Source organism: Mytilus trossulus, chromosome 7 (assembly GCF_036588685.1).
Source record: "Mytilus trossulus isolate FHL-02 chromosome 7, PNRI_Mtr1.1.1.hap1, whole genome shotgun sequence".
Taxonomy (NCBI): domain Eukaryota; kingdom Metazoa; phylum Mollusca; class Bivalvia; order Mytilida; family Mytilidae; genus Mytilus; species Mytilus trossulus.
In genome coordinates, this window is record NC_086379.1 from 47,590,678 (window position 1) to 47,662,766 (window position 72,089).

Below are 72,089 nucleotides of genomic sequence, written 5' to 3' on the forward strand. Positions count from 1 at the left end.
TTTCGTAATTCTTCTAATCAAACAGGCTAAATTGGTTACTTTTAAGATGTGTTTAAAAATGAAGTAGTCATAATCGATGTATGCGTAGTACAAATCATTCACTGTTTTGATATTTATCATGTTCATAGAGTCCAAAGTCAGTTTGCGTTTTAAATTTAACCGAAAGTTCATAGGAACATGAAGTAGACCTTACCTTTTTTTTTACTTTTAACAAAACGAAACAGGGACAGAAATTCACTTTTACGGTATAAACACGGGATTACACAAAGAAAAAACTAAATATTTTCTCTGTTAAATTGTTTTTAGATTTTTAGAGATTTAAATATATTTCTATAATAAAATATATTTCAAATTATGGAAAACACAAAACTTCGGCGTACTGTTTGGCAATTGGCAATGTAACTATTTACAGTAACACCTTAAAAGATCAATACGACAATATCCAAGGTAAACATTACCAATGCTCGAATTGATCCGGTAATGTTTCTATAAATAGCCATACGTACATTTAACAAGTAACTGATCCTATACATTCATGTCCTTGTACAATATGTTCCGATTGTGAACTATTCATTAAAATCTATATCAGATGGAATTTTATATGGTAAGTATACATTTTATTCATATCTAAAATAAGAGACTTTTTTTATGTCATATTTGGTTGAATTAAAGTGATGTTATATTAAATCAACATGTATGATTGATAAAGAGACATACCATGAATTTTAAATTTATATTTTCACTTTCGTTTTATGGTTTTTCAAAAATTGAAAATTTAAGTAAGAGAGATATAATATTTTGGTAGTGTCCAAAGGTCTTAACAAAATCCCAATGGAGCATGCGCAATTCACTAATGTTCATGATTATAAATTAAAAAATATATTGTATTCATGCATGCAATGTTGTTATACTTTATGATAGATTTGCTGTCAGTTTAGATATAAACCACAGTCATTTGTGAACAGGTTTAGTTATCTGAAATTCGCATGATTCATTTTTCACTATATATTATTTTTATTTATGTTCGTACCATATACGCATCACTTTAATAATTGTTTTACTTTGCCTTGGATAAATCTATCGGCGTTTAAAACATATCCACCCCTTCCAGTCCAATAGAAAATCAGATTTTCGTTTCATTTTTTACTTTTCATGAACTATGATATGCTATACATGAGGGTTAAATGTTGATTACTGGCACACATAAAATGCATCATCCCTTGCGCAAATAGAATCTATTTAGGTGAAAAATATTTCAAATTCAGTTTTCAATAGTAAACGCGTTTTAAAAAGGTACATACTTCTGAAGAACAACATGTAGAACAACAACAAAAAACGAAAAGAGGACACAGTTGTATGTTAAATAATTGGTGATTTAGTTTTATAGAAAACATGAGCTTAGAGTTAATTATTATGTTGGAAGAAAACAAAGATGAACACACTGGAAATAAATATAAATTTAAGATAATAAAAACAGACGAATCCAACATTGAATAAGCATCTGAAGTTAAAACGATTCTAATTTTAATTGTAGTATCATTATTACATAAAATAATTTGTTTTCGAAAATTTGGTTATAGAACATTGTATGCTTTTTTAAATAGAATAAAAGTTTCAAATTTTACCTGAAACAGAAAAACAACATTTCTTCAACAATTTAACCTTTCGTGTAATAAAATGATATATCAGTGCTTTTTTTTATTTCATCTACATTGTAACATCCCTTTCTTCATGTTATTAACAATGGGATTAACTTGTGTACGCATGGATTGAACTATTATAAGAAAAACATGTTGACATTGAATGTGAAACAAGGATAAACCATGTTGTTGACCGATTCAATCCAAAATAAATCATGAAATAATTAGTAAAGGAAGATAACTGTGTTATACCGGTATGATAAAAGATAACTTAAGGATTATGTACCTTTGTGTTGATTCAGTGCTAAACATAAGGAAATTTTAAAGAAAATCCACAGCCTTTATCCTTGTACTCTTATTTGGCAATTGTTTGAACGATAAGTATAGGATTATTGCATGCCGTGCTGGAATTTATTTCCTTAAAAAAGATTATAAATGTAGTTATTGGTTCAAACAAGTATACATATGGACCAAATTAAGTACACTTTTTAGGCTGCACACGACTTAAGTGATTCAGCATGAAGTGTTATAGAATATACAGGTCTTGTAGAACATTTTGTAAAAAATAAACGCTAACACATCATAGAAAAGCAGATGTGGAATCGATGTTTTAAATTTTATAACAAAAATCTCTGTATTGAAGACTGTTGATTTTCAATAAAATTTTGGTTTATTTGCCACGAAGTCCTCTTTTTCTATTAAATGCAACGAAACAGTTAATAATAATGATTTGCAACAAGTTACCCTTTTGGTATATCTATAAAATGGTCTGTCTTTGTTACTCATTATATCTTTAGTTTTGTTACAATTGAAGTTCGTATAAGTTCACATAGTTTATGATTACATTGGCATTTTAACGAACAAAATTTTTTTTAAAACAAATTTATTTACCTAACCTTAATTTTAAAAACAAAATGAAGTGTTTTTTGTACAGAATACAGCATTTTACAACTTTTACTATAGTCGAACTTTACAATGTCAGACATTTCAAATTTTTTCTTAAGATGATTGTTCACATCATGGTTGATCATTATACGCCAAAGAATTAGTACTTTGTGCGCAGCCTCTATTCAAACGGTTAACCGCCACTTAACGTCTTCTGATTCCTGCAATAAAGCGACTCATTTGTTGCTTAGATAGCAGTAACCATTTCTGATGAAGGTTATATACTTTTCCGTCATACATTGAACGACCAAATTTTGTTTTATACCCTTGAGGTGTCAAACGGGCTATTCTATGTGAAAGTTAATGTTAATCAGTACCATGTGTCTTTCAGGGTAAGGATTCGGTCCCAGTTCTTAAAATCTTTCAATTCTTTATGGATGGATTTCACATATGTAAATACAATCGCAAAATGAAAAACCATTGCAGCTGTCATACAAGTGAGAGGTATGCCTAGCTATAAACACAGGTTCAATTCCACATTTTTTACATCAGACATTGTATGTACCTAGTCAGAAATATGACAGTTATTCTCCAATTGTTTGATGTGTTTGAGCTTTTGATTGATGATTTTTATTTTTGAAAAAAGATACAACAGATGTAGTTAAGTCTGCCTCATATCTTGACTTCCATTTGTCGTTGCAACATTCTAGCAGCGCCTACATACGGAGAATTTATCTCTCATTAGATACGGTTTCCTCATTAGAAGATTAGTGCTCACAAGTAAGATTTCATAACAATAATAAGTGCTTGCATTTTCCTAAGAGTTCAGTGTTTTTTTGTGATTTTATTATAAACTTAAATATTATCTTTAAACAAAGTGATAAAGTTTTCATCATTCTAAGAATGCATTCTTTATTCCTGAGAATTTTTTTTTCATAATTGTGAAATTTAAACCTGTCATTTTTCTTTTCTATTTACCATGACCAGATGATTCTGTAATGTGTCTAACAGATGACATTTTTTAATGAAAGATGCACCTTCACAATGCGGCAATAGATTAAGTTTACTAGCTGGGAGAGGAATGATTTGAACATCTCGAACGCACTTTGACATTTAAGTACCGTTTTGCTTAAAGGATCCGAATTAAACTTCCAGAGTGATAATTCAAACAATATTATGAATATATCCAAGAAAGTGTGATGACGTTACACTGAGACAATGTCTTCTGCTATTGGTGCGTACGTATCCCCTAAGACACATTATGCTCGGCTTGGTCATGCTACACAGAATTTATTACCAAGTTTCTTACAAGAGGTTCTTCTGCATTTTGAAAATCCCGGTCAGATTTATATCAATTGCAGTCGAAATAAGTTTTTAAGTCGTCGCCTCAAACCGGGAGAATGGGCAAAACTTGGCAATGCTGTACAGTATGGATACTTTGACTTTGATATTCCACTTATATATTCTATTCTACGAAATCTGCATGATCCAAATGCTCGACCAACCAGGGGATGGGAACATCCTATCGAGCCATGGGTTAATGAAATCGAAATTGGAGATGATATGGAAAGATGTCGTAGAATACGAAATGAAATTATACACAGAGGAAATACCAGAGTAAACGATCAGGAATTAAATCAATATTTCTATGTATTCAAGACCATTGCTGAAAGATTAGAAAAGTTTTGTGGAAAATGTAATAATGAGTTTGTGATGGAAGTAGATCACTTAAAAATATGCTGTATGGACGAGGCTACTGAACTTAAGTATTTAGATGACCTTACGGATTATCAAGAAAAAGACAAAGAAAATGAGTCAAAAATATCAGATCTGGAACTCAAACTTAGCGGTATGCATATGTAAATTATGGTTTTGATATTCGTATCCTTATAGTATTAATCATGTGACATGTCACATTAAGAGATATTATATCTTGATAATAATACATACCAATAACTCTAGAAATCACACACATAATTATGTAGAAACAGAAATTTAGATTTTTTTTAAATTACTACTTAATAGTATCCACTTACTATAAGGGCCATTTTTTATACTCTGTGCAATATTTTACTATTTGATTAAGTCACACACACATATTCAGTAGTCGAAAATGGAACGCAATATTATAATCAATATTTTCATCTGATATTTTACAGCTATAAGTCTAACAGGATCAAGTGGAGACGTCGAAAGTAGGTATTACATACATATATTGTCTGATATAAGGTAGGTTAAATCATTATTCGAAATAAGGACTGCCACAGTAAGTTACAGGACAAATATGGCAAACAAGATTTTGTGTTTGCCCACAATCTGGCAGGAATTAAAATATCAATAATTTGTATTGAATTAACCATCAAAAATAGACAATGAGTTTGTAAAATGATATGGTACAATAAGATTTGTTCTTCACGTTACTTATTTTCATTTTGTGTTTTTGTGTCGAATCATTTCTTTAACATTTCCATAAATTTTGGGCTTAAAATAATTTTTACTTCGGGAATCATTGCAGAGGCATTTCTTAATAGAAAACTGCCTCTGCTGCAGTAAAATTAGTACCAAAAATGTAATTGTTATAACTGTTTGTTCTTAGAAAAGAACTATTTGTTACATGTAAAATTTGTGTTTGTCGAATGAAAGACACTGGAATACAGACTCTTTACACCTCTCAAAACATGGAAAATAAAACTATGTGATTGAATAACATGTAAATAATCACAATCTAAATCTGCACGTAAGAACTCAAGTACAATAAGTAATTCCATCCTTTAAAAAGTCACGCGTAATGTGTGAAAGGCCATAATCGACTTATGATGCCGTAAACTTTTTACACCGTATAGGAGATATATACGTGAGGTTCTAGTGTAATGACAGTTCTACTGGCATACAACCTTTTGCCTTTTATATTTTTAGCCATGGCGTTGTCAGTTTATTTTGGATTTCATTTATCCCAAATTGAATATCCACCAATTATGCATATTACATCGTATAGTCTCCTAAAGCATGTTAATCCTTGTAATATTTGAATGACAATTCAGAATTGAGAACAAATACGTGCGTAAAATATGTAACTGCTTCAAACTTTTACTCGCTATTATTTAAAGAAATATTAAGACTGTGCCCTTCAAAATAGTACATCGTTGATACACATATCGGAATAACAAAAGATTTGCATATTTTTTGGAACTGTCTAAAGTTACAACTTCAAATCTACCATATATTTTGACAAGTCAAGACTGACATTCTTAAATTGAATATATGAACGGTTTCAATCAATGCATTGTATCAGGTTAAAAAAACGGTTCCATGATTTTAGCACAATTATTTCTAATACCTCTCTATTATTATTTTTATACAAATTTCAGTTATTGAAACTCTTCAAGATTTAAAGTGTGTCGAGGGTGTCAGCGTGACTTTACAGTGCTTACTTACCGGACCTGAGCATCAAGCGAAATGGTATAAAGACGGCAAAGAAATTCTATTTGACAAAGAAGTTACGCGAGCACATTTATGTTTTCTGGAGAAGGATATCAATGTTCAGGCTTACAAACTAATTTTTCCAAGGATTAAACAGGCGGAGAGGGGTACATATACGTTGCAGGTTGCAGATCAACGGTGTGAATGTTTCCTTGATATTACAGGTATTTTGTCAGTTTTATATTCTTAATTTTGTACAGTCAGGGGCATTACTTAAACAAGTAACAATTAAAATAACCTATACAAGTAATGTTGAAAACGAAGCTAATTTAAATATAATTTATATAAGTTATTTTTCTGAAAATTATATTTATAGGTGTCCAATAATACCGATTTTACTAGCTTAAAAAAAATGTCACAGTCATCTGGTTATTTTTCCCTTGATATATATAAACTAATTCTTTTGAAACACTTATTAACTTTCTGACGCACTTATATTTCATACCGACGCTTCTGGGTCAAAGATTGGTCTCTTGGGACTATTAAATTATCATTTTCATCTAAAATCTTGAAGGTAGACTGATATAAATAGATAGATACTTGTGAATTAATTAAGCCCTTAAGTTATTTATAATTTGTAACCCAAATCAATTACGTATGTGCCTTAGATAAGTGTAATTGCTAATTTTTTTCAAAAATGTATAAAATAACTCATTCAAGTAATATTGTTGTCATTATTTTTAAAGTAACCCTTTATCTCTATACTCCTCTCAAATCTTATAAATTCTTTATTTTATGATTTAAAATGGTGTTTTTAGTCTATGTTTCTATTTAAAATTAAAATAACTCTATTAAGTAATTTTATTATTTTTAAAAATAAAAATTACTTATATAAGTAACTAAAAAAAATAACTTGTTTAAGTAACGCCCCTGACTGTTGTATTTGTCTATTATATTTTGGACTGATTCTCATATCGTGTTTACATTTGAATGAGCTATCAAAAATAAAGTGGGAGAAATCGCTTATCAATGCAGTAAAATATTCAAATTTTGTGTAATTTTGTTTATCTCGGGTGCAGTTACTTTCAAAAAGAAATCTATGCTTAAAGCCTTTTATTTCGTCATTTTTTAACATATATTTGTTTACACTTTTTTCTCTATTTACCTACCTTTAAGTTGAACCTTACAAAGTTCATATAATAATAAAGTCAATGTTATAAAAGTTATAGCCATAGAAATGACTCTTGGTATGTGATGGAGTAAGGAATAGAACAACCTTATCTTGGACAACATTTTAATTTTTAGAGACAGACGAGAGTCTGGTGTACGACTTGCTTATCCTGCTATCTATAATTAGTTATTCATCAGACGACACGTGCTTCTGACGTTCGAAACTTCATCCTGATTTCATCTTTAACGATAAGAATAAACAGATGCATAATGATTGCCAAGGAGACAACTCTCACTGAAATGATGTAGAAGTATAAATTTATAGGATAGGAATTGGCCTTCAGAAATAAGCAAACCTTTTACAAGTGGTTTTTTTTGTAGTAAAATACACATCTGACGGGCAAAAACGCAATCTAAGTATCTATTACGAGTTGTTTGTTAAAATATTTGAAGATATGCGCGTCTGGCGTACTATATTCATATCCTGAAATCAATGATTAGTGAAATATTCTTTTGTTTGAATGGTTATACACTTTTATATACCTATATGGAGTTATTTTCTTTCAGAACGACAGGTCATTCTTTTTCAGAATCAACCCGGACGATACCATGTTTCAATGATATATGCTCCAAGGCATAAAATAATGACCTATGTGAGGTCATTATTTTCCTCGATAAACATATGCAATCAATGATTAACTTCGAAACTTTATTCGTTTGATAGTTTTTTGTTTCCGATTTGGAAATTTATTTTTCAAGGTTAAATCGATGATAGGTGTAAAAGAAACCGCATTGTAGTCCCGCATTTTTATTTTAGAAACAAATAACGTGAAGTTTTGTTAATTCTTCGCTACAATAAAGAAACATTATCATATGCGTCAGATGAATTTTAATGTAGACTTTCAAAAATAAATAATAATAATAATAATATTCAAAAATTATTTATAAAATAAGATATAACATATTCGTGTGTAAGATTTTGAAAATCTCATTGAGTCAAACTGAATAGGTTGATTGATTTTTAGTTGCTTGCTTAACGTCCAGTGGCAAATATTTTATGCATGTTCAGAACGATACACACTGAATAAGAAATCATACTGTATCCTACATGTATTTATATTCGTCTTCGTGTCAGTTCTTAACTTTTTAAAATTTATGTATACCTTTTACTCAACTAATACGATAATCTTATATTCTACTGAATAACATTAACGTAACTCACGAAAGGGTCGGGGGCGGGGGGTATATAATGATATCATGATTATCTTTCAATGAAATGTATTGCTATTCAAAAGACAATCTTTCTAAATTTTTCATTCGATTCAAGAAAAATCATTAAAAAAATAATTTTTCCGCGATAGAAATAACATAACAAATAGAAAAAAAAACATACCCTCTCCCCCTTTTCCATAAGCCAAGTGGTACAATAAATTACTTACAATGTGTCTTGTATTTGTCATACACTGTTATCGGATGGCAACAATACATTTGTGTCTTACTTCATGCAGTTACAGTAATATTTTTATTGTGTATGAATAATAATTTTTAAAAGGTTTATATCTGAATTATTTAGTGAGTGTTATTTCACATTCTGATCCGCAGGGCGTATTAAAACCTGAACGCATTAGAAAGGAATATCCCATCTTAGTGTTGTCGGTAAAATAGGATACTAAATTTTACAAATCTTTATAAAATTGATATTTTTTGACGGTATATAAGTCAGATAATGCATATTTTAAGGTTTTTCTTGTCGAAGAACACACCTCGGGGTGTTCAACGACAAGAAAAACCTTAAAATATGCATTATCTATAACGTAATATTTTATTCCGTGACTGTTTATAACTTGCTGTTCCACGTGCATTAAGACTCCATGTTAAAGACCGTGCGTTGACCTTTTATGGTTTACATTTAAAAATTGTGATTTGGATTGAGAGTTGTCTCATTGGCACGCATGTCACATTTCTTACAGCTATTACTTAGAATGATATGGTCATCAATTTAAAATAACTGTTGACAAATAAAGGCCAAAGTAGTTTACCACTATTCGAAATTCACAAATCAATTGAGGAAAACAAATGCGGGTTATAAACTAAAATTCGGGCAAACGCATCAAATATGAGAGGAGAACTACGACACGACATAAAACAACACTAAAATGCCACACTCACACAGAAACGAACTATAGCAAAGCAATGGCCATTTTCCTGACTTGGTCATGTTGGTATAGAACATTTAAAAGTAATGTGGTTTCACCTGGATTTGTGGAATGCCATACCTCAAACTTTCGATTTTTAGAACATAAAGGATTTTGTATCTTAGGAATATATATATATAACCTTAGCTAGGTAAACTATTTTGAAAGTCCTGAAGTCTCTTTACGTGAGCTTTTCCCTTCACTTGGCGTCCGGCGACCGTCATCCGTCGTCCGGCGTCGTTATCGTTAACAGAAATCTTCTCCTCTAAAACTACTGAACCAAATTAAACCAAACTTGGCCACCATCATTTTTGGAGTATATAGTTTAAAAAATGTGTCCGATGACCAGGCCAACCATCCAAGATGGCCTATAGGCTAAAAATAGGGATAAAAGGCAGTTTTTGGCTTATAACTCATAAACCAAAGCATTAAGAGCAAATCTGACATGGGAAAAATTGTTCAAAAGGTCTATTTGTATTTGCCCTCAAATGTTCAGTTAAATCTGATAATCCGTTGTTGGGTTGCTGCCCCTGAAGTAGTAATTTTAAGTAAATATTGGTGTTTTAGTTATTATCTTGAATATTATTATAGATAGAGATGAATTGTAAACAGCGATAATGTTCAGCAAAGTAAGATTTACAAATAAGTCAACATGACTGAAATGGACAATTGACCCCTTTAGGAGTAATTGCCCTTAATAGTCAATTTTTAACCATTTTTCGTAACTCTTAGTAATTTTTTACATAAATCTTCTCCTCTGAAACTACTTGGCCAAATCAAAGCAAACTTGGGCACAATCATTTTGCGGGTACGTACTTTGAAAAATTTGTCCGGTGACCCGGCCATCCAACCAAGATGGCCGCCATGGCGAAAAATAGAACATAGGGGTAAAAGGCAGTTTTTGGCAAAACCAAAGCATTTAAAGCAAATCTAACACGTGGTAAATTGTTAATCAGGTAAAGATCTACCTGCCCTGCAATTTTCAGATGAATCGGACATTCCTTTGTTGGGTTGCTGTCCCTGAATTAGTAGTTTTAAGGAAATTTTGCTGTTTTTGGTTGTTATCTTGAATATTGTAATAGGTAGAGATGAACTGTTAACAGCAATAATGTTCAGCAAAATACGATTTACAAATAAGTAAACATAAACCAAATAATCAGTTGACCCCTTAAGGAGTTGTTGCCCTTTATAGTCAATGTTTAACCATTTCTTGTAAATCTTAGTAATCTTTTACAAAAATCTTCTCCTCTGAAACTATTGGGTTAAATTAATCCAGACTTGGCCCCAATCATCTATGGGGTATGTACCTTAAAAATTGTCCGGTGACCGGCCATGCAGTTAAGATGGCTGCCATGGCCATATGGCTAAGAATAGAACATAGGGGTAACATGCAGTTTTTGGTTTAAAACATAAAAACCAAAACATTTAGAGGAAATCTGTGGTAAAATTGTTGAACAGGTCAAGATTTATATCTTCTGAAATTTTCGGATTAATCGGACAACCTGTTGTTGAGTTGCTGACCCTGAATTGTTAGTTTTAAGGACATTTTGCTGTTTTTTGGTTATTTTCTTGAATAATATTTTAGATAGAGATAAACTGTAAACAGCAATAATGTTCAACAAAGTAAGATTTACAAATAATTCAAATGGCTGAAATGGTCCATTGACCTCCTAAGGAGTTATTGTCCTTTATAGTCAATTTTTAACAATTTTCATAAAATTTGTAAATATTTACTAACATTTTCCTCTGAAACTACTGGGCCAAATTCGTTATAGATAGAGATAATTTTAAGCAGCAAGAATGATAAGTTAAGTAAGATGTACAAACACATCACCATCACCAAAACACAATTTTGTCATGAATCCATCCTCTTTCTTTGTTTAATATTCACAAAGACCAAGGTGAGCGACACCGATTTTTTAAAGCTTTTAGTTTTTTTTGCGAAACGCCTGAATGCATGAGTCTTTGTATACACAATGCGAGTAGGACGTACAAAACCTCACTCATAATATCGACAAAGAGTTTATTCTGAACAACCTGTTCGATGCAACTGCTGGTTGATATTTCCCTCTTGAGTTTACCAGCTCAGTATGAACCACTTTGGTGTTTACATGAATTTAAAGTCATAATACACATTTGAAAAAAAAATTGGAACTATCGGTTCCTCAATGCAAGGTTTTTTATCTTTTGTTTTAGTTTTTATACGACCGCAAAATTTGAAATTTTTTCGTCGTATATTGCTATCACGTTGGCGTCGTCGTCTGCGTCGTCGTCGTCGTCGTACGAATACTTTAAGTTTTCGCACTCTAACTTAAGTAAAAGTGAAAAGAAATCTATGAAATTTTAACACAAGGTTGATGATCACAAAAGGAAGGTTGGGATTGATTTTGGCAGTTTTGATCCCAACAGTTTAGGAATTAGGGGCCAAAAAGGGCCCAAATAAGCATTTTCTTGTTTTTCGCACAGTAACTTTAGTAAAAGTAAATAGAAATCTATGAAATTTTTACACAAGGTTTATGACCACAAAAGGAAGGTTGGGATTGATTTTGGGAGTTTTGGTTTTAACAGTTCAGGGATAAGGGGCCAAAAAGGGGTCCAAATAAGCATTTTTCTTGGTTTTCGCACCATTACTTTAGTTTAAGTGAATAGAAATCTATAAAATTTAAACACAAGGTTAATGACCATAAAAGGAAGGTTGGTATAGATTTTGAGAGTTTTGGTCCTAACAGTTTAGGAATAAGGGGCCCAAAGGGTCCAAAATTCAACTTTGATTGATTTCATCAAAAATTTAATAATTGGGGTTCTTTGATATGCCGAATCTAACTGTGTATGTAGATTCTTAATTTTTGGTCCCGTTTCCAAATTGGTCTACATTAAGGTCCAAAAGGTCCAAAATTAAACTTTGTTTGATTTCATCAAAAATTGAAAAATTGGGGTTCTTTGATATGCCGAATCTAACTGTGTATGAAGATTCTTAATTTTTAGTCCCGTTTTCAAATTGGTCTACATTAAGGTTCAAAGGGTCCAAAATTAAACTTAGTTTGATTTTGACAAAAAATGAATCCTTGGGGTTCTTTGATATGCTGAATGATCAGAATCCGAACATGTACATATATTTTTGATTATGGGCCCAGTTTTCAAGTTGGTCAAAATCAGGGTCCAAAATCAAACTTAGTTTGATTTCATCAAAAATTCAATTCTTGGGGTTCTTTGATATGCTGAATGATCAGAATCCGAACATGTACATAGATTTTTTATTATGGGCCCAGTTTTCAAGTTGGTCCAAATCAGGATAAAAAATTATTATATTAAGTATTGTGCAATAGCAAATCTTTTCAATTGCACAGTATTGTGCAATGGCAAGAAATATCTAATTGCACAATATTGTGAAATAGCAATTTTTTTTTAATTAGAGTTATCTTTCTTTGTCCAGAATAGTAAGCAAGAAATATTTAATTGCACAATATTGTGCAATAGCAAGATTTTTTTTTAATTGGAGTTATCTTTCCTTGTCCAGAATCAACTTAAATCTTTGTTATATACAATATACAATGTATATTCACTTTTTACTACCAACTGATAAATTAAAACAATCTTTACCATTCAGTGATAACAAGCATTTTTTTTACATCTTAATATATTATGATGTATTGAAATGAGTAGTTATTGTTGCAAACTCTATTAGAAATTTTAATTGAGATTAGTTTTGGAATGAGGGAAAGGGGATGTGATTAAAAAAATTGGGTTCAATTTTTCTCATTTGAAATTTCATAAATGAAATGAAAATTTCTTCAAACATTTTTTTGAGAGGATTAATATTCAACAGCATAGTGAATTGCTCTTAGAGAAAACACAAATTTTAAGTTCATTAGAACACATCCATTCTGTGTCAGAAACATATGTTGTGTCAACTATTTAATCACAATCCAAATTTAGAGCTGGATCCAGCTTGAATGTTGTGTCCATACTTGCCCCAACCGTTCAGGGTTCAACCTCTGCGGTCGTATAAAGCTGCGCCCTGCGGAGCAACTGGTTTTGTTTTAACATCACTGATTAATTTTTGTGGACCAACGTGCGTTTTGTGTACACATTGTCGATCCAAGCATCTCCAATTATTTAACTTTGAGTATTTTTGAGAATATTCTTCCAAATTCATGTATATATATATATCTTTATTATCATCACCAAATACATAGATACAGAGAAGACATGCATGAGATCTCACAAACATGTTTAACCCCGCCGCTTTTTTGGCCTGTCCCAAGTCAGGAGCCTCTGGCCTTTGTTAGTCTTGTATTTTTTTAAATTTTAGTTTCTTGTGTACAATTTGGAAATTAGTATGGCGTTCATTATCACTTAACTAGTAAATATTTGTTTAGGGGCCAGCTGAAGAACGCCTCCGGGTGCGGGAATTTCTCGCTACATTGAAGACCTGTTGGTGACCTTCTGCTGTTGTGTTTTTTTTTATTTGGTCGGGTTGTTGTCTCTTTGACACATTCACCATTTCCATTCTCAATTTTATGTATAATAAAATATATTAACTACATAAACATAAATATACAATATATAAAACAACAACAAAGACGAAAAGAACTTATTCAGGAGGGCACATTCTCTTGTTTATAATTCGTATAAACTAACATACATTAATGAGATCTGTCCTATTTGTAAACGACATAATTTCAGTAAATAATATAATATTTGGCCTTCTACTAAAACGATTTATAAATTTACTTCTCTCTTCTCTAAAATGTGAACAATTAATAATGTTATGAAATTCATCTTCGATATCTAGCTTACATATAGATTAAGCAACACTTAGGTCTTTCTCCACTGAATTATCATTCAAACCACTATTAAGATTACAGATTGTATAGTACAGTTTCAATACAAGTAAACCTGGTAATTACGTCATGATTCATTTCGAAAATATATGCATATGTAAAATGCGATGAAGGATACTCTTCATTTGGTTTCTAAACCTACCCCCTCTGTCCATCCCCCCTAAGGAAAAAAATAAAATAAAAATATGTGGGTTTTTTTACATCGATTTTCGATATGTCGTCTATACTTTAATACATGTTATAATGTTTCTCTTATATTTTCCTACAAATTCTTAAATTTTTCTGTCAAATGCACTATTTTTATTTATGTAAACATGCAGAACTTTTTGTTAACTTTACCTTTTTTTCAATTTTTTATTTTTATTCACAGAAAGAACACCTACATTAATAAATCTCCGGCAGTACCAGGAAGAACTTGCCGAGGTAGCTTTAACTGGTAAAAATACTATCATATGCGCTGGTACGAATTCAGGAAAGACTTATATAGCATTCCACATCATAGAAGATCATCTAATAAAACATCCTGAAGGTGAGAAGTAACATCCCAAAAAATATAGAACTCTCCGGAAAATTAAAACGTAATGTACCGATAAAAAAAAATAATGAACCCATTGATGTACAAAAACAATTAAGTCGTAAATAGAAATAACATTTATTGTTTTCAATGAACTATTCTTCATTTTTAAGGGGCTAGCTGGAGCCCGAATCCGGGTGCAGTATTTTCGCGCTTTACTACATACTTATTTGTGGCCTCGTGCTGTTTTTTGCTCTTGGTTGGGTTGTTGTCTTTTGGACACACTATTCGTTTCAATTTTTTTTTTTTTTTTTATCTGTTAAAAATCAGAATACTTAAATGGAGAAGAAATAAACATTATCCCAAAAACTTATCTCGCAAACCTTGCAATACTTACAACCACTCTTCAAACACAGAAACATGTCATTGACTACGTGTCTGTCGCTCAGAACTCAAGCAAAGTTACTTTATTTTTATATTTAAAACAGACTTAAAATGGCAGAACAATTTAAAGAAAAAAATTAAGTACAAAAGGTGATACAAGTTCGAAAGCAGAAAAGCAACTGCATTATAGATTATACTAGTAATATTATTGAAGAACCAGAATTTTGGATAAAAACAGTCAGTTTTAATTTTATTCCTATAAATGTCAATTATACATGTTATAAACGTTATTTTAAAGGTAAGGTTGCGTTCATCAACAGAACCAATATTCTCTTGGGACAACAATATGAAAGAGCATGCGGTGTATTTTTAACTCTGTTCTATCAGGTATTCATATTCTATGTTACATATTTAAGGCTTAATTTCTTCACTTTAGCAGGTATTTTTTTCCAATACTAAACGTGCTAGATTTAGCAAAACACTACTTTTTTTTGGTTTTCGTGTAAAATACCTTAAAACGAAAACCCGAATAAACAGAAATTCTAAAGTAATGCAGATTATGCAAACAAACAAACAATTGACCCTTAAATGAATACATGTACAAATACCAATATTAATGGCAACGAATGCGCAAAATCAAACTTATCAAGTAGTCAGCTATATATACATGACCCATATTGTAATTCTATTAATTTTTTAGTGCATAAGTTATTTAGCTCATTTTAGTTTTGGAGTAGAATAAAAGGGTTTACCCAAGGTATGATACCTTTATTCTAACCTATATATAAAAGTATTGTTTTAGATGTGATTATTCCTGATATTCAATATCTTGATTCATTGCAGTCATGTATTTCTAATATGCGTCAATGCAAACATATTGGCCTATACCGCCATTGTTTACGACGATTATTTTTTTCAGCAAGCGCTCTTTTCATTGGTTTTTCTAATATATATTCAAGCATCTGTAAATTAGTTGTATTGAACTATTTTGCTACCCGTGATGCTCATACGCACTGTACCTGTAATAATTGACATCATTGCTTATGTATTACACCATAAGGATAACGTTATTTTATGTACATATTGATGTTAAAATTAAACTAATAAGATACATTACAGTTTCTTCATAGACTAGCAAATCTTAATTTAGTAATCCATGTTATCTTGAGCATATTCCTAAAATTGTCAAGAAACAGGTTACAACTTGTCTACATTGTATGTAACACATGTACAAATCGGTAAATTGATTACTAATATGATATATATACAATGTTGATCTTCAAAATAAGTAAAGTGTTCTGAATTTTCAGTGACGTCTCAACATATATTTTCAGATTGGTCTTTTATCTATGCATTGCTTCATTATACACACACATGAAAAGAAACATATTTGATTGTGTAAATAATTGTGAATGAAAAAATTGAAATTCATTGAAATTCCGTTAACTTTATTTTTTTAATAATGAACAACTAGGCATTTTTTTTTTAATTATGAAAATAAAAATAATTTGTATGCATCGATATCATTGTATATATCCTACAACACAATAATCTAAACTAGCAAAATTATATGATTATATATTTAAAAAAAAAATGATATTTTATGGGTGTTTTTTTTCTTTTTTAGAGAAAGATCAATATATGGAAAGCAGAAGAAGATGACAACGATTACTTCATCCATAAGGTCAAAAATTCAAGTTTAATGTTTTTGACTCCTCAATCATTGAGCAATCATCTCACAGAGAAAGCAAAAACACCCATTTCAATATCGGAGTTCACATTGATCATACTTGATGAATGTCATCACACTTTTGATAACAGTAATTATAACGAATTGATGGCATATTATAGAAAGGCTAAATACGGGGAAAAGCTGTCATCTTTGCCTCAGGTAATCTAGAATTAGAATACAACATTGAACTTAAACGGATAAAAAAAAGTTATACCATCAATCACTGTTTTAGAATTTTACCTTCATGGATAACCTAATATCCTTTTATGATTGGTTTTATTAATGAAAATTGTTCAGAAATATCAAACAACTTAACGTGGTATGGGTGTTTTCCTCCATCTTGGATTGTAATTTTCTATCAAGTTAGCAAAATGTGATGCAGGAATGAAGATTTTAAATGTGAATGTTCATTTAAAAGAACCAGTTTATAAGAATATAACTTATATTTTTTTGTATATCTTTGGAAATGGTGATTATTTTTGGTTGTTTAAAATTGGCATTTTAAGGGGAAGGGAAGTAACTCCAAAACGGTGCTTTTTCTGAAGGATTCTACATGGAATTTTCCTATTTAGTATTTTAGACGGAAAAAACGTACAGTGACTCTATCTTTTCTTTTGATATTCTCAAAGCATTGTCTGAAAGCTATCTTTTCCTTTAAAGAGGGACGAAAGATTCCAAAAGGACAGTCAAACTCATAAATCTAAAACAAACTGACAACGCCAAGGCCAAAAACGAAAAAGACAAAAGAACAAACATTAGTACACATGACACAACATAGAAAACTAAAAAATAAACAACACGAACCCCACCAAAAACTAGAGGTGATCTCAGGTGCCCGGAAGGGTAAGCAGATTCTGCTCCTCATGTGGCATTCGTCGTGTTGCTTATGTGATAACAAATCCGGTAAATAGTCTAAATCGGTAGGTCATATTTTTGAAAGGGAAGGGGATTGTAGTTACGACGAAAGGAACATATCCGATATCATTTGTGAAACTGTTATTCCATAACAATCAACCCACTGGTGATGGCGTCCGTACAATTTACGAAGGGATGATTGCAACTTAATTATTTGGAACTCTTGGCTTAACTATCTAATAATTGTATCCCTTTGTTTAGTTTCTAATTACAAAACGGTGTTTGATCTCTGTCACGTCCTGTAGCTTGATAAAATGCGCGGTGACCTATCATTTTTATTATATTTTTCAACATATACAGCCCGTAATAGAGAAGTCATCAAATTCGCGTTTCTTTACCGTCAGAATAAGTTACGTTATCGACAAACTTATTTCAGAAGTGACATAATTTAATTTTCTTCATCGACATAATATTTCATGTCCAACGAGTAAGTTTTCATTGTTTAAGTCGAAGTTTTTTTTAACACAGTAAAGCATTTTTATAATCAACCTCTGTCATTAGCATTTTCATTTTAACGGCAAAGGATTAAATAAGGGATTTCCGAAATTTCTATCATTTGTTACGAGGAAATCATTATTCAATCGAACATAATATGTCTTTGTTCATGACACATCATTATGAAATACAAAGAAGTTGAAATGATCAAATACTTTCGAACTGATGGAAACAAAAATACATAATCTATAATGTGTGTTCTGTCATAAACAATGGCTTCGTCGTGCGAATCGACGAGATCATGTTTCATGTAACTGATCTTACATGTACCTGATCTTAGCTGTAAAACAGTTGGTGCGACCTCGATAAAATCTTTATCAATTTAATATAAGCGATAAATATTCATGACTACAATGATAATGAACTTATTGGAGTCACATCCACTGTTTCTACTGTATAAAACATCAACTCGTCGGTGTGTGCAATGAAGACACTTTTAAAGATTGAGATTGTTGGTTTATTCTTTACACCTTCGAGGTATTAAAATTACTTCAGTGTTTATTTAAAGTTAAATTTATTTTCAAATCTCTTCTGTTTCAAATTGTCGAAACTTCCGTTTAAGATTTCTGTGGTAAACTATCTATTCTATAGTTAGGACCATTTTTTAATAAATACCCTTTTGTACAAGAATACTTTCTTTATAGAAGTATAGATCTGCTGGTTATAGATTTTATTTTTTATAACTTTCATTATCGTGACGACGCGCTATGAAATTCAGATTAATTTATAACTGCCGTTGTATATAAATTTTTGGTCATTAACACAAATCGTTTAAATAGTTCGACAAATGAGTCAATGGTACAGTAGTCTGTTTACTGTAAGTTACTACGCTTGGCCCGATTCATCTATCATTTATGGAAACTAATTCACCACTTTCTGAGACATTCATTTGTATTTCACCATCAGACATGGAGTCACATTTGTAACTTAAGGAAAACTCTCAAATTGAAGAAATTTTACATGATAAACTGAAACTTTCTTATAATCAATTGGACGACTGCTTTTCTTAGATATGTAATTTTTCATGGTTAAACTTTTTCATTGTTAACGCGGGACATTTTGATATTTTTTATTTTAAAAAATGGTGTTTTGTTTTAAAGAAATCAACATTCAAAATTTAGAACTACATGAACATGTACAGGAAGCTGAATCATTGCACATCTATGTACTACTTAAAATTGTGCGTCGATCTGTTGCGTCCTTAAAATGTTCTCACCGTCCTAAGATTTAATGTACGGAAATGTTTCGGTAAATTGAATTCAAATCGGAATTGTATGTTTATGACACACAAAAAGAGAAACCAGAATCTCTTCATGACCACACGTATATACACGTTGGGGCAATTTAGAGCTTTTCAGAAGGAGTGAGATTCCACCCTTGTTACAAGCCTTGTAAAGACCTCTAATGTTTTTAATTCCCTCCGTTTTTCTCATGGATCTCTGTAAATTACCCCATATCTTTTCATTTTCCTATTTACCGAAGGTTCCATGTGAACATTTCCATTGGATCATATCTGTTAAACTTAATGTACAAAACAGGCTCAAGAAAAGGCGAAATTTCTTTTTCAAACCCGAACTAGAAATCCATTTTTTCTAATAGAGCACCTTACATTATCGTCAATGATTTCAGGCATGTGAAAAATTATATAATCATACACAAGAAAGAAACCCTGAACAGGCTTTCAGCAATAGTGTTCACCTTTTTAATATTAAGTCAATATTAACATGTACATATTTTTGATAAAGTACAGCTATACCAAAGAAACTGCCCGGTATCCGACGTAAATATATATTTGACAAAAAAATTATAGACCGAACATACAGACGTACAGACAAGGGTAAATCTTAATGCCCCCTCGCCTAAAGGCGGGGGCAACAAATCTGACCAGCGAAGCGGTTATTAAAATATTCTGAGATATTTAACTATATACCCCCTTTCCCCTCCTGAAAATCAAATGTTTCGTGCTTTAGCAGGTGTGTTGTAGCACTAAGTTGTTCAATTAACGCAGTTAAGCAGAAATGTATGTGTATTTCGACACAAATTGGTGAATTAACACCAGAGATTCCTTCGTTTGATCGAAGAGTTTTCTAGCTTCAAGCTGAATAATTCACACCGTTCTACATGAACAAACAAAATATTTGAAAACCAAAGTTCTGCGGGCTTTTTCACGTCCTAAATTTCGAGACCTTGCAATCCGGGACATTACAATTCCACTTTTCAAACAAAAAGATAATCCCAGCTTTATTTCTTGATAAAGGCCTCTGGTAATAATGATACGAAGTCGGAATTAACTCAGGTTTAAAAAAAAACATACGTATGGATTTCAAAAGTAAGAATTTTTGACAATATATTTGGCTTTTTTTTCCTTTTCTGACTTGGAAGAAATGAAACACCTTTTTAATTTTTTACCAGTATAATTCTTTTAGTTTTGGATAAAATTGTAAAGGAAATAATACTATCAAGACGTCCTTCCATAAATCTTTTTTTTTTCTGTTTTGACTTTGAAGGAATGACTTCTTTTTGCCCAATCCAAATGGTGCATGGACATAATTTGTTTCATATTATTAGAAATAATTATTTTCAATACTATCGGTATTAAACTTGATTATCGACACAAGAAAGTTTGTCAGCATTGTCAGTCTTTTTAACGTTAAAGTACCAAAAGTTCTGGTCACTTATCAATTAAGTTTGTCGATAACGTAGCTAATTTTAACGGTAAAAAAACATCAATTCGATCCCTGTTACGGGTTGTATCAATAGATACTACGTTTTAGCAAAGTATGAACAAATTCTATCATTTTTTTTTTATTTAAGACTCCCAAACCACCTTAAGTTTTGGGCAAATGAAAATGAACGTTATCTCAGGGTATTGCATCTGTTTAATTCCTCAATTTGAATAGGAATAATTCCTCAACTCTCAATTAAAATTTGATCCATTAAACTTATATTGTAGTTTTGTTTTTGTGTTTTAAATAATGTTTTGAGTTTCGTTCTTAGTGTAAATGACAAATTTTGTCTTTAAATAATGAGTTTGAAATTTTTACATGTAAGCATATAATGACTCGTAAAAATATTCTTCTTTAAGACTAGGTCTACCTATAATTAATGTATAGTTGAATATTAAAGATTTTGGGATTGACAGCATCACCAGGCACAAAGAAAGCAAAAGATTTAAACTCTGCAAAACATCATTTACGTACTGTGATGACAAATTTAGCCGCCTCGAAACTGTCTATTGTAAAACATAATGAAGAAGAACTCTTACAGTACACCACTATTCCTGAAAAAGGTAAATCAATTCATAGCTTTTCAATTAAAGCGCGTATGAATGTTATGAACACAAACATAAAAAAGTGTTGTATCTTGCGATTAACTCTTTAATTATTACAGCTAGAACACACTGCATGTTGGTAAGCGATGTTGAAAGCCCATTTAGTGTGACCTGTGTTTCGATAGGATAAGTCGGGATTCCTTAAAATGTACTATAAAAAAAAAAAAAAAAAAAAATAGGTAATACGTTCATCAACATCAGAATTATGATTTTTTTTATATAAATCAAATGAAAATATTTAAGTGTCAAATGCTCTGAAGTAATTGTCATTAGGTTTGACATATATGGTTTTGGTGATATCCTTGTCAAATTTGATAGCGTCTCATTTAGATTTTCATTTGTATTTGTATGAATTTTAAGCCTATTGTGTTGTATGTCTGTACGATATATTTGCACAATGTATCCTGCTGGTTCCAAATTACTGCCACATTGACCTATTATGTCTGTTTGGATTACTCAACCTAATTTGTAAATAAAAACGGAACTCCTAACTACTATCATACAGTCGAGTGTAATATTTAGCTAGCTATTACACCAGGTTTGATCTACCATTTTCTTAGGGAATGCCTGGACCAAGTCATTAATAATGCAGTTTTCCCACTTATTCTGTTTAATGATTTGATTTTGATTTTATAAGTTCATACAACCAGGTTCAACCCACCATTTGTTTTTTTAAATACCCTGTAAAATATCAGGAAAACGGCTATTTTTATCTTATTTTTTGTGTGTGTGTGTTGCATTGTCGTTTGGTTTTTGCTGCACTTTAGTATTTCTGTTGTTTCCTTGTTTTCCTCTTGTATTTGATATAATTCCCTTAGTTTTAGTTTGTAACACGGATTTGTTTATAATCAATCAATTTATGACTTTCGAACATCGGAAACCTACTGTTGCCTTTATTTATGTATTTATACTTTGGAATTTTCCTTGGAGGTTAGTAGTTTTATTTCTGTTATACCTAAAAAATATTTTTTTGTTTCACTAGTGAAAATACTTTGGATAACCTCCTAATTTCAGTCATAATAGAAATATCAGTAGAGTATGTACTTAACACTTAGAATATGTAATTTATAAAAACAAAATATTGAATATTTGACCGATTTAAGCATTTCTAACAACAAATATAAGAAGATGTGATTTGAGAATCAACTTTTTTAATGTGTTGAAATATCATATTGTTATATATTGCATGTTACAGGTCAAATTTTAGTACTGTTTTAGTATTATCCTCGGCTTTCATGTTAAAGCATTAAACAAAATAGGTATCGGCTATAGCTGATGTAACATTGGGTAACAGTATATAAGGTAAATGCAGGTGAATACAGTTGAGTTGTAAATGTAGGAAAATCTGTATTTTTTAACAGCGAGTTAAGCATAATAATTTGTATTTAAAAATTTAGGGATGTGGTAGGATGTGCCAATGTGATAAATATTCACCAAAGTTCAAATAAAGCGGATATAAGCAATTATAAGAAACTATTTGGTCTTCAACAATGAGATAAATTAATTCTGCATTGCCGGATATAAAAGGCCCTGACATGAAAAATCTTATCAATTCATGTAAAAACTAAAGACCCGATGTAATAAAAAATGTTTTTGACAAAAGTGAACGTATAGTTACGCATTTTTAAAAGACTGAAAATACTGAAGATGGTCTTCTCCGAGAATCGATATCACATTTTCTCAATTTATTTCATAGGGATACAAAATGACACATTTGATAAAATCTTGTACTTATTCATATTTTAACGTAACTCTTTTAGTATTTATAAGGTCCAATCCACGCCAAGACGATCCATTGAAAAACATTGTCATACTTGCAATGGACCATGTAGAAAGCATGTTCAATTGTCGAAAAGGTATATCTTTTTGTATGTAATGAGCTATTTTGCAATTTCATACACGAATTCTGTGATCGATATCAATACAAATAAAAATAGTTTGACCGCACAAATTACGATACTATTAGCTGCATTGTGAGTATGTTTATTTGTCACGTCATGGTGTAACATGTATACAATCAATCGTCGTTTACTTATTTCAAAATTTCGTTTTGGCATAACTATGTTATTTACCATGTTCAACATTTGCAAAACTTTTCTAGACACTATTTAATCATAATGAAACTGAAATTTCTATGACGTGCTTCTTTCGCAGTGTAAACAACACTGTGATTCAATTCTCGATATATCTATACTTAGCGCAGACTCCTTGGTGTACATAATAATGGCTGTTACAATATACTTTCCACGTAAATCCACATGTATTGAAAGCTATTTGCAAGCCCTCTGCCGATTGTATTGTTTTAGAAATTGCAATTAAAAAAAAGACAAAATAACTTTTATTCTTATTCGGATGAATAATAGAAAGAAGAAATACACAAAACCTCGGAGAAACAAACAAAATTAAAATAAAATAAAATTCCGCGAAAGTCTATTAATGTTTTTGACGCATTTAAGTCATTTCAAAACATAACATCATACAAATGAAAACGCTAGAGTTTAAATTTTTCTGTTACGTTAATCATTGAAATGTTGTTTACTATTGTATTAAAATTGATTATCAAGGTAGGGTTTGTTTGATTTTCTATTGTATTGCATTATTCGCATATTTACTGATTTCAGCAAGTCAACATGGCGGCTCTTTAGTTACGAAATGTCAACTTTGGATTTGACGGTTGCTTACGAGAAAAACATGTAAATCAAAATGACAATTGTTGGTTTTGAGAATGATACAGATTTTTATTTTAGCCGTTGTTCACGAAATAATGATCCATGCAAGCTACGGATTTATTACAATGTATGAGCTTTATCTAACGGGGAGTAAAAAAAAACAGCCACACACACAGCTTTACCCCCTCGCTTAAGTTTTTTTAATGAGCGTATTTGTCCTATTAGAATCGAAATCTTACGCTCAGGATAAAATTCGAATATAACGCCCAGGCCATGTGTAAATTTCCAATAATCTATGGCTTCCATGAATTATTTCTTAAGTAGACCATCCTATTTACTTTGTATTTGTAACTTAAAACAATTCTCATATCCTTATCCCGTACTTATATATATATTAATGTAACGCTAAATGCAATAACAACTTTGTGTGTTTGCAATCTGCTCTTTTAAATACTGGTATAGTTTGAATATGGAATGTTTTTCCTTTTCCTTTTCAGTCTCAGGCTTTTTTATCGAGCATATGAATGATTGCAAAGACTTGTATGATGCTTTAAATAAACCACCAAAACAAAGGTCCGAAATCCGTTATATCCAATGGATTGCAGAGACTAAAGATAAAGTTGAGCATGTAATACACAAAGACCCGAAAATACCACGTCTACTTCATGCATGTTTCAGACACTTAGAGGTACAGAATAACATTTATTGACATGTTATCATTTTATGTACATATTATGACATAATAATAAACGAAAATTAGTTAACAGTATTGTCAGGTAATAACGGTCCATTACAGTTCGATTATGTTTATGAGATAGATATATTTATATTATACCACTGTATCGAGTGTGTAACGCTAATTATCCACTCGAGACGGTTAAATTTTCAAAATTCAAACGCGAGGCTTGCCGAGTGATTAAGATATTTACAATTTAACTGTCGATAATTGATATTTATCGTATCACACGAGATTTTGTAAATTGTTTGTCTCTAACGATTTTTAACAATATGCAGGCACAATTACTCCTTTTTTCAAATGATCTGCCAAAAAATGTGTTCTTTCTATGTTACGCCACCAGGCATGGTCACATTTGTCATGCCGTCACAATAGGTTATTCAGATTAAATTGATAGAAATTGACGAAGAATTAGAGAAACTGTCCTACACATTTGAACTTAGCGGGTTTCATTAACACAATATGTCAAAATTTATAAAAAAAAAATGGCTATTATCATTTTTTAAATTGTTGTTTGTAGTGATTTATGTTAAAGATTGCATTATCACCACTTTTAAAAAAAAATACCGAAAGGTACTCATCAACAATTAAAATATAAAACTAAATGTTACATTAGATTTAAGAGAACTACCTACCCTATGTAAGCACCAATATTTACCTTCAATTTTGTTACAATGTGCTGGGTTTTGGGTTTGTTGAAGTTATAAGTAGATAATTTTTGTACTTACATGTAACGTGATGGTAACTCCTGGTGACACAGTCTGATCACTGATTTATTCTGAAAACCATGTCTCATTTTGAATGAAAGATATATGCTACAAAACATGTACAGTTATATGAACCGTCATCCTTAATAGCACAAAGGAGTACTTGGAGTTAAAATTCAGATGTTTTATAACGTTCCTGTCGAACTTTATTTACTTGTAATCAAGCTTTTTTATTTGGCTAAAATATTTTCAATTTTTGAATGGAATTAGAGTATTTGATTTTTAGAAACATTTGGTACCTTCGCTTTCTTTTCCAGCTTTACGCTGAATGTTTGGAAGTGAATTCTTTGCTGGAGGTTGATCAAGTTTGTAATGTTATTACACAAGGATACGCAGATGAATCCGCTGCAAGTCAAAATGCAAAAACCGACGAAGAGACAGAAATTGTCAATAAATTAAAAGGTAAAAAAGGCGTGAATTATAAAAAATAGTCACTTCTCTAGTTAGTAGAACGACTGCTATTCAAACATTAGATTCAAAAACAAATTCTAGATAAAATTTGAATTGAAAGATAAGTGAAAATAAAAATAAGGAGATGTGGTATGATTGTTCCACTAAAGTTAAAATCAAGTTGCTGTACGCAACTAAATTTTCAACAATGAGGAAAAACCCATACCGTATACTTGACAATAAAAGGACCCCAACATGAAAAGTATTTAAAAATTCAATTGAAAAAACTAACGGTTTAATCTATAACAAAACAATTACTTATTTTAACCAATTATTACAGACATCAACCACCAACAATAACCAAACTACAGTTTTCTGACTTTCACAATTTCTGATGAATATCTTTTTTATTGCTTGTACTCTATCAACTAAAGCATTACAAAAACGAATATAATAGAACAAATATATTTGGATTTTATTTCGTTATTTATATTAAAACTTCAGCTTTTAAATATATGGTTTAAACAGAATTGACAGTTAATTAAGTTGCTTTAGCTATATAATATTTTATAAGTAACATGGGCATTCATTGATTACACAGAATAGATAAAAAAAAATGCATTTGGACTTAACAGAATTAAATATCAGAAGTAAAAATAAATTTGAAAAAAAAACCTAAGAAATATCTAATTAAGGATATTAATTATGACCGCTATTGAAACAACGATCCTCTGGAAAAAAACCGATAAGATAACAAACGTTTACCATGGTTAATGAAATCTTTGTTTATATGAAACTACAGAGGTGTTTGTTGATATCCGGGAGATTGGACGACAAATTGAAAAAAATCCTGATGTTAAAGCACTAATTGAATTACTAGATGGGGAATATCACAAATGCAAAGAAGACTCCAGATTCCTAATATTTGTTAAAACTAGAGCAACAGCAAGGGCCCTCGTAGATGTTTTACCTGATTATCTCAGAAGTACTTACCTGACTGGATCACACAAATGTATAGCCGAGGACGGTAATATATAATTTATGTTTCTATAATCATAAATAAATGAATAAATTGATTAGCTCTATTAAAGCACTTTACATGTATGGTCCTGCTATTCCATCATTTGGTTTTGCTTTCCGAATATAGAGGGTATTTCGCTTGTGTACAGTGATTTCAATGCAGAAATCTTTTTATTAGAATATTCATTTTGATGATTTCTGGTGTAGAGAGAGTTGCCTTTTTGTGTTCGTTTAAATATTCTAAAAATTGTACAAGGGTTTACTGCAGTCAAAACTTAAATAGAAAAAATACAAATACTGTATAATAAAATACAAAAGAAAATCACCCACTCAGTCGTTCGGCGAAGAAAGCTATCAGATTGGACAAATGCAATTTTTAAAATGTATTCTGCTTTCATACCTTAGTATGTAAGAGAGCTTTGATTTAGCCTATACGCAGCGCTTAAGTCCCGTGCCATCAATACATTGTAAATAAACTCATCATAGATACCAGGACTAAATTTTGTATATACGCCAGGTGGCGTGTTTCGTCTACAAAAAGACTCATCAGTGAGCTCGAATCCATAAAAGTTTAAAAGGCCAAATAAAGTACGAAGTTGAAGGATAAATGAGGACCAACATTCCTAAAAGTTTGGCCAAATACAGCTAAGGTAATCTATGCCTGAGGTAGAAAAGCATTAGTATTTCAAAAATTCAATATTTTGTAAACAGGTAATTGATGAATATAACCATATCAATGATAATTCATGTCAGCTCATAAAGGCTGACTACTGGGCTGGTGATACCCTCGAATAAATAAATCTCCACAAGCAGTGGCATGGACCCAGTGGTAGTAAATAAACTTATCATAGATACCAGGACTAAATTTTGCATATACGCCAGACGCGCGTTTCGTCTACAAAAAGACTCATCAGTGACGCTCGAATCCAAGAAAGTTAAAAAAAAAAAAAAAAAGGCAAAATATTACATTTATTATGTAAAGTACACACAATTAGACAGATTATTTATATCTGTGCAAGCTTTTCTCAAATTTTTGAAAAGACGTCTGGAGATATTAGAATATTTATATCTTTCTAAAGACAAGCACGAGTCATTTGTCGACAGATGGGGGTAGTTTATGGAAGTTATTAATTAAATTTATTTTCGATATGATCATGTATATTTAATGTATTCCAAAGTATCTTTTACTTTTATCATATACCGATTATTCACATCATTTACTTGTATTTGTTTTTTACTATGTCTTATTCGAAAAAATATCAATAGTATGACTATGCCACAGGTCAATCACTTATGCATTGTAAAAATGTATGTATGAATGTATGCACTGTAGTTTGAACACCAAAAAGATCAATTAAAAAAAAAAAAGAAAGTTAAAAAGGCCAAATAAAGTACGAAGTATAAAGAGCATTGAGGACCAAAAGTGAACATTGTTGCTGATCTGTATAAATATTATTAATCTAGAACCAGCTGCGACAACTATAAATTATAAACTATAAAACATGAAAGACAACTTATTTTCAAATTGATGTTTTTCTTCTGGTAAACAAAATGAAATTATGAGCTTTTAAAATAAAGCTTTCAAATTTTAAAAATCCGTAATTCAGTTAAGTAGGCGAAAATGGTAGCTAAGCATTTTCCTAAATTCCAAAGCTATATTGTGAACTTAGATATGTACATGTATGAGGGCACGTTTCGAAGTTGAGATATTGATTACATTTCTGATTATGATGTCAGATTCATTTCCCCATGATTTAGGAAATCCCGGAAATCCTTTCATGATTCGGTTCCACAAGGAAGCAAATCTATTTTTCAAAGATTAAGTTCGATGAAAATTTTGTTATTTGCATACAATTTATTAGATAGTTTTTAAACATTTATTATTTAGTTCTTTGCTCTCCAAATCAGCAACACTGTTAAGCGTAATCGTTCCCTGATAAAAATTGAATTATGCCAAATATGTCTCTTCATGGAGATCTTTTGATTATAGTGACATAGACCCGTGAGATGAATATTTGTTTAGTGTGATATATAAGGACACATCGCGACTATCCTTGAAACGACTGATATACTGTAATTTCGAATTGCGTGATGGCAAGTAGTGTCTAAAACACTCAACACTACATCCATGCCAAATTTGACCTAGTATGTGATATTTGTTGATCAAAAAATTACGAGAGGGCCTTCTTAGAATAAGGAGTTACATTCAAATGCCAAAAAGGTCTATATACACTTCTATTCCCAATGCTTAGTTGAAAGATCGACTTAACTATCTTATAAAATAGAGCTTCTTCTATAAAAATGGGAATCGTAGATACAAATTTCTTGTTTTGGGTTACAATAATTCATATTTTGTGAAGAATTACACTGAATCTTCCCAAAAGTATACTGAAGATGATATCATCAAAATGCTGGACTATTTGATCGACAATATATTTGTTGAGTTTGATTTATATTTCAACACACAGTCGGTATTCCAATGGGTACTTACTGTGCACCCGTGCTGGTCGATTTGTTTTTGTACTCTCATGAAGCAGAATTCATTCAGAACCTTCTAAAATACAAAAAGAAAAAGCATATTGCGAAATTCTTAAATTTAACTTTCCAATAAATTGATGATATTCTATCATTGGATACCACATATTTCAGCCAATACTTACATCTCATATATCCCAGCGAACTTGAAATTAAGGATACTACTAATACTAGAAGGACTGCTTCATACCTTGATATTTTCCTCAATATTGACGCAGATGGACGACTTCACACGAAAATGTATGATAAACGGGACGATTTCAACTTCCCAATGATCAATTTCCCATTTCTCAGCAGTAGCATATACTCTGTCCCTTCGTACGGTGTTTGCATATCTCAATTGATACTTTATTCTCGTGCTTGTTCACACTATACGGACTTATTATACAGGAGTGTGCTTCAACAAAGTTATGAGGAGGACAAATTAAAATTGTCACTTCGTAAATTTTATGGACACCTTCACGAATAAGTTGATCCATACAATGTTTCTTTAATCAAACTAGCTAAGGACATTTTTACCACATGGTAGATTGTGGTTTGTCATTACGTCGTCTAATCTTAAAATTAACGAACGTGACTTATTCCCGATTGTGACTGTTTTGCTGAGTGTGAATTCGCATTACTATAAGACGATTTACGGTACTTGCTTATCCCAAATTCATGTGTTTAGTTTGATGTTATATTTGTGGTTTTCGTCGAATTTTGTCAAATTTGTTGACGTCTTTTATATTATAGTTATGAGTTATGGAAAAGAAAAATTAATTACCGCTTTCATTTATTAGATTTAATTTTTTCAACGTAATCTGTATGATAATTTACATTTGAAGCTGGATCCAAAACAAACATGACATATATATATATATACCTTAGTTAATTGCTATTTTAAATAAGTATTGCAATGTGCATTGTGTTTAAATGTTATATCAGTATTTAGTTATATTATAATCTTAAATCAATCCTAATTCTACCTTACTTTTGAGATATAGTTTTTCAAATGTGACGTCATGTCTGTTTCAGAAATTCAAATGTGACGTAATTTTTGTTCCTTTTCACCACTTCGTATGTCACGTCATTTTTATAAATTGTTTGGGTTGAGGCCTAGACTAAGTCGGGTGTGTCTATTTTTCTGTGTTAGTCTTTACATTATGTATTCGGGTTTTGTTTTCTGTAACTAGTTAATTCTTCAGTCTCATTATGTATATCTTTTATATTCATTTGATAAAATTTACTGTTTGCAATAGCATAAATTGTTCTAAATAATAAGGATGTTCTTATCCCAAGCACATATACATAGCCGTATTTGATACAACCTTTTTCAACTTTTAATCTTCAGTGCTGTACAACTTTGTACTTTTTTCACTTTCGATCTTTTATATCTGGAGGTCACTGTTAATTCTTGTGTGGACGAGGCGCGTTTTTGCGTATTGAATTTTAAACCTGATGCCTGTTATATATTGATCATGTGTTTCTTTGTGTAATACGTTATCCTATTTATTTGTATTGTAGTCCTGTAATATCATGTTGTCATTTCAATGTTATATTTAACATTGCCATTAAAGTGCGAGGTTTGGCATGCCACAAAACCAGGTTCAAACCACAATTTTTATCTTTAAAAATTTCCTGTACCAAGTCAGGAAAATGGCCATTGGTATATCATAGTTCGTGTGTAACATTTTAACGTTGTGTTTCCGTTGTGTCGTTTGTTTTTTCTTATATTTGAGTGTGAATTCACATTACTAAAAGACATGTCATGGTACTTTTCTATCCTAAATTCATGTATTTGGTTTTGATGTTATATTTGTTATTCTCATCGGATTTTGTGTAATACTTAGTCTGTTGCTGTGTGTGTTACATTTTAATGTTGTGTCGTTGATCTCCTCTTATATTTATAGTAATTTGTTTTCCTCAGTTTTAGATTGTTATCCCAATTTTGTTGATTGTCCATAGATTTACGAGTTTTGAACAGCGGTATACTACTGTTGCCTTTATCTCTAGCTAACATGGCTCGAAACATGAATCAATACTTCCATCATGCGAACTTTGATTTGACCTTATATAAAAGAGGGACGAAAAATACCAAAGGGACAGTCAAACTCATAAATCTAAAACAAACTGACAACGCCATGGCTAAAAATGAAAAAGACAAACAAAAAAACAATAGTACACATGACACAACATAGAAAACTAAAGAATAAACAACACGAACCCCACCAAAAACTAGGGGTGATCTCAGGTGCTCCGGAAGGGTAAGCAGATCCTGCTCCACATGTGGCACCCGTCGTGTTGCTTATGTGATTACAAATACGGTAAATAGTCTAACTCGGTAGGTCACATTCATGAAAGGGAAGAGGATTGTAATTACGACGTAAGGAACATATCCGATATCATTTATGAAACGGTTATTCCATAACGGGCAACCAACTCGTGATGGCGTCCGTAAAATTTACGAAGGGATGATTTCAACTTCACCATTTGGAACTCTTGGTTTAATAGCTCCCTTGTGAGCAGTAACCCTCTATCAAGAAAATCATGATAGGAAATGCAAGCACGGGAATATCGTATCAATTGGGAGATATATACCCCGTATGCAGGTGCTGATGGAATGTTGCTTAGAAATGGAAAGTTCACAATTGGAAAGCTGAAATCATCTCTTTTGTCGTAAAGTTTTGTTTTCAACCGACCCTCATTGTCAATTTCTAGATGTAAGTCAAGATATGAAGCCGACTTAACTGTATCTGTAGTATCCTTAATCTCAAATTCGATGGGATAGATGCGTTCCACATAGTCACCAAATTTTGAATTTGTATATAGGTGATATATGTTGATTTTGAAACCTTATGCTGAACATATTGGAAAAAGCCCTTATATTGATGTTGAATTAACAGATAAAATTCTTTGAAACTACAACCATGACAAATGTAATGCGTTATCATGAAACCCATTTTTGTCACCGATCTAAAGGACACAAATAATCGTCAATCGCTTATCTAAAAAGAGTTATCTTGCTTGTAAATTATATTTTAAAATTACATTGTTAACGACTTTCAAAAATACAATATTTCTCATAGAATACTTTGGAAAACAACCAAAACAGCAAAACAATAGTTTTGGTCTGGATAGATAAGAAATGACCATCCAGAGGTTCATTAAAATGCTGTTATTTTAATTTGTAAATTAGTACCCCTTAAATATAAAAGGAAATGACACTTTTACTATTAGTTCTTCTTTTCCGATATAGGTGTATTCAGTTTGAGGCGTATACCCTTTATTTGTTTTAATTAAGTTTTGTCTACACATTTTCTTTTAACCTTGATATTATTTCAAATCATATCTCCACTTTTCACAATTACATTATTAGTACTTTCTTTATATGATTATGAAATGCCTTTGTTATAAAAGAAATTATTCTCTCTTTTTTAAGGCCTACCAGCTTCTGAGCAGAATGCTGTGCTAGATAAATTCAGAAATGGTGACCACCTGTGCGTTGTTGCAACATCAGTTGCTTCTGAGGGATTGGATATTCCATTATGTAATTTGATGATACGTTACAGATTTAGAGCTAATGAAATAAGCAGCCTGCAAATGCGAGGTGAATATATGAATATTGTAGCTAGAACGAGGGGGAAACTGCTGGTGCAATTTTTTCAAGTAGTAACAAAAAAAAAATTAAAAATAGTATCAAGGCATGCATGAATGGCGAACACAACTTAAAAGAGACTATATGATTCTATGAAGGAAAACACTGAATGTGATTGTCTGCAATTTTGTGATATGAATATGGTCATCAATCTTGAAGGTAGACAGATATAAATAGATAAAAACTTGAAATAATTAAGACTTAAAGTTATTTATAATTTGTATCCAAAAACAATTACATACTATGTTCCTTGAATAAATGTTATTAAAGAATTTTTCAAAGATGTATTAAATAACTTATTCAAGTAATATTTTTGTGATTGTTTTTAAAGTAACTCCTCTTAAATCTAACAAATTCTTCATTTTATGATATAAAATGCTTTAAAAATTCATGAAAACTACATTAAGTCCATGCTTCTATTGAAATTTAAAATAACTCTTTTGAGTTATTTTATAATTTTTTTAAACAAAAATTACCTATATAAGTAACTTGTTTAAGTAATGCCCCTAACTGGTCATTCGATATGATTTCCTATGAGACAACATTTCATCAGCGTTTAAATAATTCAGGTTGTTTTGCATTGTAAACTATTTCATAAGAAAAACTAGTATATACGATTTTTGGAAACATCTTTCTACTTAATTCTTGTAAAATGAATAAATTTATACAAAAAAAGTAAAGACATGACTCCAATCTTATCATTTTAACGGAGCTGTTGACAAAGGCAAATAATCATCATCAATCTTGAAGGTAGACAGATATAAATAGATAAAAACTTATGAAATAATTAAGACTTAAAGTTATTTATAATTTGTATCCAAAAACAATTACATACTATGTTCCTTGAATAAATGTTATTAAAGAATTTTTCAAAGATGTATTAAATAACTTATTCAAGTAATATTTTTGTGATTGTTTTTAAGGTAACTCCTCTTAAATCTAACAAATTCTTCATTTTATGATATAAAATGCTTTAAAAATTCATGAAAACTACATTAAGTCCATGCTTCTATTGAAATTTAAAATAACTCTTTTGAGTTATTTTATAATTTTTTTAAACAAAAATTACCTATATAAGTAACTTGTTTAAGTAATGCCCCTAACTGGTCATTCGATATGATTTCCTATGAGACACATTTCATCAGCGTTTAAATAATTCAGGTTGTTTTGCATTGTAAACTATTTCATAAGAAAAACTAGTATATACGATTTTTGGAAACATCTTTCTACTTAATTCTTGTAAAATGAATAAATTTATACAAAAAAAGTAAAGGCATGACTCCAATCTTATCATTTTAACGGAGCTGTTGACAAAGGCAAATAATCATCGACGTAACTAGTATTACTTATTATTATACCTTGCATATATTTCAAATAATTCTATTGGACGAAACGTGATCACGTGAAATGAAATAATTCAGTTAATTTTCATTCAATTGCAAAGAAGGACGAATAACCCTAAAAACTTACACCAGCGGTGAATAACCCTATTATTTTGAGTTTGTTTATTTGTACTTGAGTTACCTCACATGAAAATGACGTCACAGACATAAATAAACTGATGTCAGCGTTCACGATACACTAGGAGCCCATCGAGAGACGAGGAAATATGGCATTAGACATAAATAGAGCTGAGAGTGCCAGCAGCCGATGATATCTCTAAAAAACCGGTCCTTTTCAGGGCCATCAATAGTTTACAAAAAGATTCTACTTTCGAGAAAAACGAACACAAATCATGTATTTTCAAACTACAGTCTGTGTGTTATGTTAAAGATAGACTAATAAGTGTTCGAAATGCCCTTCCACTGTTAGTTCGGTATAATAAATCAATTGTGGCCCCTTAGAATCGACGAATATCCAAAATTGTCAACCCTCAAAAGTTATTTCACTTCGGGCAAAATAACCTTCTCGTGTTGACAATTTTGGATATTCACCTCTTCAACAGGCCTTAATTGTATATTATCCAATCATAACGAGTCTTATTAATATTCAAAATCCTTATTAGATGTGTTGATGTACATGTAAGAGCATCATATCATTTTGGAAAGATTTCAAACTTTTGTTTTTTGTAATTACATTTTTAGATCACCTGGCCTAAAAGGCTAAGAGAGCTTTTCTCATCAATTGACGTCCGTCGTCGTCGTCGTCGTCGTCGTCGTCGTCGTCTGTCGTCGTTAACAATTTTTCAAACATCTTCTCCTCTGAAACTACTGAATGGATTTGAATGAAACTTAGCATGATTGTTCCTTAGATTATACTGCACAAAGTGTGTGCTTCGATTTTTGATCCATCAAAAAACATGGCCGCCGTTACATTAAATAGAACATAGGGGTCAAATGCAGTTTTTGGCTTATATCTCAAAAACGAAAGCATTTAGACCAAATCTGACATGGGGGTAAAAATGTTAATTAGGTCAAGATCTATCAGCCCTGAAATTTTCAGATGAATCAAACAAACCATTGTTGGGTTGCTGCCACTTAATTGGTAATTTTAAGGAAATTTTGCAGTTTTTAGTCATTATCTTGAATATTATTATAGATAAAGATAAACTGTTAACAGCAAAAATGATCAGCAAAGTAAGATCTACAAATAAGTGAATATGACCAAAATTGTCAATTGACCCCTTAAGGGGTTGTTGTCCTTTAATGACAATTTTTTCACAATTTGTTCATCATATTTGCAAACTTTAAAAATCTTCTCCTCTGAAACTAATGAATGGATTTGAATGAAACTTAGCATGATTTTTCCTTAGATTATCCTGCACAAAGTGTGTGCTTCGATTTTTGATCCATCAAAAAACATGGCCGCCGTTACCTAAAATAGAACATAGGGGTCAAATGCAGTTTTTGGCTTAAATCTCAAAAACGAAAGCATTTAGAGCAAATCTGACACGGGGTAAAAATGTTCATTAGGTCAAGATCTATCAGCCCTGAAATTTTCAGATGAATCAAACAACCCATTGTTGGGTTGCTGCTACTTCATTGGTAATTTTAAGGAAATTTTGCAGTTTTTTGTCATTATCTTGAATATTATTATAGATAGAGATAAACTGTAAATAGCAAAAATGATCAGCAAAGTAAGATCTACAAATAAGTTAATATGACCAAAATTTTCAATTGACCCCTTAAGGGGTTATTGTCCTTTAATGACAATTTTTTCACAATTTGTTCATCATATTTGCTAACTTTAAAAAATCTTTATCACTAAAACTACTCAACCAAATTCAACCAAACTTCAACTGAATGATCAGTAGGGTGTATAAAATAAAGTTTGTGCTTTATTTTCTATTTTTATTTGACCAAAATTGTCAATTGACCCCATAAGGAGTTATTGACCTTTAAAGACGTTTTTCACAATTTGTTCATCATGTTGACTTACTTTAAAAAATCTTCTCCTTTGAAACTGCTGTATCAATTTCAGCCAAACTTAGGCTAAATGAGTTTCAGAGTATCTAGTATAAATTTTATATTTCATTTCCTTGTATGTCAAGAAACATAGCTCCTATGGCTAAAATAGAACATAGGAGAAAATGATTTTTTTTTTGCTTTTGAAGAAAATAGGACGATTCAAAGAACATTTAAATGAATTGAAAAGCCAAAATAATCATTGATGAGAGATTTAACCAAAAAATTAAGGTGAGCGATTCAGGCTCTTGAGAGCCTCTTGTTTAAGGTAGAATGGAAGACTTGTTTGCGTTTTCCCTCTCGGAATGTTGCAGAAAGCCCTTAAAGATATGTTGACTAAGTATCATTTGATATACAACAAAAGTGAATAAACCTGATTTTCAAACATTAAACAAAAAAACCATTGTCGTAAAATATTTAAAATTTTAAGAAAAATCAAGGGCAGTAAATAATACTGAACTTGATATGTCATTTTTTATTTTTTTTTTCTATTTTCTAAGAAAAGAAAGGCCCGTTACTCCCTACTTTATATTCATATTTTTTGTTTAAGAAGTTTGAATGAAAAGCGATTTTCTCATCGAACTTAATCCAATTATATCGTTCAATGTTTCCTCATCAAGGACAAGTAAGGGCTCATATATTCATGTATAAACCAATATTTAAAAAGGGAAAGATTGTGTTAATTTCAAAACAAATAATATGGTCAATTACACCCATTTATTTCATTGTAATTTGAAAGATCATGCGCTTAAAAGTATTTTACAGGAGTTTAAGAAAAATCTATCGTACAACATGTGCTTGTCCCAGTACCTTAAATAAGCTTATCTATAATTAATTTGAACAAATATATATATGATAAAATTTAAACGTTAATGTTATAGGGAGAGTTCGTCGAAGTAGACAAGGAAAAGAAGTCCATGTTGGCACGTTTGGAGAATTTGAAACAGAAGAGAAAAACATCGAGAGACAGTACTTAATGACGAAAGCAATTAAAGATGTCTGTGAACTTGATATTGATATAGCTTATGCCGAAAAAGATGTTTATCAAATGGAAGAGATGGAAAGAAACTCTAAAATTTTGAAGAAAAAACAACGGCGACAAGCTTTATTTAGAGTCCATTGCAAATACTGTGGAGTTGTAATATCACATGGAACTTTTATGCGACACATTGATGAGAAATTCTTCCTCGTTTGTGATAAAGGAGTACTTCGACGAGTTGAGCAGAGAGAATTGCCAAAAAAGAAAATGAGAATAATTGACGGTTGTCATAAGCGTTTTAAGGCATTTGGTCTTGAATGCGGGCATGACTGGGGATCCATTTTTATTTATAAAGAGTGTGAATTTCTTGTTTTGTCACAAGAAGGCACTAAAGTGTTTGACATTGGAAATGATAAATTCACAGATTGTCGGAAATGGAATGACTTACCGTTTACAATCAATGAGATGACTGATGAAGACATTGAATTGTATAAATCACAACTATAACTCTATTGGAAAACTAGAAATTCATACTAGTGTCTCATGAATTCAATTTAAATCTCGTTCGCATTTTGTTTTTTTAAAGGAAATAAATTATTAGAATAAGTTTAACCACTGACTTGTTAAATCTTAATATCATACAACGTCATTTAGAAGACGACAACAATCTAGTGTACACTAATCGGTCACTGTACGAGTAACTTTGAACACAAAACATTTTTCACATTGTAGGAAATTCTGTCTTTAAGGCTTTTTTTTAGTGAATTGACCTACTTGATATCATGATTGCCATCGGTTAACGCGACTATAAAAATGATAGATGTATGAAAATTTAAAATATTGTTTTAAAATTAATAGTTGTTTAAAGCTCGTCTTTAAGTAACTTAAGAACATCCATAACATATATATGGTTAGAAATGACTTGCCACTTGTGATGAATGTGCCTATCGTCAGTCTAGTACATGTAATTAGTACTTTTGTGATGACATGGAATATCATTCGTTCCATGAGATTATTTCTTAAAATTTAGATGACTGATTTTATTCAAATTAGGTAAAGCCTAACGGGTTAGATAAGACGTGTAAGAGTTAATTCCGACGCTGTTATTGTGCGAGTGAATAAATATTATGACTTTGAATAATTATTTGATATGATTCATCTGCATGTTGTTATATGACTAATAAGACGGATGTCACATATACACCAAGGTCTGCTAACTCTTTCGGAGCATCTGAGATCAAAACCGGTTTTAGATGGATTCATTTTACGCAGTCTTAAGTTTTCTTATTATATTATGTGTATTGGTCTTTGTGTGTTATAGATTAAACAGAGAATATGGGGTATCTATCCTTGACACATACATTGTAATCAGTTCATTCTCAGCAAAAATATAACAAAAGAAAACGAACAGCTCTTCTATTCCTTAATTATTTTTATATCATTGCATTTACAGTTTATTTCTATATTGTGAGTTGAATATCCCTTTGGTATATTTTTCCTCTCGTTAACTGTTTATAAAACGTAGAAAATTTAATGTTTGCAGCACTTAGATTTGAAACCCCAGAAAAAAGTCTGTATTTGACAAAATTATCTCTCGATTTTTTTTTGTGTATTTAAATGCTCACAATTTTGTATTTTATCTGTCGTTCAATCCGTTTTAAGTCTGCAGTAAACGAAATGCGTGTCTGCTGTACTTGGAATAATAAGCCTGATATCTTTGAAGAGTTCTAACAATCACTGGATAGCTATACATTATATATGACACTACTAGTGAAACTTTCGTCCAAAAGTGTCTTTACAAGTCAAGTAGTCAGCACTATTATCTTGAAATGAAATTTCGTTAATATGATATTTTTTTGTTCATAAACTGTTTAAAACACAAAGCGTTTCACACACACACACACCAACACAAACACACATAAATAGAATGCATAAGCTGTTTTACTTCCGCTGCAATTCGCGGTTATTAATGCTTTTCAACTTCATATTAAAAAAAAAGCATGCCAACTGTGAAACGCGCGTATGGTGTTCTTCCGTTTGCAAAGACAATATCTATTATTTGTATTTACCAAGTGACTAATCTGTCATTTATAAATGAAATCAATAAATAACGGGATTTTAATTACCTTGCCAGCGTCAATGCATATATTAATTTTGACAGTGCTATGTGATTTCACTCATTTCAATTGGAAGTTAACTCCCCTGCTTTTTTTTTTAGAATCTTCCAGCAACTGCAATTTTGTTTTCATTATTTTAACCTCACAATAAGATATATAGTGCCGCAGAAATTGTTTTGTCAAATCTTTTCTCTTCTGACCACTTTAAAAATAATCTATTTTCTTCAAATCGAAACGTGTTATTTTCCTTGTCAAGTTGCATGATTTAGATAAGAAGTCTTTTAAGCAATATTTAATATAAAAGACAGAAACATGTTTGCATCATCATCTACTTTCTTTATCCTTAGAGTAGTAAAAAGTAAAAACACAAAAATACTGAACTCCGAGGAAAATTCAAAAAGGAAAATCAAAAATCAAAAGGCAAAATCATATGGAAAGCCACATGGGACCCCCGACTCCGTGCAAGTTTCACAGTGTAATAATACAGTACTTGCACGGCCGGGTAAGATTACCGAATCCCGTGAATGTTTTTACCGACTCCGCGAAAGTTTTAGACCGACTCCGTGAAAGTTGGTGACCGATTCCGCGAATGTTTTTTACCGACTCCGTAATAGTTATGGACCGAATCCGTGAAAGTTGTTAACCGATTTAGCGTTTTGGAGCGACTCCGTGAAAGTTGTTGACCGATTCCGGGAATGTTTTATTCCGACTCCCTGAAACTTATGAACCGGTTCCGTGAAAGTTCTTGATCGACTTCGCGAAAAATGTGAACTGACTATTAAAAATTATGTAAATTCCTTTTTCTGTTATAGTATAGGTATAGAACCACTAATTCAGGCCTGCTCGAAAAGAGTATACAAGAAAGTTGTACATATTTTAAACTTAATAGTTCCTACGCATAGCTTTATCTTTGTCAATAGAGGGCATATTTTGGGTAGTTTTTGGTATCTAACTTGGGGAATTGAGAACACTGAAGATACCTTAATTGTTAAAAGATTTATTTGAATAATTAATAAGTATATGAAATTTTGATAGGAGGACATATTTGGTGAGATGTTCCTGTTGTTGTTCTATAATGTCTGAATGGATTTTATAAACATTCGATACATGCCAAATTGAACATTTGATATTAATTTTACAGCACAAAGATCGTGAAAAAAAATATGTCGACTCTGTGATAGTTAATAAAGATATGATGCAAGAATACAGCCGGCTCTGGTTATTTTATAAACTACATTTGAAATCTTAATAGTTCTTTTTTTAAATGATTAAAGCGCCAGCTATAAACAAAAGGAGAATAGAGGAGTGCTAAAAAATAAAACGAATAATGGGATGGTAATTCATTAAGAATAAGAAAGAAAAATGAAAAAAAGTCCTTAAAATTAAAGAATACAAGCCTTATCCAAGCACGTATGAACATTTCATTTTGTTCATGTTGTTGTGAACATAACTTTCTTGCTATATCCTTTCCGTGTCGTGTTTTGAGGTCTAATGGTTGTTTCCCAGTCGTCTTTTGGTTCTGCATAGTTGTTTGACAAAAAGTCGAAAATATCGTTATTCACCAGTCGAATATAAGAACCGTTTAAGAGTTTGGTGCTACGTTTCACTCATTGCCTGGGTTTATTCCATTTCAATTTTACTCTACGTGCAGTATATGTATATGTTCCGGACCATATGAGTATTTGGACCATACGCGTATGGTCATGACCATATGGGTATATACTCATATGGTCCGACCATACGCGTATGGTCCGACCGTACGCGTATGGTCGGGGTGATTAACAGGTTTACTTCTAGTTGTCGCGTCATTAAAATGACACTATCAAAGGTAATTTTATTATAGATCTATAAAAAAAAAAATATAACAAGATTAACAAAATGAAATAAGCAGTTTCACACAGTAAATTTTATCACTAGTCAAAACTACAGTAAAAACATTTTTTTTTCATTTCTCGATATGTTATTACGAGTGAATGGCAAAACGTCAACCTGGGAAGATGACTTCCAAAAATATCTTAATGAACTCTGATACACAAGAAATCAATTATTTCACTATAAACTGACAAAAAAGTCGACAGGATAAAGAGTCTAATAATTTGCTTACTTTTGAAACTTTATATAATTAGCATGTATTTAGCAGTGCAATATTCCGAATTTTTATACTAATACGTGTTTGGTTGTTAAAAATGAATGATGTAACCGGCAAGGACCCGAGTTTAATTTTCTAAGTTGTCTGGTGATATGATGCACTTCAGCCTTGTTACGATATTGGAGATCTAGAGCTTTTTAAAAAACATCGTAGACAAATTGGAATGACCAAGGACCCAAGAAAAGCTATGGTACCGTATGGAAGTAAATGTCACCCTACGCATACAAGCAAGAATACCATTAGCGATGAAAAATAGCTTTGGCATAACTATTTAATGCTATTTGAATTGTAAATAATACAATTGCATGTAGAAATCATTGTTTTATATAAAGTTTTCTAATGCATATATTATTGAAAAACAAATACCTATATGGTCCAAATACTCATATGGTCCCGCCCGTTAATAACCAAAACGAGTATCATACTCATATGGTTAGACCATACGCGTACGGTCATATATTCATATGGTCCGGAACATATATATATATATATTTATATTAGACATAACCATTATTTTGTACCAGAAGTCGTTTTTCCAAGAGAAGATGTTTTGGATTATCTCCCGTTTCCCAGATATAATATTTTCGTACTGAGTGCGGTGATAGGTATTTCTTATAAGCATACATTTGTAAAGTTCTGTTTACCTTTGATTTTTTATATATATATATCAAAACGGTTGTGGCAATCCTTATGCTTATGGAGTAATAACCAATGATTCACTACCAATATAGCCAGTATCAAGAAAGTTTGCGTATTTATATATGCATTGTTGTTTTTTTTTTTGCTTGACCAGCCAATGGCCCCTTTACAAATAACCTTGTCATTATCCTTCGTGTTGAGTTTTACACAGTCACAAGGTTGACACTTTTATTAAACAAATTGTGTCTTACTGTTGCTATGAATTGAAGAACAACAATAAAAGCGCTGTTCTTTTTTTTTTTTTTTCGGTTGCTTTTTTTTTCTTCTTTTCTCTCTCGCTACTGTGCCATGGACGCCGGTACTACGTATATCTTTACTAGTATATTATTAAACTCAATATGTATGGGTCAATGGGACAGTAACCCAGAGACAAACATAACAAACAGATTATGTGCGTATTTTGTTGGTTATCAATGGAGATGTGCGAGACAGCGACCCATCGACACAAATATGCCACGTCCTCAGCTGTGAAGCAGATTTAAATAACCAATTTCCACATTGTTACTAAACCTTTAGACGGAGCCATATTGCCTTATAGGTCAATAAAGTCTTAGGTGCATGATTTGTTTTATTACTTTTTATTGGCTTTTGCGGAACTAAATATCATTAACTGCGAGAACTAGGTCTCTAAGATCTGTATTTTATGTCTTTTTGTTTGAATATGTACCACATCTTCCTATATCTACTTGTCACGTACGATCTGTGTTTTTGCTTTGTATCGACTGATGAGTCGAGCACTTTTCAACTGATTTTTATTGTGTTCATAATTTGTACTGTTACACCACTGTCCCAAATTATGTGAGGGTCGGTGCTTTAAAACTGGTTTAACCTGCGACATTCTGTTTGTGGTCCCAAATCATTTCCGTTGAATTGTTTTGACATGTCATTGCGAAACCTTATTTTATTATAACTAACTATGCAGTATAGGTTTTGCTAATTGTCGAAAGTCATACGATATGTGTCGGGAGAGTTGTCTCATTGACAATCATATCTTCATATTTTTTAATTGATATAAAAAAATATGATTATCATGTGTGATGCTTAGCTTGCACACGTTTATGTGGGTATTTTTAAAAGTGTGTATAAAACTATTCTAAGGTGCTAGTAACATCATGAGAATAAAAATAAAAGGGACAATACTGCATGAACTATTATAGTTTTATGTGGTTTTTTATAAATATCCAAACAAACATGTGTCAACTTTGAATCAATAAAAAAATAAGAAGTTGATGTTTTTTTAAAGTTTTTCAACCTGCTTGAAATTTTACCTATTTATCTATATCGAGGGGGCATTTGTGCAAATCCAATACAAATAAGTTGAATGTTATAGCTATACAATACAAGTTTATATAGATTTTATATACTAGTTTTTCCTGTTTGTGCTTGTGTAAAACTGATAGACGAAATTCTGTTTCGAAAAATATTGTTTGTTTTTCCCGTCGTATATATGCATAAACTATTTCCAAGTGGAAGTACACCAACAACCAATCAAAGTACACCAACAACCAATCAACCATATCAAACTAATTAATCGATAAATAAAACTTTAACATCTGTAACTGTTACAAATGTTGAGGTAAAATGTGTTAAAGGTTCCTGTCTGGTGAATGTTATCTCAGTGTAGTGTCATCAGACTATAGATTCAATAATAAAGTTTGATCACGGAACCGTGCATTTCATTAATAAATAAATTAATTAATAGTAAACAAATACAGTGTAAATAAAATATTTTTATTATGAATATTACACTTAAAAAATGAAAGTGTATTTTATGTACTAAATATACAAAACACATGAAATTGTTTGGCCTTGGTCCGGAAAATCACTCAACTATCTGAAGAATAATTTAGCAACGGGACTTTGTCAGAAAGCGATTCTTTCGTGAAAAGTACACCGGCTGACAAGCCACAAACCTCACCTTGAAGAACAAAGTTTAGAAAAGAATGTCAAAGCGAAGCTTCGTCTGACGACCCATATGTGGCAATGGACCAGCCCGTGCGTGAATGTTTTAAGGTGAGTTGAGGTTGGAGATGTTAAATGAAAAATGCTTGGAAAATGAACAAAAATTATGAATGATAGATAAGTGCATTACTTATAGCTAATAATAATAGCCTATCATCTTTGCAGGTCATTTTATAAAAAAAACGTTAACTGCTACTAAATGCTGAAAGTTAGAAACATTGTGAATATAAAAAAGAAAATGTGGTATGATTGCCAATGAGACAACTATCCAAAAGAGACCAAATGACATAGAAATAAACAACTATAAGTCTCCTAACGGCCTTCAGCAATGAGCAAAGCCGATACCACATAGTCAGCCATAAAATGACATTGTAAAACAATTTAAACAGGAAAACTAATTTATTTACCAAAAATGGACAAAATTAAATATGTAAAATGACTTGGGATAAGCACATACATGAAATTTGCAAATCTACGCTAATAATGACAATACTAAAATATAATCAATCTATTAATACACAAATATTACAAGGTTAGACATATTACAAAGGTATAGTACACCTATATTTCTCACAATATGCGTCTTTTTTAAGTATCTGTAGATAAATGCGATTTTCAACAGCGCCAATGCATGTAAAACAAATGATCCTTTATTGAGCAAGCTCACATACCAACCTGGCAAATTACATTTTTGCTCATTTTTACAAGTACAGTAGGTGAAAAAATAAAATTCACAAAAACATCTATGAATAGTTATTAGTTATGCATTTTAAGAAAAAAAAATGTTTATTCATTATTTTTTTTATTATATATTAAATCGAATTCTATTATGATGAGAAATCTCGTAATTATAGCTTAAGATATACATGTAACCTACATGCATTTAAGAGCAAATATCTAAGAATCAACTGTATCATTTTTCCTTATTTCATCGAAAAATGATCGATTTAGTAAATATTTTTGTCAGAATTAAAAATTCTAAGTTCAAAAGTCTATCCTAAATTGAGGTAAATTATATGGCCGACCAAATACCGTTTCATCCCTAACTTCACTGAAGAGACATTTACTGTCGAAATCCGTATCTGGTGTACACATATTTTGCACCTCATGTTTGTACATGGTATAACATATTTGCCGCAAGTGTATTGTTTTCTGTGTTGTTGCATCTTGCGATCAATTTATTTAGCAATCGCCAATGGCATTCAGCAGGGGTTTAGAACATGAGTTGTTCGACCAGTTAGTCAACTGCGTTTTGTTAAAATGTACCTTTTTTCTTTTTTTGGTCTTAAAGAAAAAATAGATTTACTAAAAGTATCACATATAAACCTAACATTTTAAGGATCACCGATTATGAGGTCAATGTCAGATAAATCTTGCCAGACAAACATGTAGACCTTACAATTATTCCTTACCGTACACCAAATATAGTTGACCTATTGATTAAAGTTCATTAAAACCAGACCGCAAAAACACAAACATATAGAATCATGAAAATGAGGTCAAGGTCAAATTATACCGGCTAGATCGACATGTACACTTTACAAGCATGGAATTGCCCATACACAGTGACATTCTGCTTAAAAAAAAGATCAAAAGACAAATTTCAGATACTTTAACAAAAAACTGTATCCTTTGAATAGCTTCCAAACATTTTTTTTTAATAAAATTTTCAACGTTTTTTATTTAGACTCCACTCTCCAATCTAAATTAAAATTCATAATGATAATGCAGGATAGGAGACTGTATCAATTACCTTTGCTTATATAACAGCGTCGCTTTAACTTGTTACCCTTCCTGTTAGCAGTGCCAATGGGATCTAAGATTCTTACAATACTTCTGACAAGGCTCCTATATGTTTTTGATACAGAAGAAAAAAGAATCATCATTCTAAACGGACAAGCAAAACTTTACATAGAATGTAATGCAACTGTTCGTGAAACGTGTCCACTTAATATGCTTAATGTGAACTATATAAGATAACTATACTGTTTTTAATTGTTATTTGGATGGAGAGTTGTCTCATTGGCACTCACACCACATCTTCCTATATCTATATATACTAGTATATATCATTTGTTTAATTATACGTTTTGTTAATATATTTCATAAGTACATATATGAGAAGTGAGTTCCTCCAAGATGCATGGTGTAATGTGGAATGGCAATGTCTGTTTGAAAAGTGATTTTTTTTGTTTGATAAAATATACAACCCTACTTCTCACATTCATATGACTCATTCAACATTCAATTATTTGGTAAAAGTTTAGAAAATTATTTGGTAAAATTAAAAAAAGAAAATAGAATATATATTACCAAACTTAGATGCTCAAATATCAAAATTCCACTAGAAACTGGTCGATGGCATAATATTCCAAAAGAGGAAAGACTATGTACTTTGTGCAAAAATAATTGTATTGGAAATCAGTTTCATTACTTATTTGTATGTCAAAATGACGAGGTTAAAAAATTAAGACGTGCATATATCCCAAATTACTATATTGTTAACCCTTCAGAATATAAAATGAAAGGTTTGTTGTCTTTATGTAATGTAAAAGTCTTAAATAACTTGTCTATTTTTATCAAAAAACTTATGAAATATCTATGATTCTATATATTATCACTTACATGTAATCGACTGGCGATCTCAGTTCCCATTATTATAGCTTTGAATGATTATCACGTGTTTTGTATGTGTAAACTTGTGTACAGATAATTAGGTATCATGAACTATGTATGTATATTTCTTTCTATCTTGTTCACCATTGTTAATTATTACTTGTATTATTTGTCTGCCTCTTGTTACAGTGTAAACTGTCTAGAGTGTTAATAAAAGTTGAACAAGTCAAGTTGTCGCTTATGCATTAGAAAAATAGTGATCTACGTTTGTTTTCATGATTGCTAAAACGTGAAACTCGTTTTTCCCTTTGAACTTCGCTTTCTTTTTGGTTATGAAAAATATAACTTATTCTATTCCTAAGCAACGAGAAAAGTAAATCATAACCTCAATTTAGTCAAATGAGAGATTTATCGCAAGTCAACAAAAGCAAAATGTGATAACTACACAACCGTCTTGTGCGTCTCATGTTTAATATCAATGTATTGCCATTAGACATGTTACGAAAAGCTATATTCTCGACGCTGAGGTTGACAAATTAGACTTAAAATTTGGGGACGGTGTCAAAACATTGATTATAGATTAAAATAGGTAAAATTTAAATCCTGTGCGTCTTGGTTAATTCAAATTACATTTACCTAGAACATCTTTATGTATTTAACATCTTATACGACAATTGCTTTTGTGATATCATTGCTGACTAAAACCTGTCATAAGACATAAAAGGTGTTACTGTACGCGCGTAGGAGTGGGTGGTCTAGAAAAAAAAAGGGGGGGGGGGCTGAGGGTTATACAAGTTCATTCAATTCTAGATTGATAATATTATACATAGTAAGCAAGTTAAATTTTAGGTTTTTTTTGGCCAAGTTACTCATTCCTCCTTTTCTTAACTCAAAACTCCCGTCCTGCCTTTTTTTCAAATTTAATCCTAGTCCCCCTCTCCCTGAAAATAACAACTGGTACCTCCGTAGGGTAGTAATAGGTACCCATTCAACAGATTTAATTTTTAAAAAAACATATTTGTTTTAGAGAAACTCCTAGCAGGAAAGAGCCATCGGTCATCGGTGTAACTTTTTTTTCATATTCTCATTTTCTTATGAAACGGTTGGCGAATTTCCTCAAATGTTTTAGGAATTTATGAAATAAAAAATATCTGCATAAGGTGGTTTTAAGATATAAATGCAAACTTAAGTCATTATGCGATGCTTTTGAAGCTCTGCAGGGTTGTTCAACCGACGAGTAGCGAGTCATATTTTACACAAACCTCATTTTGTTCCAAACATACATGACATATTTGCCGCTGAACGTTAAGCAATCAACAATCAATCAATCACAAACTATTATACAGAAAATACAAAATGAGCTGAAACTTTTGAAATTGAGACAAAGTTGGAAGGAAATAAAGAGAGAAAATACATGCCTTCGAAGCTATATGACCGGGCGAAATTTTCTATATAGTGCAACATGCCTCAAATTGAAATCGTGTTTTAGTTATTTAAAACAGACCCCGTTAGATAACAATTTATGTGGTAAACAACTGGATCAAAATACATACACTGTTTTTTTTTTAAACTATATTAAAATGATCGTTACATATATATTCACGAGAAGGTATACAACAGATTAAAATACTTAAGACTATTTGCAAGACAAGGGCTCGCCAAAGAATTCACACACGTTATGTAGCCCGTATTATAGTTACTTAAAAGTATAATGGAAAGTATTAATATCTATTTCTTATATTTCTAATCGTATAAATGTAATCCATACGAAATTGCCTGCGAAAGGATCAATGCGGTTTTTAAATAAAATACAAAGTATACACATGTAATCTCTTTAGTGTTGTGACACAGTCCCCACATTTAAAGTGTAAATTGTCAACCTCAGCGTCGTGAATATACCTTTTCGTAACATGTCTAATGATGTGCGATGATAACTAAAAGAACAAACTACGAATATACGAATATTTCAGTCATAAACACTCAAATAGATAAATAGTAAACGAAGTAGTCTAAGATTACCGTCTGACAACAAAGCCATAATTGACTTTCAAACGATGATGCATGTCTGCAATGCTGATATCCTCTTTCAAACCCATTTCCCTCTGCAATTTAAACAAATAATAACATAATTAAATATCAGTGAGATAATACGTGTGTAAGCTAAATTTTGTTATCAAACTATACAAAATAATGCCCCGCACTACACCCTATATTATAACAAAGTCAATTTAAGACTTTCTTTGTCTGAAAGACACAATTGATGTCCTGTAGATGGAAAGTGCAATTCTAAAATAACTTTAACATTTAACCGCTTGTACCACCAAAATTACAAAGTTCAATTCACTCCTTAAAGAGCAAATATTTATAAAAAATCAAATGTCTGACGACACGCACACCTTCAACATGTGTTCAAACAGTCAACAAAGTGAAAACGTCCTAGCAGTTTTTATAAGGCTTTTTTTTTTAAATTTGCACAACATTTTAAGACATGCGTACTGAATTTTTCAATTGGGAAAACAGTATTTCAGATTGACCCATCAAGTTAAAATGTCGATTGCGGAATCACAATACTGCAACTCTTATCTAAAACAAAATCTTACAGGCATACCTCAATAGTAGATAACACAATATCAAAATCTGTCAACTTTGAAACTCCTCTTCTATTGTTAAGTCCTAACCTTGGTAACACCTTTCTTTTCAGATATTCATATCTTGAAAATAAAGAAAGCCTTACACAATCAATAAGTACAACTCTTATGAAGCATTTCAGGGTTTTTTTCTTTCTTTGACTTACAAGTGTCTTTGCAAAAGCAATCAAGTTTATAACCCAGGTCGGAATATTAGAATTTATCATTTGTGCTATTGAAACGGTTTAAAATCATGTGCAAAACATTTAAGAATTGAATGCTTCTTTTTGTAATTTTATTGGGGTGTAAAAGCGTTGACCGAAGTACATTTTGTATGAAGCGAGGAAGCGGTCAACGCTTTTACAACCCTATAAAGTTACAAAAAGAAGCATTCAATACTTATAATTACATTTTTTAGCTACATGTAGGATCATGAAAACACGATTTTTATCCAGTTTTATTTAATTCACCTGTGCACTTTATTGTGGGACCTCGTGTCATCATGCATGATAAATGTTATTGTCTCATGCAATTGTTTACGGAATAACATGTGATGTGCTGTTAGCCAATCAGAATAACGTATTATAATGAAACATACATCTAATGTAATTATTCGAAAAAAAATCGAAATATTCAGGTTCATACTTATTAATAAAAGAGAAATGAGATCTATACATTCTTTTTGGGGAGAAAAGTTTCAATTACTGTTCAGAGTGTTTCTCTGGTGGTTTTTTTTTGTATTTACGTTAGACTATTTGTAAAACAACCACGTGTATCATTTAATTGATGAATGAATTAGGATCGATCGTACTCATAACTTACTCTGAAAGATGACATTGAAAGAACACTATTGGTAAGGTGCAGTATAAGTTAACATTTTTTAGTGAATAATGATGGGGAAACAAAGCCTAATAATAGTATATAATATTGTCATCTTGGAAACAACAAACTGTTGTTACACATATCTTGGTTACACTGACTAAGATAACCAGTATGATTGCTTATAAAGCATGTGTTTTAGCAGGCACATCTCTTCGACAATTTAAAAGAAAAACGGAAAACAAAAGTCACTATCATTTTGCTGGGGGTAAAAGACAAAAATACAGTGCATTGAAGAAAAAATACTATTTTGTTTAATTTTTTGTTAACTTTTTTTACTACAAAATCGACTATACTACTCATAATTCAGGCGCGTAGCTCCGTATACGCTAACACGCAGTTGCGTGCACATCAATTCGGCATGCAAAAAAAAATGCAAAATAAAATTTATCAATTAAATGTTTAAAGGAAACACATATATTGTCACTTTTAATTCATGAAATGTCATTAAATAACGGTATCTGGTTTAAAATAGAAGTTTAATTGGAGATCATGACAAAATCGGACAGTAACTTGTATCGTATACAACATTTGAATTTGTTTTACTCAGTCTAACACATGTAGTATCGGAGCACATTTTACATAGTACGGTTTATCTGTTTGGAATGAGTTGCAATTGTAACAATCGGCATTATAGTTTATCTGAATCCTTCGATATCGTTGACAATATGCCATGGCGAAAACGAAATAGTATTGAAAAGTCTCATTATATTATGCGTTTATAGACCAGATGATAATGGAACTAGAAAGTGGGTCGCGTCTGGTTTTATCAGATCTGCTCCCTCGTGTTCGTGTAACAAGTAAACCATTATGGGTCAAAGTACGGCCTTCAAAACGGAGCCTTGGCTCACACCGAACAACAAGCTACAAAGGGCCTCAAATGTACGAGTGTGAAACCATTCAAAAGGGAAAACCAACGGTCTACTCAATAGTCTTTATAAAAAACGAGAAACGAGAAACACGTATAAATTACATATTAAAACAAACGACAACTACTGAGAAGTTCGTTTCTGCCTAGACCCGAAGAGCAGATTTTGGACAATTTTGAGTAAATTCTGTATCACAAAATGTGTAGTTTATGTATACAATTAAGAATTGAATACTTCTTTTTTCAAATTTATTGGGGTGTAAAAGCGTTGACCGAAGTACATTTTGTATGAAGCGCGGAAGCGCTTTATTCTAAAAATGTATGCACGGTCAACGCTTTTACAGCCCTATAAAGTTACAAAAAGAAGCATTTAATACTTATAATTACATTTTTTAGCTAGGATCATGAAAACACGATTTTTATCAAGTTGTGTGTAATTCACCTGTGCACTTTATTGTGGGACCTCGTGTCATCATGAATGATAAGTTTTATTGTCTAGTGCAATTGCTTACGGAATAACATGTGATGTGCAGTTAGCCAATCAGAATAACGTATTATAATGAAACATACATCTAATGTAATTATTTAACCATGCATCGATTTAATCTATTCATAAGAATTATTAATAGTTTATCTTTCATTAACTGTTTATAAGACCTATCTACAAGAAGCTACTCTTTTAACCGTCCTATGACCAAAAACCGAGAAAGAAAAAAAATTCTGCAAAAAAGGGTCCCAAAAATTGTTCACCTCGCTCCGCTCGGCAGTACTTGTTTGCACATCATTTCCTTCTAGCTACGCCCCTGCATATTATTATTTTCTGTCATGGACATGTACACATATTGCTTCACATAGTTGAATAATGTTTTTGATTCGCGAATATTAATGGTTTAGTTGCGTCCGGGTGTTATTTCCAACGGATGCCTAACCAATCAGATAGCAAGATTGTAGCTTCTAAAAAATAATAATGTTACCTACTTCATAGGAACAGCATGTCGCTGGTTTAAAAGATGACAAATTATTGTGTGTGTATATCCGATTCTATGGTAATGTCGTATAACTGCTTCAATATCTAAAATAAAAATTTAAAAAAAAAAGATATGACATGATGTATGCTAGCACGACATATATTTCGAAATGTAGTTATCATTATCCTAGATATATATATATATGTGATTTAGTGTAAATGTAATTTAATGACAAACTATTTTTGTTATTTATGTGCGTTACATGGTCTTCTATGCAAAGTTATCCAATTAAGGGTGTTACCACCTCTCGTTTTTGAAATTTTTTCCAGCTTTTCAGAATCCTGTGATTTTATCATAATGTTGCCATCAAAATAATGTGTCCGCTAACCCCAACTTTTCTTTTCATAATTTCGTTACATATAGTTTAAAAAGCCATATTTGAAATTCTTGATGTTTTCAATAGTTATTGCAACAACAAGAAACGGCCGATGTTAAAGGTATGAAAAATCTAAAGGGAAACATCTTCCGCCAGATTTTCAATTGCTTATAAAGGTTAGCGGCAATAAGTGAAATAAGACTTTTAAAAGTTTGTACTAGACAATAAGCTAACGCCTACGTAGGCATTACTTGAAGTAATTAAGATTGTTTCCTGAAATCTGATGATGAATGTTCAACCTATTTCCGAACATAATTTTAAGCAATAAGTGAACTGTAGTATCTATGTATATTCGTTGACATATTCTTGATATAAAGTAGTTATATACATATACCAAAGATCTTTAAGTTTTAGTATTTTTCGTATTCAAAACAGAAATCAATACGTTTTATGAAATTACAAAAAGATAAAACCAGTGCAAATAGTTGGGATTAAATAGTTGACACAACGAGTCACCACGTAGTTTTCTGACACAGAATGAATGTGGTCTTAAAAAAAATTAAAATTAAAATTCGACATTTACCTATTATGATCCATTATCCAAAATCTAAATACATGGTTAGATTTAGCATAATTATCATAGAAACCAAAGAATTCAATTTTTGATAAAATCAAATAATATTTATTTTAGACCCTTTATACATCAATGTGGACCAATTTGATAATCTGGGCCAAATATTAAAAATCTAAATACATTGTTAGATTCAGCATATTGAAGAACCCCATATATTAATTTTTTGTTGAAATCAAACAAAGTTTAATTTTGGACCCCGATTTGGACCAACTTGAAAACTCGGCCCATAATAAAAAATCAAAGTACATGTTTAGATTCAGCATATCACAGAACCCCAAGAATTCATTTTTTTTTTAATAAAACTAAGTTTAATTTTGGACCCTTTAGACCTTAATGTTAACCAATTGGAAAACAGGACCAAATATTAAGAATCTAAATACACGGTTAGATTCGGCATATCAAAGAACCCCAACGATTCATTTTTTGATGAAATCAAACAAATTTTAATTGTTTTTGGACTCTTTTGGCCTCTTATTCCTACAATGTAAATCGTTGGGACCAAAGATCCCAAAATCAATCCCAACCTTCCTATTGTGGTTATAAACGTTGTGTGAAATTTCATAGACTTCTATTGACTTATACTATAAAGATATGGTGCAAAAAACAAGAAAAAATGCTTATTTGGGACTTTTTTGCCCCTTATTCCTAAACTGTTGGGACCAAAACTCCCTAAATCAATCCCAAGCTCTCTTTTGTGGTCATAAAATTTATGTTAATATTTGAGTTAGACTCGTGACCACGTTTACTAGTGGCAGGTACTTTTCTACCTGCTTTTCGATGAGGCCACATCAAAGAAGAAGTGTATGAAATAAACGAAAACAGCAAAGGACACAGTCGAAAATTATTTCTTAATTCTTTACCTTCAGTGACGATCCGTGCCATAGTGTATGACAAAGTAGAGCACCAATGTGTCCCGTCTTTCTCAAAAACCGGAATCGTTAAAGGAGTACTTTAAATGACTTAAATCTGGAAAAAAGTATAACAATCTTAAACTATTGAAAAAACTATTTGAAGAATATTTATTTGTTGTAAAAAAAATCCTTTAAGTATCGACTCATGGTGTTTATACTAATCCTACTATCCTTTAGTTTATTGAATGTTATTTGCATTATTATACCTCATCGTTAAATTATGTTGTGTGTGTGTGTGTGTGTATTTTCTGTACTGTTTTTATACAGATTTCTCCAGAAAGCACAAGCATGTTAAGTTTATAAATATAAGCCCATTGATTCATACCACATTGTCAGCTCCACAATGACACATGTTAAACAATCCAAACGAAAAAACAACTGCATAAATTATGTACAAAGTAATTAAACACAGCCACAAAATACAACCAGTGAAAAACAGGGGCCGTGTCAACGAAGCTGTCCTAGGACAAAGACATGTCTTAGGATGGTCTTAGAACACGTCTTAGTCCTAAGTCGGGTTAACGAAAGTCTCCTAAAATAAGATACGTCCTAAATTTGGTCCAAAAGTTAGGATATACAATAGGTGTCTTAGGATAGTCCTAAAGATTACATAGTCCTTAAACGTTAATAATATTAAACTATCATTAGATAAAATTAATAAAAAAAAATCGTTTAATGTTTGTTAAGGATTATGTACCCTTGTGTTGCTTCAATGATAAACATATTGAAATTTTATAGAAAATCCACAGCCTTTATCCTTGTTCTATCATATTTGGCAATTTGATGACCAATAGATATAGGATTATTGCATGCAGTGCTAGCATTGATTTCCTTAAAACAAGTTTATTAATGTAGTTATTGGTTAGAACAAATACAAATATGGACCAAATCAAGTACACCTTTTAGGGTGCCGGCCGGCTCGACTTTAGTTACTCTGCACCATGTATTTTGGAATTTACAGGTTGGATAGAACATTTTGTAAAAAATAAACACTAGCACATCATAGAAAAGCAAGGGAGTAATCTATATTTCAAATTTTATAACAAAAATCTCTTAATTAAAGGCTGTGGATTTTCTATAAAAATCTTGGTTTATTTGCCACAAAGTACTCTTTTTCTATTAAATGCAATGCAACAGTAAGTAATAATACTTTGCATCAAGTTTCCCCCTAGTATAAATTATGTTCAAAATGGTCTGTCTCTATTATTCATTTTATCTGTAGTTTTGATACAATTGATGTTTGAAAAATTCGTACAAAAATTGCTGCAGAAGGGTACATAAACCTTAAAGATTTAATTGTATTATAATATGTTTTCCCGTGCTGCCTTTTTTGAATCCTTTAAACAATACTATCAGCATGAGCAACATATTTAAAAAAATTCAAATATGGGAAAAAGTTTACTTCTTTTTTTACCTAATTCTGATTCGATACATGTAATGAAATCGAGTGGACCTAAGGAAAAAACTAGTTTATGTACTAAAATTGCAGCACGAATATCACAAAGTTTTGTGACCATTTACTTTTGTTTTCGTATTAAATTCATTTATACCTTTTATCGTATTTAATAACGTATTTATTAGTATTCCGTAAAAACTTTAACTTTTATTTTGCGTTAATTGTTTTCTATATAAGAGTCATCCTCCCTCTCTTTACATATAGGTTCTAAAATACAATTCAATCTATGTCATACAAATCTCTACATATATTTCCAATTAAATAAATGTGTTAGGATGGTCCTAGGACCATCGTAGTTAGGACGGTCCTAAGACAGCTTTATTTTACATCCTAAGACATGTCTCAGACACGTCCTAAGAACATCCTAAATAATGTCCTAAGACCTATCTTAGGACTAGCCTGGGGTCCTGGCTAATCTTGGCGACGCGCAGCTAGATATCGGGCCGGGATACCAGGCTATCTTAGGACATATCCTAGGATACTTTCATTGACACGGCCCCTGGGGCCTGTTTATCGAAGCTCTCTTAGGATTAGGACGTGTCCTAAGACCAACTTAGGACACATCTTAGTCCTAAATGGGTTTATCAAACATGTCACAACTTAGGAAAATCCTAGGAATTGTCCTAACTTTAGGATACCAATTTAGGTGTCTTAAGATGGTCATAGGATGGTCCTAACTTTATGATACATTCGAATTTCGTCTTTTGTTCATTTTCACGCGTATTATTTTTAAAGCAGTAGTAAAAAAAGTTGAAATTCTCCGTAATGATATGAATAATGCACGAGATTTACATTTGAACTGTAAAAGAATGAAAATGTGACACTCCGAATTCAACTCACCCAAAAATATGTTATGATTTTTACGTATTATATATCTTGTTTACAGGTAGTTTGTTATTTTTTTATTTTTGTGTCATACAGTTTAAATGTACAATTATTTTACAAATAACATTTATTACCTTTAATTCAAAACTACATATTAGTTATTAGATTCTAATTAACCATATTTGAAATAAAATTATTGATAAAATACATGTATGATATCAAAATTATTTTTTTTCATATTCGGAATGTATTTTCTTTTCCACCAATACTTAAGACATCAGTTAGGACGTCCTAGCTAAGATATTCCTAAGATAGCTTCGATGTGCATGCTGAGACGTGTCGTAAGTCGGTCCTAACTTCATCCTAACTTCTGTCCTAAGAAATTCTTAGGACCGATCTTAGGACAGTTCCGATAAACAGGCCCCTGGTTCCTGACTTTTTTTTTTTAAATAATTAACTTTTTATAAACATATCTAGCGGAAATTGTCATTTAGTATCATGCACTTTCTTGTAGCTAAATCTTTGTGTCAAGAATAAAATAAATAAGACAACTCTAGCTCTATTCAGTTCAGCTTTGAACAATGAAATAGTTCATATTTAAATATCAATTAATTTATTATTGATTTTATTATCTACTGAATAAAGCATTTGACATAGTTATATTTTCAAGTAGGAATAATCATCGGAATATGCATCCATAAATTATCTGTTATACATTTAATCTGGAAATATTCAGCAATAGTTAAACTTAACCCTGTAATAGTTCCCATATTAGATATTTTTAACGCTTACCTTCTTCGAAGTTGACCGCAGTACTGTATTTACACGCATTTCTTATGAGTCTCTTTCTAAAATTTATTATTTTCTCGGATAAATTGCACAGGTGTCAATCAGTTTAAGTGCAGTCACTATCATTGATACACATACGTATTTTTTCACAGCCAGTCATGTGACTTTGTCATATGATAAGCATGTAAAGCTTAAATGCTTCCGACTGAAAAGATAAAATTAATTTGTATCCTCTTAAGAAACCATGATTGACAGTTATTTTCGTGGAAAATATAACAATTGCTAAACTTGTCGACTGGTTCTGCTACTAACTAAATGCATTATAAAACAGCAAAAGAAAAACAAACTCCGCACTAAAAAAAGAATATCTGAATTAATATGCATATGGAGCATGTTATCAAAATTGTACTGTCAATAAACCGTAAAAAATATCGATACATATTCGTGTTTCATATCGTCGGGTTGCAGAAAAGGACCGCCCTCCCCCCACCAAAAAAAATAAATAAAAAAAATTAATAAAATAAGTCCCGTCTAAATTATTTGAGATTAATGAAATACTAAAAAAAAAATATTAGAGGTAAGAATAAAATGGTCAAATTCATAAATAATGAGAAGAAGAAAGGCGATTGAAATAAATAAAAATATTCATATAAAACATAGCTTGTGTTTTCCAGGTAGCTCAAGCAGTTTGGTAGAAATGATGCAATGGCGTATAATTTATATAATCGTACTGACAAGATCCGAATTGGTTAGGGGAAAAACCTGCATATTACAAAATTGTATATTTAATAAATAATTTAAATAATTCCATGGATATCGTTAATGGTATATATATACGAAATAACCACAGTCAGTGCCGAGTCGGCAATAATTGCATAACACGGCCGCGACCATCACTGACTAATGTGTTAATCAAATTAATTACAATAGAGTCGGCACCAATCTTACACGGCCGCGAATGTGCTATGTAATTAAATAAAGTTATCAATGTCGGCATCTATCTCATCTTGCACGGTAGATTTTGTTAATGAAGGCAATCTACACCAGTCGCGGAGTCGGGGAACTTACACGGAATCGGTCCAACACTTTCACGGAGTCGGTACAACACTTTCACGGAGTCGGTACAAAACATTCGCGGAATCGGTAAAAACATGCACGGATTCTGAAATCTTACACGGCCGGGAAAGTTCTATATAAAACTTGAACGGAGTCGGGGGGTCCCATGTGGCTTTCCATAAAATCAAGAGTCCAAACACATCAAACGAATGGATAACAACTGTCATATTCCTGACTTGGTACAGGCATTTTCTAATGTAGAAAATGGTGGATTGAACCAAGTTTTATAGCTAGCTAAACCTCTCACTTGTATGACAGTCGCATCAAATTCCATTACATTGTCAACGATGCATGAACAAAACAAACAAACTCAAAGAGTAAAAATGTCAAAAATAGGGGTACAACAGTCAATATTGTGTTATCATCTTAATATCACTACATAAACAACAAATGTAACAAAGAAGCACAAAAAGGCATACATCAAATTTAACATTCTCATTTTGCTTTTCTTATACGTTGCGATTGCAAAATTTGACAAAAAATTAAACAAAACCTGTAGCTCTAAATTTTATATAAAGCTAGGTATAGAACCAGGTTTAATCCACCATTTTCTACATTAGAAAATGTTTGTATCAAGTCAGGAATATAAAAGTTTTTATATATTCATTCGATGTGTTCGAGCTTTTAATTTTGCCTTTTCAATGGACTTTTCGTTTTGAATTTCCTTCGAGTTCAGTTTTTTGTGATTCTACATTTTTACACAGGACTTACATTATTATAACATTATATAATTGCAAAGACCCTTGACTTCTTAACCCTGTCATGCTATGTCATATTTTTATAATATGTTTGGTTAACACCGATAGGTCTGCAAATTGACAAAAATCTTTACAATTTAAAAGAAGCCATCAGAGAAAGAAATAATTGCTGCGATAAATAACTCCAAAATTGTTTCATCGATTCGCTTGAAATTTGCAATCAATGATAATGAAACTCGGAAAATTTACCTCCTTGTATTTTTGTTGTATTTTTATGATTGTTCTGGATTCCTGTTTTGTATTGATACCTTCTTAATCAGATAAGGAAACTACGAAAGCCGAGAAGGATCATTCAAAATTCAAAATTCAAAACTCAAAACTCAAAATTCTCACATCAAGAATTCTGATTCCGATTCCGATTCCCGCGTCTCAACTTACCTCGGTGTAGGATAGCTGCTGGTTAAGATGTTATAGTGTTTATTATAATGTTAAAAAAGCTGCTGATTAATTTATTATAATGTTAAGAAATGTATACTGATTTAGAAAAAAAGGCTTACGAAAATTAGCTTACAATTTTGTTGCAATTACAAAAAAAAAGGATGAATAGGACTCTTTGAAAAACGGTTCCACTCAACAACTACTTTGATAAGTTTGAATAAAAGAAACTGGAGCATTTTTGGCAAAATATAAATAACCAATCCTTTTTTAATATTGAAATATTTTCATGTTTTGTAAATATTTACCTCTTACTCATTGTCTTTATAACTGTTTATTTGTGTGCATAGAAAATTAATGACGCAAGGCTTACATTGTATTTGACAAATGGCTAGTTTATTTTATCTGCAGTTAAAGTTGAACTGTCAGATTAATCAAGACAATTAACGAGTGTAGGATAATAAATATTAGTTATGCCTATTTGTTTTGTCTAAAGAGATCATAGTAATTAAACTCTATGATAAAGGTCAGTTGGTCAAGATACTAGAAGCTGTGGTACTGTCACGACTTTTAGGATTTTCTTTGATTATTTTAATCAGTATATATATAGATACAAATGTACTGAAGGACTTGGTTTTTAACGTTTATATGTTTAAAGTCATTAGAAACGAGTGACCGGTGAAAAATAATGTTCCTCCAATTCTTGAACCAATGCATACACACAACATAAACTTAGTCTTCTGTGCACGAATTTATCATTTTTTTCGTGTAAATTTCGTATAATCGTCAATTTTTTTTCAATCGGTCAGTGTTGTTGTGAAAATATGACAGGTGATTAAAGTTCGTGTTTTGAAGCCGAAGTTTAACGATTGCACCTGTTTGTCAACAATCGACAAAAAAAATTAAAAAAAAATTATGGCAATTGAGCTCGTGTTTAACATGTAAATTCAGATAGTAATTTATTTTTAAGTACATTCATGCATATTGCGATCACCGGATTTTTACGAGATGGGTCACACTGAGGTCACTTTGCATTCGGAAAATATGTCGGGGGAAATTGTTTCCTGCAATTAAAATAAAGTAAACTTCTTCTAAATATGAATAAATTAAAGAATTTTCTTCAGAAAAAAGTATATGTACATAAGTTTTATAATGAAAACTATCCATTAAGTTATAAAAAAACATAACTTTTTGGCGAACTTTGTCAATGCATTTGAAGTAAATTAAATGTAAATTTGGGAATAAACTTGTAAATAGATAACGTATTATTTAGTTCATGGGGAATTACATGTACTATAGGATACATTGTCGTATTGATGTGTCATAGTATGGTTATGTCTGTCCGCCTGTGTCGGTGTCTTTCCTCCCCTCGGTCACATTACAATATTTAATGTATTTTTTCTATGCAATTATCTAGGTTTCAAAAAGTTATTGCAAGGTCATTTCTCATGACATCTTCTTTTTATGCTACAGCATTTTTCCCCTATAAATTTGTGCATGCAGTGATGGATCCCTTTTTGCTTGCACTTTTTTGTGTGTGTACAATGATTAATCAGACTAGACTTCATGAACGTTGTTATCACCCGTGCAGTCCGATATGCGGTTTAAATAGAACAAAAGAATTCGACCTCTTGTTTTTAGAAGGTAGAAAAGTGAAATGAACTTTGTATACGATGTCAAGATGTCACAAAAGTTACTTTCCAAAAAGTCATTTTGAATAGTTGCGTTCACGATTATTAATTTTCATATATTGTATAACTGTTAACAAAGCAACTTGCAAACAATCGTTTTTAAAACGACGTTAAGGTGGTATGGGTGTCTTTCGCCATCTTGGATTGTAAAAAACAGAGAACCTAAGGTCCAGATTGTTTATCAAGTTAGCAAAATTTGATGCAGGAATGCAGATATCTAATATGAATTTTCATTTAAAAGAACCAATTTATAAGAATGTAAATTATAATTATTAATATTTTTACAAGTGTAGATTATTTTGGAATGTTTTTAAATGTTTTTAAAAATTGGCATTTTAAGGGGAGGTAACTCTAAAACAGTGCATTTTTTGAAGGAATCTACATGGAATTTTCCTATTTTGTATTTTAGCCGGAAAAAACGTACGGTGACCCTACCTTTACTAATGATATTCTCAAAGCATTGTCTGGAAGCTACCTTTTGCTAATTCATTTTATAATTCTATCATTTCGTTTAGTTTCTAATCACAGAATGGTGTTTGTTCCTGTATAATCCATACAAAATGTGTCATTTTGTCACAACCTGTAGCTTGAGAAAATGCGCGGTGACCTATCATTTTTATTAAATTGTTTACCATGTATCAATAGATACTACGTTTTGGCAAAGTATGAACAAATTCTATCATTTTTATTTTAGACGCCCATACCACCTTAAGTCAAGTTGTTATGTTAATTAGTTGGTCTCCTTACAAAATGGTACTTTATTTTAGCCGACATAAACAAATAATTAGAAAAATTACCAATATTTAGAAATGAATTATCAATTATCGATTAAGACCATTCCCAAAGTGGCACACCTAAATTTGGCATGTGTGCGCAAGTTCAAAAAAGTTGGATGTTACATGGCGGGGTTTTGTTAATTGATTAACGCATCGAACACACCCGTTCTATATAAATGTAACCTCACATGACTTTCGGTGATCAAAACAATTATTTAAAAATAATAGTTGCATGTTTGACATGCTTTTTTCTTTAAACAATAATTATTACAATTACACCGACAGTCACAATTTTTATATTATTTAAAAAGTTTGTTACACCTTAGTTATACAGTAACTAATCTATGCTACCCCAAAACTCAACTTCACAATGTTCTGGTACAAAATGGATACAACGGTATAAATCTATGCTACCCCAAAACTAAACTAAAATGAATACAACGGTAAATCTTCTGGTTGAACATTGTGAAGTTGAGTTTTGGGGTAGTATAGATTTATACCGTTGTATTCATTTTGTTCGGGTTAACCAATTGCACCGTTGAGATCATTTTTTATAAATCATTTATGGATCTTGTTATTTCTATTAATTTAGTTTGCGTTTTATTTCTTTGAATCATATGTTGACCATGTTTGTGTTTGATCATACAGTATTGGCATGTCGGTGGTTGCCCGCCAACGACGTTATTTTTTTTATTTCTTGTGACTAATTGCGTCTTATATGTTGGCTAATCGTAGTAAGATCACAAAGTTTGTAGTACCATCGTAGTGAAAGCGTAGCGAAAGCGTAATTTCTTTTCAGGAAGACTATGCTACGATCCCCCAGCGACGTTAAAACGACCTCACTACGACGTCAGCCACCAGAAGACGCGTTACATCCAAAATTAAATTAGTGTGCAATAGCAGGAAATCTTCAATTGCATAGTATTACCTTAATCACAGTATTGTGCAATCATAAAAAAACAAAATCTTCAATTGCATAGTATTACCTTAATCACAGTATTGTGCAATAATAAAAAAACAAAATCTTCAATAGCACAGTATTGGGCAATAGCGCAATAACAAAAAATCTTCAATTGCACAGTATTGCGCAATAGCAAGAAATCATAAATTGCACACAACTCATGATACAGTAATGCAGAAAAGCAAGAAATCTTCAATATCCCAGTACTGCGCAATATCAAGAAATATCCCATTGCACAGTATTACGCATTAATACCATTCTGCACAATAGCAGGAAATCTCCAATTGCATTGAATTGTGCAATAGCAAAAATTATCAACTTGCACAGTAGTGACCAGTAGTAAGAGATGTTCAATAGCACACTTGTCAGTATTGCGCAAGAGCAAGAAATCTTTAATAAAAAGTTAATACATTGTCACCATTAAAACCCATTTCAAATTTAGAAGATCATTTACGACCATATCACGTTTCTAACACACTTTGATCACACTTTTGCCGTCCTCATCACACACTTCTTACGACCTTACTTCGTTCATAATACGACCATCATTCTCACTGTCTTTTTTCACAAAAAATGTATAAAATGCTCCCTAGATTACATTGTAGTTTTAGTCTGTATGTAATTGTCCATTTGCTCTAACGGCTTAACAATGCTTCTCGTTTTTATATAGAATATGCCATTTTTTTCCGTTTAGATGGTTTTAAACTTGTAATATTTTGGGCCTTTATAGCTTGCTGTTCAATGTGAGCCAATGCTCCGTGTTGAAGGCCGTAACTGGCCTATAATGGTTTACTTTTATAAATTGTTACTTGGGAGGAGAGTTGTCTCATTGGCAATAATACCTCATCTTCTTATATCTATTAACACATCTGTGTCATCTCTGCTATCATTCACTAGCATATCGTCATTTGAGCTTCATGGAACAGCACTAGGTTGTAATTTAGGTTGAATTGATCAGGGTTCGTTACATTGCTCCCTCTGCCTCAACAACAACCCCTAGCATCACGCCCACGTGTTCTAGTAGATTTGAGTGGCATGACTGTATTGTGTCCGAGAAATCTACGTATTAATCAGAAATGAAGGAATGGAAGTGTATTGATATTGAACACAATATTGACGTTATTGCTGGGAACGTAGTAAGACCTCGGTATGAACCTAGTATTTTCGTGGTAAGAACGTGCTTCAATCACAGTAGAAGCATGTTAAGATCCTGCTGCAATCATGGTATGGTCGTAGTTAGAACATTAAGAGTGTAGAACTAGCCGTAGAACTGTTCTAGTGTTAGAACTGTCTAAACCTTTGGTCAGTTCTAGGTAGAACTGTCTAAAACTGTTATAGGGTAGAACCGCCAGGATCAGTTCTAGGTAGAAATGTCTAAAAGGTGTCAGGATGACAGTTCTTTATACCGGAAACACGTGATGTTTTCGCAATATTTATTTTTGAATTTTGAATTTTGAATTTTGAATTCTGAATTTTGAATTCTAAATTTTGAATTCTGAATTTTGAATTCTGAATTTTGAATTTTGAATGATCCTTCTCCACTTTCGTATGAAATAATGCATGACAGCAGGTGCATACTATGCTCTCAATATCAAGCCACGTCAAAAGAATATTTAAAAAAAAGATTAAACGGTTAAAATAATACAGACAGATACAAAGAACACTTATAACAAGTCATTAAAACAAGGCAGTGTCTGCGCTTACCCGCATGCGGGTACGAATAGTCAAATTGCCGTTCTAGGCTGCGCGTACCCAAATCCGGTTTTCTAATAAAATGCCATCGAATCGGGAATGAAACGTGAACTTTATACGAAAATTATGGATAATATGGGGATTTCGTGTAGAACGAGTGAAGAAAAGGAAAAAATAATAATTTCAAATCGTATTTATTAAATAATGATACATAATAAACATTGCAAAATTAAATGCACAATGATGGAAAATGAAACTGTACAGTCCCTGAAAAGAAAAAAGTAAAATAAAACCACTTAAATTAAAGCTTGAGTTTATGAAAATTAAAGAAGCAAGTAATAATATCAATTTAAACCAATTTAATAAAAGATTCATGTTACTAATTCAGATTTGGAACAAATTTTACATATCAAATGATTGTTTGGCACAGATTTCAATCTGGCTGCACATTTCAGAGGCCCTCATGTCAAATGTTGCCAGCATACGTTCACATTTCATTATTACTTGCTTCTTTAAAATTTTATTTTTTATAAACTCTAAGCTTTAATTTTAGTTGTTTCATATATTTTAAAATTTAAGTTTCTGTTTTACCTTTTACTAAAAGATTATTTTAAAATATCATATTAAGGGTATATTTTTAATTTATAAAAATTTTATTCTTTAAATTTGCATTAAAATTTTATAATAGTATTAATTTCTATCATGTTTTTCTTTGAAAGGGACTGTACAGTTTCATTTTCCATCATTGTGCATTTAATTTTGCAATGTTTTAATTATGTATCATTATTTAATAAATACAATTTGAAAATATTATTTTTCATATTCTTCACTCGTTCTACACGATATCCCCATAATATCGATAATTTCCGTTGATAATTCACGTTTTATATCCGATCCGATGGCATTTTATTAGAAAACCGGATGTGGGTACGCGCAGCCTAGAACGGCAATTTGACTATTTGTACCCGCATGCGGGTTCGCTCAGACACTGCCTAAAAACAACGACAGAAACTATAATCTACTGCAAGACTATAATGTATTATGTTTATGACGTCTTTACAATAAATTCAATGGATGTTAGATGTCAAGTAAATGATAATTTAGTCTTAGATGCATGAGTATTTTATCAGTTGTTATCGGCTTTGAACAAGCTGGCAGAAACTGCGCATACTTTTAAATCTGTACTTAACGTCTTTTTGTTGTTGGGATGTAAATCATCCTTCCATGTCAACTCTGCGTTTCTGTTAGAGGTATGTATTTGTACCCATATGGTGAGTTGAGTCTTTTTCTAATGATTTTTATAGTCTGTTCTATTGTTGTACCGTTACACCACTGTCCAATGTTAGGGGAGGGTTTGGCGCCCACTAATATATTTAATCTCGCAACATTATGTGTGGGCTTGTCCGGAGCCTGTAATTCAGTGGTTGTCTTTTATAACTGTGTTAAATATTTATTTTTCGTTTACAAAAACATTTTTTTTTTACATTAATAAAGCTGTTATGTTTCTCGTTTGAATTGTTTTACATTTGTCATTTCGGAGTCTTTGAAAACCGACTATGCAAGTATGGGCTTTGGTCCTTGTTGAAGGCCATACGGTTCAGACCTATAGTTGTTAATGTCTGTGTCATATGTCTCATGTGTTGTCTCATTGTACGACGTTTTCCTATTTTTTGGGGTCGATCATTCAAAGTTTTTCAACTTATGAATTTCGAAATTTAATCAAATTCCTGATTATTTTATCACATTTTGACAGTGACTAGTACATCTAAATGAACACACTGAACCACGAATGTGCTGAGACCAATTAAAGGCATGTAATTTTGTAGAACGTATATCAGAAATCACGGTTATCCTTTTGATTGCATTTCAGATTGTTAGCTTGTTCACTTGCCAGTTCTTTAACTGGTATTTGTCTAATATTTTAGCAATATTGTCGGGAAACATTTTCCGTTTCCGATAATATCTTTGAGCGAACTTTGACAGTTGTATTGTTAAAAGGAAATGTTTGTCCGATCTATTAAATCCAGGATAATGAATGAAGCCGAAACAACTAAAAAAAAAGTTACGAATACCTTTTTTAAAAATTTTAATACAGTTACGGATATCAGACTTTACAGTTAATATCTCGGCATTTGGTTAAACGGTTGTTTGTTTTTTTTTTAATTTTTTAGCAGTTGAACTATGAAAAACCATTGTATTTCAGTTTCAAAATTATTGATACGTTTAAATTAAAAACAAGACGAGAAATACCGAAAAAAAAAATATTATTACAAATTTGACAATAAAACTTATCAACGATACCAGCATTACATTTTGTATTTACGACAGACGCACGTTTTGTCTACAAAAGACTCAGTCGTGACGCTCGAATCCCAAAAAATTACAAAGGCCAATACATATTATTGATCAGAAACATCGTTCGCTATCTTTGAATATACTTTACTACATTTACGGATTTCACATATACCCAAGTGAGACAGACTGGGTGTACTGTAAGATCAGCTATTTGTGCCTGCATAGATTTTATCCATTGATTTTGTACAACTTTGTGTCAATCATATGAGTTCAGACTTTCTTAACTGACCTTTGATAGTTTTTAATGTGCTGTGCTTTCACACTATTGTCAAACTTTTAGGTATTACATAGGGGTTAATTGAGTGTTGGTAGATGTTCTGCAAATGGTTTTTATTTCAATTCATTTCATTGTTTCATAAAACCAGAACGTTAACTTGTGAATTCATGATTAATAGCGTCCCTTGATGATCAATAATTAAAGATCAAGATTCGGTGTTTACAGTTGATTATGGTTTCCATTGTGACAAATATGTTCTACCACTGCGTTTGTGACCTCATATTTTCTATTGACAGTATTGTTTGTCCTGAAATTGAACATATGTAAAAAGCTGAATCAGATTATAAATAGCAAGTGTCTACATAATTCTTTCATACATTTATTCAGCTGTTTCAGTTATCAAACTTCTGTTGTCTATCATGCCTATGATTGATTCACATCAATTTCTATCGGTTTCAGAGACGGAACCAGTCATTTTTAAAAATGGGTACCAAAACCATTCAAACGAAATGTTCTTCATAACAGGGGGGGGGGGTCGATTTCCAAATTCCCCTGGATCCGCAAAAGAATTGCTCTGTATACATTAACCCAAGCTTGCTTCTAGAACATTAGACATTCAAGAAAAAATGTTGAATTTGTAGCTATGGTTCTTAGAATGTGATCTTTTTTTAATGTTTTCATGTAAATTACTATACAAGTCGTGAAGTCGTGTATGTTCATATTCCTAAATCGCATTATTAAATAACAGGTTGAATATCCAATTGAAAATAAACATGTGAACTGTGAAATATTTTTTTGTATTTTCATTTTCATATTTTACATATAACTGAAGGTCTTCCAAAAATGTGAAGTTAAATGTCAAGTACATTAAGATTGTTAAATGTTCATATATACATATTTTCTCGCCTGATATGTTTCCAATTTGTTTTGTTGACTGACAGAAACGGTAAGATTATTTGCTTAAAAAAATACATTTTATTAAGTCATAAAAATGCTCAACTCAAAATCAAAACTTCAATTTTAATCAATACTAGAACACACCCGTGATGTCGCGGGTCAGTGACTGAATTAAAGTATATAACTATGCGCAAGCCTTATTTTAGTATAAGAATTATCATCTGATAAAGTCATGCCGATTATAAGATACAGTTTTCTCTGCTTTCAAATCTTTCTGTTTAAACCCGTCGAACTGGAACTTATCAATTATTGGTAATATTAATTATTTGGAAAACAAAAGGTCCTGGAATGCAGTATTTTTTAATCAACAGCATTGTACATATTAATGTTTGAGAGTTTTGTAGATACTCATAGACAAAGTTGAGCGACAGATATTCTTCAGAGTGTCTAGTTGTTTTGACATTGGTTTCTTTGATTTCTCTCCGATTTAGGCGATTTAATAATTATTATCGAGTATCTTTTAGAGTGTTGAAACATTGGCTGTTTCTTGGAGTACGTACTCAAATATATAAGACAATCCATACAGATGTGCCAAATTTCTACAAGGGCACACACATGTTAACGTAGGAGTAGACGGATCTTAATGCTAACTGTTCTATTTACACTATATGTACATTAAGTTATTCTATTTCAAGTAAATTTCCAAAATATTGCAGTACTGTGAATCTTTTTTCTTTCCAGGAGAGCATGAAGATAAAATTCTGATACGATGGATACTAGTATTGATACGACAGTTTCTTATAAAACCCATTATGCTCGACTTGGTCATGCGGCACATCATCTTTTACCTATGTTCTTACAACAGGTTCTTCTCATATTTGAAAATTCAGAACATCTCAATACCCACTGCCGTGAAAACAAATCTTTAAGTCGTCGACTAAAAATAAGGGAATGGGAAAAAGTAAGAAATGCTGTACATGCTGGATACGGGGGCTTTGATATTCCTCTCATATATGTTATACTACGACATTTGCATGAACTTACTTTTCGACCAACCAGGGGATGGGACCAAGCTATTGAACCATTGACACACGGGGATGATCTTGAAAGATGTCACATATTATGCATCGAAATTATAGATAGAGGAAACACCTGTGTTTCAGATGAAGAATTCATCAATTATTTTACTGAACTCAAGTTAATTGCACGTAGATTTAAAAGATTTTGCCAAAAAAATCAGAATGAATTTGTCTTCGAGTTGGAACATTTACAAACATGCTGTATGGACCTGACTACGGGGAACAAGTACTTGAAAGATCTTGAGGATTTGTATCGAAGAGAGAAAGAAAGAGAAGAACGCATATCACTACTTAATGATCGACTTAACAGTATGCATTTATAGTCCGGCAGCTACAAGCATATTTCAGACGAATTGTGCACATCCTGTTACAAGCATGAAATTTGGCATAGACCTTCCTCAACTATTACTCTTTTATTTCAGATAGGGAGGCATTTGAAAAAAATGTCTCACTTCCGGTAAAATCCAAAATGGCGGACGTCATACTTAAATCAGCCCAATATCGAAGGCTAGCGTGTAAAAATGTGTTATTATCATGCTACTATCATAATATTTGGTACAGACCTTTGTGTTTTACTACTTTTGGATAAATTAAATAGATTAGATGTCTTCAGAAACCCCACTTCCGGTTTAAATCCAATATGGCTGACATTGTACTTAAATAAGCTTATTTTTTAGGGAGGATAACTGAAATGTGTTTTAACGTATTGCTACTATCATTACATTGTGTATGAACCTTTCTTTGGTGTTTCTGATGGTAAAATGCATAAGAAATATGTCTTAAAAACCCTTTCTGCCGGTAATATCCAAAATGGCGGACAGAGAAATATCAATGTTTTATTCAAATTTTCAACTTTTTTCAAAATGGAAAGAAAATGATTTTATTTTGTGCTGGTCATTAAACTTTTGACTTAAAGTTATCCTCAAAACCACTTATTCTAGCATGTTGTAAATATTTAGATATAAAGTTGACACTTCCGGTTAAAAATATGACGTAAATTTCAAAGATGAGTTCTCAATCTATTTCTTCGATGTAGAGTTTTGGATAGATTGATTTAAACAAAATAAAATCACTATAATACTAAAAATTATTTAAAATTATTACTATTTGGCCAAGAATACATGTTTATTCAGTCACCATGACATGCACACATCGCAGTGCACAGGATACCCGATTTTCCACATTAAAAATGACCGTGATATCCTTTCTTACATCCACAATGTATAAGCTTTTGACATGATTAACGAAGCAAGAAAGTCAAATGTTGCACAAAAGGGAAAACTCATTTTAAGTGAGGCTATTCCCACGATTGTTCTAGTCTTTTCAAGCATGTAAAACGTGTAATATTCTAATGCAGGTGTTTAGTGAGACGAGCTTTGGATTGACTCTTATGCTAGCTAGTCTTGTCACTACTGGATTGCGAAGGGACAAAGAGGTCCAATTAAAAAAAAACTCATCATTTTTTTCAGAAGCTTGTACATTATTGATGTAAGAAAGGATGCCGCTGTTATTTTTAATGTGTAAAATTGGGTCTTCCGTGGACTGCCTTGTGTGCATGTGGTGGTGACTGTGAATAAGCATGTATTCTTGGCCAAATAGTAGTAATTTTAAATATTTTTTAGTACTATAGTGATTTCATTTTGTTTAAATCAATCTATCCAAAACTTTTCATCGAAGAATTAGATTGAGGACTCATCTTTGAAATTTACGTCATATTTTACCGGAAGTGTCAATTTTATATCTTAGCATTTACATCATGCTAGAATAAGTGGTTTTGGGGATAACTAAAAGCAAAAAGTTTAATGACCAGCACAAAATAAAATCATTTTCTTTCCATTTTGAAAAAAAATGAAAATTTGAATAAAAAATTTATATATTTCTCTGTCCGCCATTTTGGATACTTCCGGAAGTAAGGGTTTTTAAGACATATGTCTTATACATTGTATCCATCAGAAGCACCAAAGAAAGGTTCATACACAATGTAATTATAGTAGCAATACGTTAAAACACATTTCAATTATCCTCCCTAAAAAATAAGCCTATTTAAGTACAATGTCCGCCATATTGGATTTTAACCGGAAGTGGGTTTCTGAAGACATCTAATCTATTTAATTTATCCAAAAGTAGTAAAACACAAAGGTCTGTACCAAATATTATGATAGTAGCATTATAATAGGACATTTTTACACGCTAGCCTTCGATATTGGGCTGATTTAAGTATGACGTTCGCCATTTTGGATTTTACCGGAAGTGAGACATTTTTTTCAAATGCCTCCCTATCTGAAATAAAAGAGTAATAGTTGAGGAAGGTCTATGCCAAATTTCATGCTTGTAACAGGATGTGCACAATTTTTCACAAAGCCGCCGGACTATTATATTGATAAGTATATGTAACATATTTAGGCTTGATAACATTCTACAATTTGTAGTAAGACGATTTTCTAGTACCGAAATTTGACATAATCATGCAAATGATGATACAAGCACATTATTTGGCACAAAACATGATCAACTTGACATGCAGCCCGTTTAATGTGCTCGAGCAGTACGTCTCTATTAGTTGCAAAAGTGTCATACGTGGTTTTTATGCGTGCTAGCAGTTCACATTTGGATTCCTGGATGTCAAATGTTATT

The 72,089-nt window shown here is 31.5% G+C and overlaps 2 protein-coding genes across 2 annotated transcripts; one reads left to right on the forward strand and one right to left on the reverse strand.

Moving 5' to 3' along the window:
• The first annotated feature begins 507 nt into the window (after positions 1-507).
• Positions 508-38,169, forward strand: LOC134726462 (antiviral innate immune response receptor RIG-I-like). The gene is made up of 14 exons (XM_063590868.1): positions 508-604; positions 3,513-4,374; positions 4,685-4,720; positions 5,894-6,169; positions 14,525-14,683; positions 15,351-15,439; positions 16,680-16,943; positions 21,321-21,483; positions 23,286-23,381; positions 24,692-24,882; positions 25,955-26,099; positions 26,890-27,114; positions 33,064-33,231; positions 37,565-38,169. Exons 2-14 carry the CDS (start codon positions 3,744-3,746, stop codon positions 38,167-38,169), a joined length of 3,048 nt encoding a protein of 1,015 aa, XP_063446938.1. The 5' UTR covers positions 508-604; positions 3,513-3,743.
• An 11,051-nt stretch (positions 38,170-49,220) lies between these two features.
• On the reverse strand, positions 49,221-54,525 carry LOC134726463 (uncharacterized). Its single transcript, XM_063590869.1, has 4 exons — positions 54,418-54,525; positions 52,558-52,651; positions 49,814-49,916; positions 49,221-49,307 (listed from the first exon to the last, which is right to left on the reverse strand). Exons 1-4 carry the CDS (start codon positions 54,437-54,439, stop codon positions 49,221-49,223), a joined length of 306 nt encoding a protein of 101 aa, XP_063446939.1. The 5' UTR covers positions 54,440-54,525.
• Positions 54,526-72,089: the final 17,564 nt, after the last annotated feature.

Excerpts from the sequence above, each read along its gene's own strand:
- LOC134726462 (XM_063590868.1), top strand. The coding sequence starts at position 3,744 with ATGTCTTCTGCTATTGGTGCGTACGTATCCCCTAAGACACATTATGCT. Across the intron at positions 4,375-4,684 it reads TCTGGAACTCAAACTTAGCG|CTATAAGTCTAACAGGATCA; the intron begins GTATGCATATGT and ends GATATTTTACAG. Across the intron at positions 26,100-26,889 it reads AATTGTCAATAAATTAAAAG|AGGTGTTTGTTGATATCCGG; the intron begins GTAAAAAAGGCG and ends ATGAAACTACAG.
- LOC134726463 (XM_063590869.1), bottom strand. The coding sequence starts at position 54,439 with ATGGCACGGATCGTCACTGAAG. Across the intron at positions 49,917-52,557 it reads CGACATGCTGTTCCTATGAA|ATATGAATATCTGAAAAGAA; the intron begins GTAGGTAACATT and ends TTTATTTTCAAG. Across the intron at positions 49,308-49,813 it reads TTGTGTTATCTACTATTGAG|AGGGAAATGGGTTTGAAAGA; the intron begins GTATGCCTGTAA and ends TTTAAATTGCAG.